The sequence below is a fragment of the Pipistrellus hanaki genome, assembly GCF_964339955.1.
Source record: "Pipistrellus hanaki genome assembly, chromosome: 16".
In the NCBI taxonomy this organism is placed as follows: Eukaryota; Metazoa; Chordata; class Mammalia; order Chiroptera; family Vespertilionidae; genus Pipistrellus; species Pipistrellus hanaki.
The window spans coordinates 381705-447597 of NC_140518.1; the positions used below are offsets into that span (position 1 = coordinate 381705).

A 65893-nucleotide genomic window follows, 5' to 3' on the forward strand; every position below is an offset into this window, starting at 1 on the left:
CTGCCGTCCGTCTCTGGACGGGCCTGTTCTGGGCGCTCCAAACGCGCAGTCCACAGGGGGTGGCCATGGGCGGTCTGGCTTCTGTAACGTTTCCAAGGGTCATCCAGGTTATAGCCTCCATGCCTCCCCCTCTGCACGGCTGAGCAATATTCCACCGCGTGGACCGGCGTTACGGAGGTCTGGGTTGTTCCCCTCGGGCCTGTCCTGACGTGATTACACGTGATAAACACCAAACACTGTTCCGGACGCGTTCAGACAGGAAGAGGATGGAACGGAGAGACAGGCGGTCCTGGCCTCGCCCCTGGGAGCTGACCCCAGACCCGGGGCGCGCCCTTCTGGTCTGTGTGCAGCAGTCGGAGGAGGTGCAGCCCAAGGCCCGAGTGCACACCTGCGTCCCCCGCGGCCTAGCCCGTGCCATCTCCCCGGCCGCTGGTCCCGGGTGACAGGCCCTCCCCGTGCAGAGTCCGAGGGCGCGGCCCGGGAGCCTAGAGAGGCGGGTTCGGCCCCCCCCCTCCACCCCATCATCCTCCGGTGAAGGGCACCGCCTGCAGGTCCATCCCAGGGCGGTCCACAAAGGCCGCGGGTTCCGAGACACCCGCGGAGGCAGACGCAGAGCCTACAATACGGTAGGGGCCGGCTCGGGGCTGCTGAGGGGGGCAGGGGGCGAGGGGCAGAGGGAGGAGGGGGCTGACTCGGGGTACCCGGGTCGCGCGAGGACGCCCCGAGCGTGCTAGCCCTTCTCCGCCCCCGGCAGCCCCGCCCCTCCCCGCCCCGCCCCTCAGCCAGCGCGGCCCCGCCCCTCAGCCCGAGTGGCCCCGCCCTTCAGCCAGCGCGGCCCCGCCCCTCAGGCAGCGAGTCCCCGCCCCCAGGTTGCTAGGGGAAGTGACGTCACAGCGCGATGGCGGCGGCTCCTTCAGGCAGCTGAGGGGGAATTTAGGCCCGGAAGATCCGAGTCCATCCGTGGCGGGGAGAGGGCAAGCGTGGTCGGCAGGAGCCGGAGCAGGGGCAGCGGCGCTCGGACTGTCCCATCCGCCCCATATTGTGGCTCTGGGAGCGGCTGGGCGGCTGGAAAGCGATGGTGAAAGCGGGGCCGTGAGGGGGGCGGAGCCGGCAGCCGGACCCGCAGTAGCGGCAGCGGCGGCGCCGCCTCCCCAAGCTCAGACCCAGGAAGCGGCCGGGAGGGCAGGAGGGAGTCGGGCCCGCCGCCGCCGCCGCCATGGAGCTCCGAGTCGGGAACAGGTACCGGCTGGGCCGGAAGATCGGCAGCGGCTCTTTCGGAGACATCTATCTCGGTGAGGCGCCCGTCCCTGGTCCGGGGCCGCCCCGGCCGGCGTCCGCTCGGCCCCTCCGGCCCGGCCGCGGGGACCCGGTCCCGACCCACACCACCACCCCCCCCCCCGCCCCGGGGACCCTCCGCCCCCCGCCTCTGTCCCCGGGACCCCGCCCCGCCCAGGCAGGAGCCGGGGCCTTCCGCGCCGGCCCGCGCCGCCGCCCCGGGGGCACCTGCCCAACGTGTGCCGGGGCTGGGGGCGGCCCGGGACCCCCCGGCCCCGCAGGCGGACAAAGGCGGCGGCGGAGCGCGGCCCGCGGCCCGGCACGTGCGGCGGGCGGGGGGCGGTGGCCGGAGCCGGGGCCCGGCGGCCCTTCGCGCGGGGCCGGCCTGGGCCGGGACGTGTTGCGCACCCAGCTCCGCGCCGGGGGCCGGACGTGCGGCGGGGGCCGCAGACCGGCCGTGTCCGGACGTTGGCCGCGGCGGAGGCGGGCGCGGCGGCCGCGCTGCCCTCGCGGGCTCGCCCCGGCTGTTGGGTGGTTCGGGCGGGTCCGAAAACTGTTTGGGGCGGGACGTTCTGGCCCGTGTCCGGCGCCCGGGAGAGAACGCGCACAGGTGTGAGGGGCGGCCGGCCTGCCCCCCGCCAGCTGGGCATCCGCCGCGGACGCTCCTGCGTGCCGGCTCCCCCAGCCCCGTGGGGCCGGCCCCTGGCCCGCGGCGTGGGTGCGGAGGAGCCGCTGTTGCGCAAGTTTGGGGGTAAACGAACTCTTCCTGCGGGTGCTGGGCTGGCGGACCTGTCAGGGAGGGTCCGGCGGCGGCCTGGGCATCAGCCCCGCTTCCGGGGGCGCTCCCCGCCCCCTCCCGTCCCCGGCGGGGCCGCAGCCCTGGTGCCCCCTGCGGGAGGCTCACACCCGCTCTGGGCGCCCTTCTTCCGCTGCAGGGAACCTGCCGCGCTCTGCATCGTCGCCTTTGAAGCTCTTCTTCCTCCCACTGTCCTGCGGAGTCAAATACACTTTGGAGACATTTGGATTTTACTGTTTAAATATTTATGCCCCGTCGTCAGCCGGCTGCGCTCTCAGCAGCGTTTTGGGAGGCCAAGTGCTGTGTGAATGCAAGCTGTTTGCCTTATTTATAGAGCAGTGGGGTTTTGGCAATACTCAACCTGGGACCCAGGAGCCGGGCGGAGAAGCCAGTCCGTGAGCTGCTCCTCTGCGGGCATCGGGAGCAGATGTTTTATTTAAAGCCTCTCGTCCCCTGGTCTGAGACTGCCGGGCAGCTCTGGGAGTCCGAGGTGGGAGTTGTCACCACGCCCTTCTCCACGGGATGGGAGCTCTGAGGGACCCCATCTGCCTGTCACCACTCCCCCTGTGGGCCTCACCTCCTGCTGGGCTGACCGGTCTCGCATATCTGACATGGGTGGGTGGCCTATGGACTCCTGCCTCCTTCAGAGAGCCGCGCACCCATCGGGGTTCACTGGAGTCCCTTGTGTGGGGCTGAGCACAGCCCGGCTTTTCCCACCTGCCCTGCCCCGGGCTGCGTGGTACCCAGAGGAGTGGGAGCCTGTGGCTGGGAAGGTGGGTCTGAGGGTGCTCACCCACACTGTAGTTAAGGGTCAAAGATGAGGTCCAAAGAGCATAGAACGGACTGAGTCATCCGGACCCAAGTTTTGTTCTGTTTGTTTAGCCGCTGATTAGGCACCGAGCCCTCATCTTGAGAATTCGTGTGTCCTTTGTCATTCTCATGCCAGCACTTCGCTGTTGTCAGAACACTCTAGACCCCACCAGGTAGGTTCACCCTGTTTTGAGCCTGGCGTTTGGAGTCATGGAGGTCCCCTTGGGACTTGCTGTGCTTCCATACCTTTGATACTGGGAGGAGGGAAAGGCTGTCCTTCAGCTGGCACCAGGAAGTTCAGTGTCAGAAAGGGTCCTGCCCAGCCAGGCCAGTGGGTGCTTCCTGGAGTCGCCTGTTCACAGGTTGTGGTCTCTGGGGGCTGTTTCCCTAATGCCTGGGCTTCGGAAAACCTGTGTACTGGACTTGGGTCAACATGGATTCCAAAATGTGTGGTCTTAATCCTCAGCCGCCTCCCCACGCTTCCCATGTCCCGGGGGCTCACACACCTGTGCAGCACTCGGGTGCAGGAGGCACCGCACCGGTGCTGCCGGAGGGCAGCCTCGCCCACGGCTCCCGGGCCTCCCTGGTCTTGGCTTCCACAGGCCTCAGCCCTGGTTGCTGGGGTGACTGAAGCCCTCCCACTTTGCTGGCAGGTGACATTGGAGAATTAGAGAAGGGCCAGTGTGACCAGTGTGGACCCCGTGTGGCGGTAGGCACTGGGAAGAGTGTGTGGTGGTGCCGTGGTCTGCACTGGGGCTGCTCTGAAGTCCAGCCATGTTCCCGGAGCCTGCGGGGGCTGGGGCGCAGGGAGCCATGCTCACGGCTGTTCTCCCTGTCTGTCTGCAGGCGGTGCCGGCGACTGGCATGCCCGCATCGCTGGTGTCAGAATGGAGTTTTTCCTTTTGGCTTTCGGCTTTGGTACTTGCTCTGTCAGGTTATCGCGGGCGGACTGTGCTGTCCAAGCACCTTCTTGGGTGCTAACGTTTAGGAACGTCTTCATGTTTTCTCACTGATTTTCACACTCCTGTTGGCACCCAGCAGGTGTGGAACACACAGTAGGTCATCGCCTGCGTCCCCAGGGTGGTGGCTGAGGGCTCTGACGAGAAGGCCTGGCACTGCATCCACTGCTTGTCAACAGTTACCTTCGGGTGACCTTTGCCCTGCTGTTCCCGGGCCTCTCCCTGTCTGCTCCTGGCTGTCACTCCGCGGGAGTTCCTCCCTGTCTCAGGATGGGGCTGCACTTGTGGTTAGCTCCACTTACTTACCAACTGCCTTGTCCGCTCAACTTGAGGGACAGTTTTGTTTGCGTGAAACCAGCATTGACCTGTGTCTGAACATAGACGTCCCGCTGCCGCCTGAGCGCCCCACTTTTGCTGGATGGGGATGGAGAGAGGGGTGGTTTGGGAGCTCAGGCACCTGAGCATAAACAGACAGAGGAAGCCCAGCATGCCTCGATTCTGACCTGGAACCAGAGCAGTGTTGTCTTCAGCTCCTGCTTCCGTCCAGAAGCACGTCTACAAGTTCCCGCTGCGAGGCACCGGCTCTGCAGTTTCCAGGTGGTCACGGGATGAGATGAACATGGTGCTGCGATGTCACCTGTTGTCCGGCTCATGGCGCTTCCTCGCTGTCCTGTCCCGTCCCGTCCCCCTGCACTGGGCCGGGGGATGAGGCTTGGAGCAGCTCCGCCTGAATCATGGGGCTCCAGCTGCAGAGGGGGTGCTGCCCAGGGCCCCTGAGCGCCGGGGTCCAGAATGCACAGAACCTGAAGCTCTGCTCTCGGGACTTCCACCCGTCGGGGAGTGGAAGTGCGCACCCTCATGTTTGTGTGGCTGAGAGCCACGTGAAGCCCTTCTCCTTGAGTTGCTACACTCGGGAGGTGTTCATGTCTCTGATCCTGGCAGAGGCCGGCTCTGCTGCAGGTGTGATCCTGGCAGAGGCCGGCTCTGCTGCAGGTGTGATCCTGGCAGAGGCCGGCTCTGCTGCAGGTGTGATCCTGAGGGAGGTGGCTCTGCTGCAGGTGTGATCCTGGCGGAGGCCGGCTCAGTTGCAGGTTGATCCTGGCGGAGGCCTGGCACCGTGTTGGAAGAGAAATCCTGTGTTCCAGAGTTGCCTGTGGTCATGTGTCCCACAGACTCTCTTGCAGGGTGACTCTTCTCTGTTCGCTTTCCCTGCCCCAGCGAGTGGAGCTGGAAGTGCTGGCGCCTTCTCAGAGGCACTAGCTGGCAGGTAGTCTGTGCAGGTCCGAGCTGCTTTTCCATTGAGGGCTGTGTGCTGGCTGGGACGGCAGTGATGAGCGTGTGGAGTTGCTGATGTCACTGGTAAGATGAGTCATCGTTCCTCCTGCGCTGGCTAGTTCAGTCCGGGGTTCCAGGTCCTCACAGGAACTCGAGTTCATTTTTCATTTGCACCGTCAGTTTGCTGGTGAAGTCATTTCTCTTGTAATTGGATAGACTGCCCCAACGGCAGGCCGGCAGAGTGACATGCATGCCTGTCTGCCCTGGGGAATGAAGCTCTTAGGCTAGAGGCCACGGGAGAGGGCGGTCGGGTTGGGAACAGCCTCACTGAACCTGCGCTGTGACCGGTTCTGGATTCAGTCACTAGACATGGCCCATCCCAGGCAGCATTGAGCGGCGAGAGGAGACTTCTTGGAGTTTGGGCGTTTACTGGATGTTAGTCTCAGCAGGCGGCGCTCCTGCTGGTGGCCACGGCTGTGATGCTTGCTGACCCTGTCCGCCTTTTGTCTGGGGTCTCAGGGTGCTCTGTGGCCATTACCCCGCTCGTGCCACCGTCCCTCGTGATCACACTGTGGCGAGCACCGGGGAAGGAAGTGTCCCGGGCTCTCTCTGGGCTGCTGGAGCCAGTGATGGCTGAGGGCTCTAATGAGAGTCCTGGTTCACTAGCGCCGCCCTGCTGGGGAGGCTCCAGGGCTTCCTGCTTGGAGGCACCTGGGCGAGGGAGACTCCTGCTCTCCAGTTACAGCGCCTGCAGGAAGGTCCTCCGGCCACGGGGTCAGCTTGGAGCCTGGAGCATTGATGTGTGAAGACTGTCGAGTTTGCAGGTCATTATTGGAGGAAAACAAAGACAAAATATTTGTAGATAAAAATTCTTAATTTACCTTGAAACGCACAGGTTGATAATGGGAGGTATTGGCATACATTGTATTGCCAGTTTCAGTACAAAATTAACTAAGGTGCATGACAGGTACCTGTGGCATAGGTGTAGTCAGGGCTTTGGAAACAACTCTAGTGTCAGTAAGAAACACAAGTGTTGTCCTGTTGCCTGGCAGCACAAGGCTTACTGAGCTCCCCCTCCCCCTCTGGCTGTGCCGGGTCAGGGAGGAGCGCTGCCACCTGGTGATCTGGCCCATTGAGAAGTGCCTGGCTGCTGAGGGCTGTGAGCTGGACCCTGGGCTGGGTAGACGGGTCATGTGGCGTCTGATGAAACCAGCTTTCCCTCTAGACAACGGTGCACGCGTACGCACAGGCCTGTCCCGGCAGTGCGGGTGGCGGGGCCACACGGAAGGTGTCCCAGGGACACGTGGAGTCACCTGGGGCTGACCAACAGGGCGATGAAAGGTTTAGAGCAGGGAGATGGGAGCTTGAAGGGTCCCTGGTGACATGATCAGAGGGGGCCCCCTGGAGGTGGGCTGTGGGAACCCAGGCTGGACTTTCCTGTCCCCATGAAATACTCCCTGGCTTAAAAGGGGAAAGGCGTCGTTTTCCATGGGGTTTGTGCACCACTGACCTCGCCACAGGAAGTGGAGTGTGACCATCTGGGGTCCTGACCATGTGACGTGGGTTAGGTGGTGGGCGCCAGATAATTAACGCTGGCTTTTCTTCCTTTGCAAGGTACGGACATTGTTGCGGGAGAAGAAGTTGCCATCAAGCTTGAATGTGTCAAAACCAAACACCCTCAGCTCCACATTGAGAGCAAAATCTACAAAATGATGCAGGGAGGAGGTAAGGCCGTACCGCTGAAGACCGGACCAGGGCTCTGGCCTGTTTGGGGGAAGGGAGGGAAGTGCCCGCACCCTGGACCCAGCCGGCGTCCTTGTGGATGCTGTCATGTGGACTTCCAGCTCCATCACTGCTTCCCTGGTCTGCGGGCAGCGTCTGAGCTCAGGGCCCGTGGGCTTTGACTTCCAGCACTGCTGGTCCTTCTGTGCCACCTGGTCCTTCTGTGCCACCTGCTTTGCTCACAAGCCTGGGCGGGGGCGTAGGGGACTTCAGACTTTTCTGAGTGAAACTACTGCAACCCCTTCGAGCTGAATTCCTGCCCCAATTCTGTCCCCAAACCTCCCCGGGGGCTAAGGGTACCGATGTCAGAGGCACCCTTCCTGACCTCAGAGTCTACCTTTGAGAACTTTTTGGACTGAGAGTAATTTTGCAGATGAGCAAGAGGGAGTGGGTGTATAAGGGAGTCTTCATGGTGGAGGTGCCGCAGCCTGGAGAGGACTGTCTGCTGTCCCCAAGGGGCCTGGGCGCAGGGCCTCGGGAAGCTCTGGGGAGCGCCCGGGGGTCCCCCACAGCACAGCTTCCCTGCAGGGGAGACCTTCTCTCCACAGCAGCGGGGTCGCTGCTGCTGCTGCTGCTGCTGGAGCCAGCACTTGGTGCAGCACAAGCATCTCTAGCAGCAGAGACGACCAGAGCAGCACACGGTCCTGCAGGCCCTGCACGGGGTGTCCGCCGGCTCGCCTGCGTTGATGGGACCAGAGGCCTTCAGCTGGCACACGGGTGGAAACCTTCCCTGGCGTCCCAGGGAGAGGCCGCAGAGGAGCCGGCCAGGGTGCTTGCCCCCTGCGGCCGCAGCAGAAGGAAGTTCTCAGGCACGGCTTTTAAGGAGGTGGCAAGTAGAACGAGGTGACTCAGGATGTGGCCTCCGCGGGGGAGGAGCCTGGTGCTCGGGTGGAATAGAACCACTCAAACGCCTGTTGGCTGTTCAGGAGCAGCACCTCTTGAGACTCCCCAGCTAGGGCACCCCGTCTGTCATTTGTTGTGGGGCTGCCCTCTGCACATGCAGGAGCACCTCACCCAGGCCGGAGCGATCAGAAACGTCTCTAGATGTAGCTCAGTGCCTGGGGCCAGCACTGCTTCCCGCCAGAGCCCTGTTCTCGGAGCCAGTGCCACGACTCCCAGGCTCCCCTGGCCCTTCTCCGGGACCGGCCAGTGCCCCACACTCCCCTTCGCCACACAGATCGGGTCCCCGTTTCAGATGCACACGCAGTGGCTGCTATTCAGGTATAAGACTTGTGTTTTACTCTGTTTTTTATTTATTTTATTTTTTTGTTAATCCGTACCTGAGGATATTTTTCCATTGATTTGTAGAGAGAGTGGAATGGGATGGGGAGAGTCTGAGAGAGAGACATCGGTTGGTTGCTTCCTGCACATACCCTGACCGGGGCCGGGGATCGAGCCTACAGCTGAGGTATGTGCCCTGTGACCAGAATCAAACCTAGGACCCTCGAGTCCGAGGTTGACGCTCTGTTCACTGAGCCACACCAGCCACAGGCAGGCCTGTGTTCCAGAGGACTGCATCCAGACCAGCCGAGCACCTCCTCTGGGCGAGTCCCATGAGCTCACTGACCACGGCACGCTGTGGCCGGCAGAGGGAGCGGGAGTCGCTTGCCCGGAGAGCAGGGCTCTGCTGTTAACTGCCTTCTGTGTGCGGCCCATGGCACTGCAGGTCGCTTGTTGCTGATCTGGGAGAGGGTCACGTGTGCTGCGCGGGGACAGCAGGGGAGGAGCGAGCACCAGTCCAGCAAGATGCCCCGCAGCTCGCTCAGGTCCCCGACCACGGAGAGGTCTGGACAAGGACAGATAAGCCCATGCTTCCCTCCTCCCCACAAATCCAAGATTTCACCCACAGCTCTGGTTTCTAGCAGTGAATACAGAGTTGCATTCGTCTGTCTCCTAGAAAACAACTGTGGCGGCTTTGATAAAAATTTCCTGCACCTTCATCTTCCCTTCTTTTGTCTCTTGACCCCACTGTCCACTGGAAGTGCCCTCCCCCCGCCCTTGGACTAGAGGTTAAAGCAAGCCTGATCCATCTAAAGACGGGTGTGCCTGCGTGGTCTGAACTCAGGAGGCTGGGAGCAGTGGCGGGACTGTTTCTAGCTTTTTCAGAATATTACACAAATCACTTAACGCTTTCTGGAGACAACCCAGAAATTAAATGTGTAGGATTGTGGTCTTTTTCTTGCAGGGAGTTGAGGGGGCTGGAGGAGGAATAGAGGAAGGAGTGGGTAGGAGTCCGTTATTAGGACAGACTGGTCCAAAGTGGAAAACGGAATTCTGGCCAGTGTGGCTCAGCTGGCCAGGCGTCATCCTGGCACCCAGAATGCCGGTTCGCTTCCTGGTCAGAGCAGTATCCGTTTGCAGGCTTGGTCGTCAGTCCATGTTTCTGTCTCTTCTTTATTCCTCTCTTTCTAAATCAATAAAAATATTTTTAAAAAATAGGGAAAGAGGAGAAAAAGAAGAAAGATGGGCTCATGACCCCTGCTGCGAGCAAGCCTGTGTTTCAGTCTTTGTGTGGTGTGAACCTGTCAGATGCTCTGGCGATGCTTCTCCCAATAGAAAAGGAGTTTGAACAGGGAAGTCCGAGAAGAACCTGGAAAAAAATGACACTATTTACACCGCGGGGCCCACCCGGCGGTCAGCCACCACAGCCTAGCGCCTTGGCAGTGAGTGGGCGGCAGCAGTTTGGGCAGCGAGAGCAGGATCAGACTCAGTCGCTCGCTGTGTTCTGCTGCACTCGTCCGTTCCGACCTGGGAGTCAGCACGCAGGCTGCACCCTTTTCTCCTTCCGCGACGGCGTCCTCTGCGGTCAGGCACCTTGGGGCCGACTGGGAAAGGTTAAGCGCCGGGTCCCTGCTTCCTGTAGCCAGTGGCCTTTGGGATGGGCGCAGAGGTATTCTTAGAACATCTGACCAACTCAGGTTCTTACACGTGAACCCTGTGATGTGGGAGGCCTGGCCCCCACAGGAAGGATCCGGTGGGTGAAGCGGGTCTGAACAGGAATCAATCCTTCCTCACCTGTCAGCACCCTCGTCTGGCCTCCTGTTCACACCATTTCCAGTCTCCCAGGAGGAGGTCCCATCCAGGGCCAGGTTAAAACTGTCTCCTGTGATACACTGAAGATGCGGGGCTTGCAGGAGGGCACTGCCCGAGAAGCAGCTCTGATTGGCAAAGTGAGCTGGTTGGGTAGGCTGGGCACTCAGACAGGTGGTCTCCATGGTGACGGGACACCGCGTTCTTGCTGAGCAGGCCTGAGCAGCTGCCGACTCAGCCCTAACGTTGCTCATGGGCCGGAGAACAAGCAGTGCAGGAACACGATGCAGAACATCACAGGAAGAAAGCGAGGCGCACAGGAGTGTCCGCGCACAGCTGGGCCGCTGGCCTGGGGTGTGGACCCACGGTGCAGTGGTCCCAGCGCGCAGCATGGAGTGGTGGTGGCTGGAGTGGGGCACACGCGGGTGTAGGAGCAGCAGACCTGCAGCTGGTCCCCAGCCACCCCCTTTGGTCCCATCCTGACTGCCTGGAGTGAGGAGGCCGGTGGTTGAAAACCCTGTTCGGAGACCATGCCTCCCAGAGGGCCTGGGCCATCACTGCTCTCACACCTCATGGCTTCACTCAGCACAGGAAAGGTCCTCTCATCTTCCCAAGGAAAACGGCTTCCCTGGGCAGGCCCCTTCCAGCTGCTGTTCTGGAAGTGGAGCCCAACATAGCATGCAGGTCCTGGGGGGTGTCCTGCAGCCACAGGGACACGGACAGATGGTCTGAGTGCCTCTGCTCCCCTTCCCAGGGGGAGGGAGGTGCTGTGGGCCTGCTTGACCCAGTATCAGCACTCTCCATGCTCCTTGAAACCTGACCGCTGGGCCTCCTCGTAGGGCAGGGCTGTGGCTCCCTTCCCCCAAGAGGCAGGCTGGTGTGGCTTCCCTGAGCTGGGCCGCCGTGTGGCTGATGCTCTGGCAGGAGAGGCACTTCTGGGGCTGTGTGACCTCCACAGTTATGGTGCCTGTCTCCTTCCATCTCCTGCCCCGGGGACAGAACTCTACCAGGGCCAGTCGCTAGAGAGACTCCAGGCCTTGGGTGGAGTTCTGGACGCTCACCTCCATTGCCTCGTGCTCCTTCAGGCTCCCGGGGTCAAGCGTGGTCACGGCGCAGACAGGAAGCCTAGTCCTGTGTGCATGGTGACCCACTTAGCGATGCCAGCCCTGTGCAGCAGCTGCAGCTCCCAGCACCTTGGCACAGCCGCCTGCAAGCTGCTGGGTGGATGCAGCCCACAGTCTGCTGAGCCCTAGGGTCCTGGTCAGACGGCTGTTGGCCCCAGAAACTGAAGTGTAATTATTTTTCTTTATGTGTTCTTATTGGTTTTTAGAGGGAGAGAAAGAGAAACATCAATGAGGATCATTGATCGACTGCCTCCTGCACACTCCCTACTGGGAATTGACCCCACAACTCAGGCATGTGCCCTGACCAGGAATTGAACTGGCACCCTCTTGGTGCAAGAGTTGATACTCAACCACTGAACCACACCGGCCGGGCTGAAGTTTAATTCTTAAAATAGTTTAGTCAAATACGAACCACAGGTGACTAGGAATGTATCTTACGCCACGTGAGACCCATGTGCAGAGGACATAAAGTTTGACGGGGGAGGGATGCTGAAGACGACTTCCACATGTTCCTGGCATGATGACTCAGCTGTCATTCCTCCCAGAGCCCTCTCCATCCAGGCTGGGCAGGATGTTTCTTCACACGTCAAGCTGACTCAAGACCTGCAACAGCCAAGGTCCTAGGCTGACGACATCCTGAAGGAGGCACGTGCCCCGCGAAAATCAAAGCTCAGTGGCTGCAAGGAGTGACAGCCTGGCATCCAGATAATGGCTTCTCCACTTCCTTTCCCACAGGAGCCTGGCGGCTGGGTCCAGCGCTGGGCGGGGAGGGGAGGGGAGGGGAGGCAGTCGAGCAGGCTGTGGCTCGGAAGGTTCTCGGGCCAGTGGGCACTTGTCCAGAGGGCACAGGAGCAAGCTTGGAGGGGCATCTGTTGGCCAAACGTGGGATAACTGGGACCTCGGAACTAGCAATGAGGTCCAGCCCTGGGAGAAGGGAGGGGCATCTGTGACCCCCTGGTGTGCGCTCACACAGGAAGCGCCACAGAAAAGTGCAGAGGGAGCAGTCGAGTGGGAAATGGCCTCTTTATTGATTGGTCCACGGATGCAGCACACACCTTCAGGGGAGTGGGTCTGACCCCACCCTGAAGCTTAGTCCACAGAGGAGCGTAACGGGGTCAGGCCAGCAAGCGGGGTTGTCCTCAAAGCTGCCCGAGCACCGAAGTCTGTGGTGACCACACACCACAGGTGGCCCTGATGGGACCTGGTTGGGGGAGCTCCGGAGGACGGCACAGCTGGGACACAGCCTGAGTAGATTGTGGCCCCAGGGTGCCGCCCTCACGCGGAGCTGGGAGCTGACCTGCAGACCACCAGCGCATCCTGTGCAGATGTAATTCCGGTGGGAAAGTGAAGCAGGAAAATGTATTTTATTTTTAAGTCAGCTTTACGGAGGTGTGATCAGCGTGTGTTTTAAGTGTGCAGTGTGACGCCCTCATGGGACCATGACCATCACCAGGAGTGTTGCTGTCTCCATCGCTCCCAGAAATGTCTAGACCCCCTCGGTCCCTCCACCCCACTCTGCTGCCAGGTCACCACTCTGCTGCGTCCCGGGCAGGTTTGCATTTCCTAGAGCAGGGGTCTTCAAACTACTGCCCTCGGGCCACATGCGGCCGGCAGAGGAGTCTGATCCGGCCCGCCAGGTTTTTTGGGCAGTGAGCGCAGCCGAGGTGTTACAGTAGGAATTAGTAGTTCATATAGTCTGGCCCTCCAGCTCTCTGAGGGACCATGATCTGGCCCCCACTTTAAAAAGTTTGAGGACCCCTGTCCTAGAGTCTCCGGAAGGGAGCAGGCCTGTCCGTGACGTGTCTGCTGGTGTCAGTGGTCACTGCGCGCTCCTGCCCCGGCGCGTGTCCAGGTGCAGGGCGCTCCCCCAGCTGCTGCGGGTCTGCTCAGACGCTGTGGGCCTTGGCTCCCTTTCTCTGGGCCAGCACGCCGGCCGTGGTGGTGGTACTCTTCAGCGTCCATTTCGTCCGAGGAGTCGGAGTTTCCCGTCAGCCTCTGACTGAGAGACTCGTGCCTGCATCTGCTTCTCTTCCCTGCAGTCTGATGAGAGGTTTGCCAACATCTCACAGAGCCAGCTTTTGGTTTCAGCACGTTTCTCTGTTTTCTATTTCATTGATTTCTGCCCTGACCTTTTATTTCTGCTAACTTGGGGTTTCTTATTTTTTCAGACAGAACTGAGATCCTTGATCTCTTTCAAACACAGGTGTTCTCTGGCTGGCAGTGCCCCACGTGCGACTGTCGCAGCGCCTGTGGAGGCCTGCTGTGCTGGCTTCTTGTTGCGCTGATCGCGCCCTGGGTCCGGGCTGTGGACTGCGGTGCACGTGTGCAAGCAGCATTCACTTTGCTTCCCAGCAGGAAGTGTTGTCTCTGCCTCTGACATCTTGTCCTCGCCTAAAAGGCTGAGAGCTGTCATCATCACTGTTGCCCCTCGGGCTTGACGCTAGGTGCTGGCTGTGACTGGGCCGTGCAGTGTCTGTGATGTCCGCCTTTCACCGGCAAACCAGCTGGCAACCGTCATTTCACGGTGCTGGCAACCGTCATTTCACGGTGCTGGCAAAGGACGAGACTCCCCGAGCTCCGCGGTGGGATAGCAGCTGGAAAGCCCTGGGGGAGCCTGATTGGGTGGCTTCCGGGTGAGGGTGCCGCTGTCCCTGTGTGGAGGGGCCCGCACAGCCTGAGGGGCAGGCAGGCACCAGTTCCATTGAAGTGTCTGGGGAGCATCCAGAGCTCTCCACTCTGTTCCCAACGGGGGTGCTGTTGTCAGAGCACACTGCACACAGCCAAGCACACAGGCCTCGAGCGAGGCCTGTCTGTGGGGCGCACGGGAGGGTCCTGCTGTGGAGACAGACTGAGCTCAGCCAGAGGGGCTTGTCTCCTGTCGCTTTGCTCCTGGCTCGCGAAGCCCTGCTGTCAGCAGCAGAGGCTTAGAGGTCGTTGTTGATGAATGGGTGCCTTGGTCACTAAGAAACAACTGGTAGTCCTTTCTGTCAGCTGCTGCGTGTGACACTAATGTGTGTTCTGTGCCTTGTGTCCTGTCCGTGCAGAGAGGGTGCCTGCTCTTGTGTGGAATCCGGGAATTCCGTACAAGAGCAGGAATGGCTCCCGGCTGCGGCAGGTCCTCCAATCATCGTTCCTTGTGAGGGAGCGGCCGTGGGGACTTACTCTCGTGTATGTCAGTCAGGCTGGATCCTGGTCGCCCACGTCCTCGGCCAGCCGCAGGCCTGGGAGGAACTTGCTGTTTCTGCGTTCCTGGGGCATCGCCGGCCTTGGTCTGCGGCGGCTGGAAACGTCGGCTTTGTCTCTGCTGAGGCCTCTGCAGCCGGTACCTCTGGGATGCCAGGCCTCCCGTGTTCTGAGGAGACGCCGCAGTCCCCGCCTCTCCGCTCCTTCCTGGTGGGCTCTTCCGTGGGGCTCTTCCGTGAGCATGCTGGTCGGACGGCAGTGTGATGGTCTCTGTGACTCTTGTCCTTGGGCCGGTGGGTTAAATGCCGTCGTTTGTATTTCTTCCCGTGGGGTGTCGGTCCCTGTCTTTCTCTTTCCTCTCCTGGGGGCTCTGGTCACAGAAATGGGATGCCTTGCAGTTGTCCCTACATGTCACATGCCTTCAGGGCCACAGGTCCGGGTCTGCTGTGACCCCACCCATGTGTTTCCCACCCTGCACGCTGCAGTGTCCTCTCTGAGAGTCCGATGGGAGTCCCTGAGGATCTCCCCCGTGATCGGCCTCACTGAGGGTGCTGCTCGCCGGGTCCCTGGACACTGCTTCAGCCCACACCCCTCTTCCCTGCCGTTCTCGCCTTGGGTCCCGTGACTGCTGCCCGCCTGACCCTGGTCAGAGAGTCTCATGTGAGCGCAGGTGTGTCAGGGGCTTTGACCCCACCCTGGCCGCGCTGACACCGTGTCCCTTCCAGTGGGCATCCCCACCATCCGGTGGTGCGGCGCCGAGGGGGACTACAACGTCATGGTGATGGAGCTGCTGGGGCCCAGCCTGGAAGACCTCTTCAACTTCTGCTCGAGGAAGTTCAGCCTCAAGACCGTCCTGCTGCTGGCCGACCAGATGGTGAGCGCTGCCTCAGGGCCCCGCCCGCTGCCTGTGCACGGGGAGGAAGGAGATGTTCATTAACCTTTGCCCCCAGGCAGGGACACGGTGGCTGGGTTTGGGGAGCCACCGTGGGCACAGCACACCCACGTGTGGGGCTGCCTCCCGGCTGATGGGACCACAGAGGATGGCTGCTGCAGCCGCTGTCGGTCCCCCAGGAGAGCCCACCACAGGGAGCTCCCGGGTGGGGGTGGGGGTGGGGGTGGGTGGGGTGAGGGCGGTGGGTTGTGTCCCGTCCCAACTATGGAGCGCTGCCCCGGCCGAGGGTGCCCACACGCAGCTCCAGCAGGTCCTGGCTGCGGGCGGAGCCGCCTCTAGGCACTGCCAGCTGACCCGCTGCCGCGCTCCTGCAGATCAGCCGGATCGAGTACATTCACTCCAAGAACTTCATCCACCGCGACGTGAAGCCGGATAACTTCCTCATGGGGCTGGGGAAGAAGGGCAACCTGGTCTACATCATCGACTTCGGCCTGGCCAAGAAGTACCGGGACGCCCGCACCCACCAGCACATCCCCTACCGCGAGAACAAGAACCTCACCGGGACAGCGCGGTACGCCTCCATCAACACGCACCTTGGAATCGGTGAGCCCTGGGACCTGGGGGTCTGCACCTGGGGAGGCAGGCGTGGGTGTGGCTCCTCTGGGAGTCACAGTCTCTAGTAGCACATCTGGGGCAGGTTCTTCAGCAAAGAATCCAAGTGTATTTTTTTGTGGTTTTTAGAGTTCGTTTCCAAAGTAAGTGTGTGCTTGCTGCTGCTGCCGTGGGCCAAGTTTTACCGTTTCCTCCTCTTTCCAGAACAATCTCGCAGGGACGACCTGGAATCGCTGGGCTACGTGCTCATGTACTTCAACCTGGGCTCCCTGCCCTGGCAGGGGCTGAAGGCCGCCACCAAGAGGCAGAAGTACGAGCGCATCAGCGAGAAGAAGATGTCCACGCCCATCGAAATGCTGTGCAAAGGCTACCCCTGTGCGTGCCTGGGGCCTGTGCGGCTAGGGCCTCGGGAGGGTGACCGGCAAGCCCCTTGCGTGGCGGGGGGCCGGGTCTCCGGACATCTGGAGCCACAGCTCAGGGCGTTTTCCTTTGCTGCGTGGGGCTGCCTCTGGGACGGGCCCAGTGAAGCCAAGCTGCTCAGTGCGGCCACATTCTCTTTTAGAGATTTTTTTTACTGGTTTTCGGAGAGAGAGAAACACTGATCGGCTGCCTCCTACACACCCCCTACCAGGGATCAAGCCTGTAGCCGGGCATGTGCCCTGACAAGGATCGAACGGCAGCCTTATGTTGCATGAGTGACGCCCAGCCAGCTGCCCCACTGCGGCCCGGGCAGCGTGCATTGCCTCACTCTCCCAGCCCTCCACCCTGCACCATGTGGCGGCGGTCAGGCTCCCTGTCCCGCCCCTAAGTGAGGAGGGGTTACCTGTTGCCGGTGCTTTTGGTTAGCTCTGTTTCTTGTTTTACAGCCGAGTTTGCCACGTACCTGAATTTCTGCCGTTCGTTGCGTTTTGATGACAAGCCTGACTACTCGTACCTGAGACAGCTCTTTCGGAACCTATTCCATCGCCAGGGCTTCTCCTACGACTACGTGTTTGACTGGAACATGCTCAAGTTTGTAAGTGGCATCGCCAGCTTGCTGGCCTTTCGTACGGACGAGAAGCAGCCCACCAGCCAAGGCTGCGGCTGTCTGCTCACGTATGTGTGAGGCTCACGCGTGTATGAGGCTCATGCGTGTGTGAGGCGAGCTGCCTGAGTCAGGCTCGGAGCACGTATGCTGCACTGGAGCTGGTGTTCCTGCCGGGAGAGGTGCCTGACGGGAGAGGCCCAAGAAGCCAAGAGCCCATGGGGAGGCACAGGCAGACATGCAGGTGGGGGTGTCCACCCGTGCGAGGCTGTCCCGAGCCAGCCCTCTCAACACCGTGTCTTCTCTCGTTGAACGCTCCTTTTGTTGTGGTTACCACAGCTCTTGGGGGTGTGGTTCTGACCCCTGCAGTGTTGCAGTGTGATGCCCACTTGTCCCTTACGCAGGAGGAGTGGCTGAGACAGGCTTCCGCACAGGGTGTGGCCTGGGAAGGTGCTGGATGCTGAGCCCGACCTTGGCCCTGCAATAAGCTAGACTCGTGTTTGTTACACGTGTGTTCGATTGCCCGCACAAATGCTGCAGGGGGTGGGGGCCGAGCTTGAACTTTAACTTGTTCAGATACAAGTGGGTGAGTTTGTTAATCTGCGGACATCACGATCAGGATTCCAGCTGTTTTAGAACTTCCTTCCCTCTTTCCTCGGAAGCTCGTTCTCTTAGTCGTGAGCTTCAAACAGGAATTGGAGCCTTTCCTGGTGACAGCCCGACTAAGGGTCTGAGCCTCCCGGTGCAGAACTGGAAGCTTTCCCTGTGCGGGCAGGTCGTGCCGGCCAGCATGAGGCTGCCACCTCCACGGGGAGGGCCCGCCACAGAGCCTGCCTGACACAGACCTGGCCTGTGTGTCCATGGAGAGCCAGGTGGTGGGAAGAGGGGCCACAGTCAGAGCCCCTCGCAGCCCCCGTTCTGAACCGTCCTCAGCAGGCTCGGCCGGCCTTTTCTGGTAAAGGCCACGTAGCACCTCGTTTGGGCTTTGCAGTCAGAGCAGTGCTGCCGCCACCCCACTTGGTTGTACCGGGAGAGCCTGTGGGCGGAACGTGTGCAGAAACAGATGGGTCTGGGCCAAGGTCAAAGTTTGCAGACTCTCTCGCTGTCAGGGCTGGGAACCGAGTGTGAGCTTCCGTGTGCGGTAGCCTAGCTGTACCAGGGGACACGAGTGCCCGTGCAGTGGCTTGGAACTGACTGAGAGTGAAGTGGCTGCCTGTGCCCAAGTCTACCACGTGGCCCCCCAGGACAGGCCTGGCCTCTGCCCTCGGGACCAGAGCCCCAGCATCACCTTTGCCCTGGGCTCAAGGTCTGGACCGAGAGGACTGCCGCTCATGCCTGCTTCTCAGACTCCCGCCATCCACCCTCAGGCGATTTCCTGTCCCTGTGAATGCGGACCGAGAAGAGGTCTCCCTCCCACCCCAACCCCTCCCCCCCCAGGCGCTGCCAGGGTTGCGGCTGGAGGAAGTGCTGTGGCCATGGTGGGAAGTCGGAGGGGGCCTGGCTGCTCGCTCCCCACTCGGGACGGGCCGGAGAAGCATCTCACTGGCTTCGCCTTGCTCACACGCCCCTGGTGTCTCTCGAGTTGTGATGCCTTGCAGGCTGCTCAGTTCTGTCTCCTTCTCTCGCTGCCCAGGGTGCCAGCCGGGCCGCTGACGATGCCGAGCGGGAACGCCGGGACCGCGAGGAGCGATTGAGACACTCCCGGAATCCAGCCACTCGGGGGCTGCCTTCCACAGCCTCCGGCCGGCTGCGGGGAACACAGGAAGTGGCTGCCCCCACCCCTCTCACCCCTACCTCACACACTGGTGAGTGCCCTGGGCCCCAGCCTGAGCCACGTGCCCGCCCACCCACCCCAGCAGGCAGGGGGTTCTGTTAGGGGTGACCTCGGGGGGAGCAGCTCTGAGCAGGGTCTAGGCTGGGAGCTATGCCTCCTGGGGGTGCCTATGGCCCTCTTCCAGCTCCCGAGGTTGGACAGGCGAGGGAGCAGTTTCTCATTCTTGGCACACACATCCCCCCACCAGTCTCCATCCCCTCTTCTTCCCCATCCCTGACAGCATCCCAGCAGAGCCCTGGGCAGCCTGCCCATGGGACACCCTCGCTGGTGTCCCCCTCGAGGGCCCTGCCGCAGGCCTTGGGCAAACTGCTGGGCAGCGAGAGGCGCAGTGTTGGCTGGGGCGCCTCCCTGTGGCTCCGTTAGCCGGGCGGGTGCAGGGTGGCCTGCTCCGGGTCGTGCTGAAGATAAGCTCTGGGTGCAGCTGAGGGGGCCTCACTCCCGCCTCTCCCTTCAGCTAACACCTCTCCTCGGCCCGTGTCCGGCATGGAAAGGGAGCGGAAAGTGAGTATGCGGCTGCACCGCGGCGCCCCCGTCAACATCTCCTCGTCGGATCTTACGGGCCGACAAGATACCTCCCGCATGTCCACCTCACAGGTATGCGCGCCAGCTGGCCGGGGTGGGACGCTGCCACAGCTTCTCTCTGTCTGGACTGGTTGGTGGGCTCCAGGCGGGGGGCGGGGAGGGGGAGGGCTTGGAAGGGTTGAGCTGATGAGGTGCCCTGGCCCCTGGCTGCTCTTGGCCCCCGTGGTTGAGAGACGGCTGTGTGGGTGCAGGGCGCACTCCGCCGTGCGGACGGAGCGGGGCCTCTTCTCTCCTGCTGCCAGCTAAGCTGGCCTGTGGCTCGGCGTTCCTGCGCACACTGGCCACACTGCCCGCACTGTGCCTGCCCTGTGCCCGCACTGTGCCCGCCGGCACTGGGTTCTCGGAGGCACACCAGCCTTGGGCTCTTCTCTCCTTGGCGGTCACGTGGGGTGGGGTGGGCAGAGGTCTGTTGGGGCTCCCAGCACCTGGTGACGTCGTGGGTGAGGATCCCCGTCTTGGCGTCCCCGTGCGCTTGTCCTCTGGGGCCTCATGTGGCGTCCTCCGCGGTTCCCTCTGCCCACGCAGGCTCCCGTTGCTGTGGTTCTGTCGTGCAAGCACCTCTCTCAGCACAACAGCGTTTTCCCTCGAGTACTGCCAGGGGCCCTTCCGTGACAGGGACGGTCAGGCGTCAGGACTCTGCCCCTGCTGCGACCGTTTCATGGGGTGTCCCAGGGGAAGTCGGGTGCAGGTGGCCCTCTGGTTCACTGTGATGCCACCTCGGTGTATAGGTTAGCTCCCGGACCCCACGGCCGGGCCTGGTGGATTTGGGGTGTGGCTTGTTAGTGAATGGGGTGGTGTGCGCACAGTGGCTGGAGAGCTGCAGGACCTGCTGGTCTCTGGCAGAGGACCAGGTATGCCAGGCGGAGGCAGAACTGACCACTCTGCACCAGCTGACCTGACGTGTGACCCTGCTGGACACGGTGGGCTCTGTGCCTAGTTCTCCAGAGACTGGAGATGCAGGTGGTTTGAACGTGGGGCTCAAGGGGTCTGGCCGGGGTGATGCTCCCAGCCCTCCTCCCTCCCCTCAGGATGCAGCAGGGCTTCGGAGGCTCCTTCCCAAGAGCCTGTAATCCATGAGTCAGCAGCAGGAGCAGGTCCTGGGAGCCGTCCATCCCCCGTGTGTGCAGTGGCGCTGTGGCCTGGGGGTGCCAGGGGCTCTGTGTGGGCTCTGTGTGGACTCGGTGTCTGTGTGTTGGGGACCCAGCCAGCAAAGACCGGGGAAGGAGCCGGCCTACCTTCCCACGAAGAGAAAGTGTGTGGGGGGGTTTGGGATCGCTGAGGAAGTGGGAGAGTCAGAGGTCCCAGGTGGGAGTCCAGCTCTTCAGCGCGGACCGCGGCGTCCTGAGGAGGCTTAGCCGCTGCCGCGAGCTTATCACTCGTGTCCTTTATGCTCCTTCTCTCTCCTCCCACTCCCTCTCTCCCTCTCCCTCTCTCCCTCTCCCTCCCTCCCTCTCCCTCCCTCCCTCTCCCTCCCTCCCTCTCCCTCTCTCTCTCTCCTCCCTCTCCCTCTCTCCCTCTCTCTCTCTCCCTCTCTCCCTCTCTCTCTCTCCCTCTCTCCCTCTCTCCCTCTCTCCCTCTCTCTCTCTCTCTCTCTGTCTCTCTCTTTCTCTCTCTACTCCTCTCTCTCTCCCCCCTCTGGAGGAACGGAGGTGGGCCTGTACGGAGGGAGAGGCTCTGAGAGATTGGATTGGGGTGTTTCCCTCCAAAAGCAGCACCTCGGCGCTCGTCACTGGTCACCCTGGAGATTTTCTCAGGATCTTCATGCAGAGGACGCGGCCGGGGGAGGTGTGTCCTGAGGCTCCGTCCCGTTGTGTCTGTCTCGGTTTCCCGGTCACTGTGGGCGGCTGCGTTAGGAAGCTCTGAAAGGCCCCGGGGGCCAGCGTGAGACTCGAGGGGCTGCCTCGTCTGCCGTGGTAGTTTGGAAGTTAAGGCTTCCGTGGTTTTATAGCCTCCAACCACACGTGCTCCCCAGAGGAAGGGGGTGAGGAGAAGCAGCCATGCTGTGTCCGCCTGCCTCCCCAGCATCTCTGTGCCTTGAGGAGGAGACAGCCGGTGCCCATGTGCCTGGCCCAGCTTTAGCAGGAAGGGCCTCGGTGCCGTTGCCAGCTCGCCGGTGGCAAGACCTGCTGCCCCTCTTCAGCTGGGTGTGGGGACGTGGACCTCTGTGTCCTCCGTCCTGACCCCTGGCCAGCCTGTGCTCACGTCCACGTCCTCCTCGAGGGCAGCTGTGCTAGGCCAGCCCTTGGGGCCTGTCTGCATCCCTGGCCCTGGGTGCCAGCGGCCGCACAGGGAGCTCCCAGGCGTCCGGTGGGGAGCCGGCTGATGCGCGCTCGGTCCGGCAGTGCTGTGGGCAGCGCTGGTTCCGGGCCGTGAATGCGCGGTTGTGTTGATCCACATCCCGCCTCCCAGCGAGGTCCCTCCTCGCCTGTCACTGAGGAGATGTGTCCGGTCGTGTGTCGTCGGGAGGCACAGGCTGCTCCGAGCAGTGACGCGGCCGGCAGCTGTGCGTCGTCCTCGCTCCCCCACCCCGCGGCCTTGGGGACAGGTCATCCTGGAGGAGCCGCCGTCTGCTCCCGTTTGGGGGCAGGTGAGGCTGAGCTCCTGGGCGGCTCCTGGGTCCCTTGAGGCCCCCAGGCCAGTGCTGGTGGCGGCGAGGCGAGGACACGCTTCTAGGAAAGGAGCCCCCTCTGGGCCGGCCCGGCTCCTCACCAACAGCTGTCTTTTCCCCCCACCTCAGAATAGCATTCCTTTCGAACACCACGGCAAGTAGCTGCACGTCTCCCGTTGGAAGGCAGCACTGGGTGAGTGTGCTCATGGCCGGTCTCGCCGACAGCAGGACCAGGGCGGGCGGGGCTGACCCCTGCCCACAGGGCGCACGCAGCGGGCTTGGTCTTGCACGCCAGGAGCTGCAGAGCGAGTCCCTCTGCCCAGTGCTTTCCCTCACGGGTTCCAGAACTGCGGTCAGGGCCAGTCGGGGTGGGGAGCCAGCAGGCGGTAGGCGATTCCTGAATGGGTGACCCCAGGGCCTGCTGCTGTGAATCGGAGCCTGTGTGGGGAGCGGACCGGGCTCTGTGGTGCGTTGGGTCCGGGTCGGTTGTCGGATCTGTCAGTCGTGCTCAGCTGAGGGGCCGCGCTTGGTGGGGCCTCATGTGCTCTTGCTGCGTGAGACTCCTGTGGTCTCCGCCGTCCTGGCTTTGCCATCTCTTCCTTCCTCGTTTATTTGTCTTCCTCGTTTTATTTTTCTTTTCAAAGTTGGTCTCTGCCCGGTATCTTGTCTCTGCTGTCGTGTGTACTAACCCGTCGCCCAGCGCTGCTCCCTGCCGACGCGCATGGCTGGGCGCCCAGGCCGAGCTCCCGTCTGGCCACGCGGGGCGGCTCCTCCCCTGGATGGGGGCTGGCGGCTCGGCCACGTGGACCTGCTGGGGCTTTAACACTACGGTGCTCTAGGGACCATCTCCATGGGAACCGCTTGTATCACCCACCCCCGGAGGGTGGGGACCCCAGTGCCCTGGGCCTGGCCCCCAAGCTACTTGGGGGGTGGCTGGGAGCCAGTCTCTCTCCTGCTTGGACTCTGTCCTGTCGTTGACGAGCTTCTCGGCCGCCTGCATGCCTCTTCCTCTTCCGTCTTCTGTCGCTGTTCTGCTGAGCACGTCCTGGCCGCAGAGGGCGCTCCTGGAGCAGCTGGGGGCACGGGCGTCCAGTGTGGGCAAGGCGGCGTCTGTCCCTTCCTCCCAGGGCACCTCCCTGACCGACTGGCCCCGCCCCCGGCCGCACGCTGACCTTGTCCTGTGCTTTGGCTCCGACAGATTCCCGGTCGGGTGGCTTCCAGTGGTCTTCAGTCTGTCGTGCACCGATGAGAGCTCCTTTGTGCTGTGAAGGGCAGGCAATGCATGGCTGATCTCCTGTTACATGGCTTTACTAGTGACGCTCCCCGGGCTAGGACACCGGGCACTCCAGGCCACCCACTCAGCAACGCCCGGGGGAAACACAGACTGACCGGACAGACTCCAAGCGCTGCCACCGCCGGGCTCCACTGAGGCCCCGGGGACGGTGTCCCGGGGCTGGGAAGACGGCCGCCTGAGTGCCAGACACTTGCAGACAGCAGACTCCGATCCAGAGCCTTTCGGTCCTCCCTCCGCGGTGGCGCCCGTGCTCCCCGATGAGTCTGCTGTACCACCATCTTCTACTTGGTTCTGACAGTTTTGTATCATTTTGCTAAAAATTACTGGCTTAAATCTGTGTAAAGAATCTTTTTATTGTTTCTTCTCGTCTGTTTCTGCGGTCTTAAAAAAGATGACCTCAAGTGTCCCGCCTCAGACACCGGCGTGGAGTTTCTGTAGACCAAGGTGGGCGGGCACCCTGCTGCCAGTGATGTTTCCTGCTTCTGTTTGGTGTAGTCCACCGTGGAGAGGGGTGTTCTCCCGGAAATTGTCACGTGTACACGTGTGTAACGTGTCTGTGCGTGTGTTGTGTGCTGTGTCCTGTGACCTCTCCTGGTTTTGGCCATCACTCCCTTCCACCGTCACTGAGCCGCCAGGACTCGAGTCGTCAGAGCCGTTAGAAGGGCGGAGCAAGCGCTGACCCACCTCCCAGACGCGGCAGCGGACCCAGGTGCCTAGGACCCCGTGCCCAGGACTCTGACGCGGAGGCTGCGCCGGGCCCTCCTGGGTTATGCGCGGTTCCTTTGCTGATGGTTGTTGCCTCAATGCCTTTGGATTTGGGGGCATTTTCTAGACAGACTGTAAATACTAGCGTTGCAGAGTGGCCCTTCCGTGTGCTAACATCTGTGTACTCAACATCTGTCCACCTGGGATGCAAGTTTGCCCAGAAAGAGGCTGGCCCAAGGGAGCCCCCTCTGAAGTGACCTGAGGCCCAGGAGGAGGGTATGTCCTGCTTTGAGCCCAGAGGACGGGAAGCAGGCAGGGCTGGGCTCCCGTGTGCGTGCCCTAGGCGGTGGCAGAGTAGCCGGGGGCCCAGTCTCGGAGCAGGGCACAATGCATACGTTCGTAGGTACTCCCACTCCGTCACCCCACGGCACCTGGGGAGCTTGTAGGAAGCTGTTAGCTTTTAAAGGTGTCCAGGTCTGTGTCCCTCCTGCCCCGCGTCCCACCGCACAGGGGCGCTGGTCCTGGGACACCCCGGTGGGTGCACCGATGCACAGCTGGCTGCCCTGCAGGTGCTGGGGGACGTGGCTGGCGGGTGAGTCAGGGCAAGGGCTTCCCTGCTGGCCGCCGACAGTGTCGCATCGATTGCCCTCCCTCGAGCCAGTGTCTGCAGCCCGCGGGTGGTGTCCGACTGTGCATTTGTGTGACCACTGTATTTGTGTACTTACCACACCGTGTAAATAATAAATATATGACGTCTACCTTTCCTCCCCGCCCAGCATGTGGTCTTTATTTCGTCAGCGCCTTTCCGTGTGGGTGATTTCTGAGCCTGGGAGCAGGGGGCGGGTGGGGGCGGGGGGTGCTGCACTTGTCATCGCCCATTCCCAAGGCCACGGCAGGTGGGCATGCGACCCTTCCAGATGTGCTGAGCGCCTCGGGTCCTTCCTGGTGGCCCCAGGCATGACTCCCGGGCGGCCCGTCCTCTCCTGGCCAGGCCTTTGGGGGCAGGGAAGTCCCGTGACAGCAGGCAGGCTGAGCTCCCCGCGGGGGAAGCCAGAGGGCTGCACAGCCCAGAGGGCGGGCAGCTACCGAGCCACAGGCTGTGGGGCTGGCTCTTCCAGACCTGACAAGCTTTGCCCAGGGCCCCTCTGGCCCACCTCCCTCGAGGGGTCAGTAGATGTAGGGCTGCGCCTTGGCCTGGGAGTGCCGGCTGAGGGGACAGCAGAAAGGGTGCCGGGCGGGGCTGCGGGGAGGTGCCTGCTGCGGCGCCGAGCTCCCGGGCGGTGCCTGTCCTGGTGGCCGAGCCCAGAGGTGAGCCCTCGCTTGCTTTTCGTTGCAGAGGAGCAGAGACGGGGCGTCTCTCCGGCTAAACTCGGCCCACCAGGGCGCCCGCTGCCGGCCCCAGCGCCCTCGACGCACCACCTACTGAGGCGGCCCCAGCGGCCCCCGATCGGGGTCCCAGCCACGCAGGCGCACTGGCCGTGAGGGCAGGTGGGTGTGAGGGACCTGGGCGAGGCTCGCAGGGCTGGTCAAGGAGGACGGGAGCAGATAGGACCCGGGTCTGACTGGACGGGGCCAGGCAGCCGCCTGAGGGTGAGTCAGGAAAAGGCAGAACCTAGTGGTCGTGCCGAGGGGCTCCCGGTGCCGGCGCGGGCCCAGCAGCCCTCTTGTTGAGAAAGAGATTTGGGGGAGCGGTAGACCACACCACATCTGGAGCCAAACTCCGCTCCTCCTATGCGCAGGTTTATTCCAGACCTCCCGGCTGCAGGAGGGAGCTGTCCCCAGACACTCAGGGTGGCGAAGGGCATGGTGGGTGCAGGCAGGGAGGGAAGGTCTGGCCCCACCCTCTGACTGAAGTCTCCAAAGGGTGGGTTCTAGGTCCTTGAGCCCCGCTGCGGGCACCGGGCTCTCCTGGGGTCGGCAGGCCGGGTGCCGGCGCCTGTAACCTGGGGCTTGGCTTCACCACAGATCGCTTTGGAATGACGCGGTTCCCACCCGCCGCCTCCCCCGAGAAACTGATCAGGTGACAATCCCCTGCGGGGGGGCCCCCGCCTGAGATAGTCCCGTTTGTGAAATAAATATGAACCTTGACAGCCTCCGTCCGGTTCCCTGCGCCCGCCGCTCCGAGCTCAGACGCTGGTCTCCGGCGTGTGAGCCACCTCCCCTTGCTTCTCAGGCTCCGCCTTCAGGAAGTGCTCCACCTCCCTGGAGTCCACTCCGTCCCTGTCCTCCGCAGCGGGCTGGGGGCCCTGGCCCTCCGCGGCCGCCCCCGCGGGCTTCCTCCCGATGCAGAAGAAGTTGCCGAGCAGCAGCACCAGGGAGGCGGCCAGCACCTCGGCCCCGGCCAGGATGAACACGTACTGGTAGACGTGCGTGGCGTCCAGGAGGCGGCCTGCGGAGGGGACAGGGTCAGCGTGGCCGGGCCCCCAGCCCACCGTCCCGAGCCTCCCCGACACCTGCCTGGGGCTGTGCGCTGGGAGCAGGGGGGCGGCCTGGCGAGGCCGGGCAGCGGGAGGGCTTCCTCCTGCTCAGGACCCTCCCACCGTGAGTCCCCTTTCCGGGATGGGCCGGCGCCGGAAGCGGGGTCTGGCCGGGGCTCCCCGCTGCCCGGCTCACCTCCGGACGGGGGCCCGATGAGCACAGCGATGGCCTCCAGCAGCAGCACGAGGCCGATGGCGCTGGAGAAGGTGTGGGTGCCCACGATGGCCATGAGCACCTCGAACTGCAGGGCGCCCACCATGCCGTAGGAGATGCCGAAGAAGACGCAGAAGACCGCCAGGCCCCCGTAGTCGCCGGCCGTGGAGCCGGTGAGGTCGGTGAAGCCGTTGAAGAACATGGCGAAGCTGAAGAGGTAGACGGAGTAGGGGCGCACCTTGGGGAGCCCCGCGAGGAAGCCGGCGGCCGGCCGCGCGAAGATGTCCACGAAGCCCAGCACGGTCAGCAGGAAGGCGGCCCGCGTGTCCGGCACGCCCAGGTCCTTGGCGTAGCTCACCACGAACACGGGCGGCACGAACAGCCCCAGCACCATGATGGAGGCGGCCGCCGCGTAGATGACGAAGCCGCGGTCCCTGAAGACGCTCAGGTCCAGCAGCCGCCGGGCCGGCCTCTGGGGCGCCCCCGCCCCCGCACCCCTGGGCGCCTCCAGGGGCCGCATGAGCGCGGCGCACGCGCAGCAGTTGAGCAGCAGGCCGCCCAGGATGAGGAAGCCGCCGCGCCAGCCGTACTGGTCCTGCAGCAGCTGCCCCAGCGGGGACAGGGCGCACAGGAACACGGGGCTGCCGGCCGCTGCCAGCCCGTTGGCCATGGGGCGCCGCTTGCTGAAGTAACGGTTGAGCATGATGAGCGAGGGCTGGAAGTTGAGCGCCAAACCCAAGCCTGCGGGGCGGGGGGGGTGGGGGGGGGAGCAGGGGGTGAGAGCTGGCCCTGCCCCCTAGGCCTGCCCGCCCCGCCCCTTGTGTCCCCAAACACAGGCTCCTGACTGGACGGTTCTTTGTGGGCCTGAGGGGTGTCGGCGTGGGGAGACCCAGTGTGTGCACAGGACCCCCATCACCGCCGGACCCGCGGGAGACAGACGGGAAAGAGGGACAGACAGGCTGGCACCGGGGGCGGGATGACAGGGGACTTTTCCTCCACGGACCTGACCCGCCGCAGTCCCCACGCGCCCTGCCCCACCCCGGCCGGCCGCTCACCGGTCAGGACGCCCGTGGTGAGGTACAGCTCGATGACGCTCCTGCAGAAGGAGGCGGCCACCATGCCCAGGGACGCCAGGAGGCCGCCCACCAGCATGACGGGCCGGCAGCCGAAGCGGTTCACACACACGCTGCAGAGCGGGCCTGGGGCAACAGTGCCGATGGAGCCCACCTCCCCCACGCCCGGCCCAGCTCCCGCCCAGCCGGAGGCCACAGTGCACACGAAGGGGTCCCCAGGCAGAGAACCCACCGTCTGTCTGAGAAGGGGGGTCGGCCTTGTGTGCTGGGACTGCACAGCTGGCAGAGGAGGCTGGCCCCGCGGCTCCCAGACCAACATGCTAGCCCCACCCAGGCCAGATGGGCCCCTCGCCTGCCCCTGACCCTTTCCTATCCCAAGCCCTCACCTGCCCCTGCCCCTCACTTGCCCCAGGCCCTCACCTTCCCCTGACCCTCAGCTGACCCTGACCTCACCTGTGCCGTACAGCATGGCCAGCAGGATGGAGGAGATCCAGGCCGTGTCACTGTAGCCGATACCAAACTCGAGCATGAGCTCCTTGAAGAAGACACTGACCGCCTTGGGGAAGGCGTAGGAGAAGCCTGTGATGACGAAGCAGCCCAGGAGCACGGCCCAGCCCCAGCCCCCGTCAGGGGCCTTGACACCTGTGGGGCCCTCGTCTGCCACGGCCCCTCCCATGGCCGGGGGGGCGGGTTCCGCGTCCCTGAGGGAGAGAGAGCAGGCTCACTGGCTGTCCGGTGCCACCCAGCCACCACCCGGTAGTGAGGACGGTCGGGCATAGCACACACCAAGGGCTGCACCAGGCCATACCCTCCTCAGCCCCACCCTGCCCCGCCCCCAGCCGGAGCCCAGCTCTGGCCGCTCCCTGAGAGCCCCACCTGTGCCCCCGACCCCCGCCTGTGCTGGGCCCACCCTCCTCCCCGGCGGCTGGCACTCGGCTGGCTCCCAGGGGCTGTGGAAGCAGTCCCCACACCCCCTCGCCGGCAGCTGAGGCTGAGGCAGGCCCCTGGGGGACCTGGACCTGATCTGGGGGTGGTGTCCCTTGAGACCTAAACCAGACCAGGCCAGCCTCTCTCTCCCACTGCCAGGGAGATGGGCTGCCCCATGGTGGCACTGACCGGGGCAGAGCCTGAGTTTGGGGGCAGGTTCTCCCCGGGCAGGACAGGCCCCTGTGCCCTGTCCACACGGAGGACCCCACCTGCTCGCCCTGCCCCCCCTACTGCCCACCCGTTACTAGGCACAGGCCACAGCTCCTGGGGAGAGGCTGAGGCCTCGGGACATCCGAAGAAGAGCTGGGGCGGGCAGCAGCGGCCCAGCCCAGTTGCCCCTCGGAGGCTGGGGTTTAACCCCTCAGGTGGGGGCGGGGTGGGCAGGGCATCCAATCAGCCCCTGGAGAAAACCATGCCAGCCCAGGCTGCCCAGCCAGGAGGGAGCCAGCTGCCCCCGCCGCCCCACAAGCCCCACAGCAGCCACAGCTGATCCCCAGCTGATCTCCCCTTTAAGTCCCAGGAATTTGGCTTGAGGCCCTGGAACCTGGGGCCCCACTTCCAGCTGGAGATCGCCCCCTCCCCCCCCCCCCGGTCTTCACCCCCCGCCCGTGCCCCTCCGGCCGATCCTGGCACCAAAAGCCTAATCCCAGATCAGCCTGGCGGGCCCCGTCCGCCCACCTCACTGGACAGAAGCTGTTCCAGGGGAGCGGCCTCCCGGTGCGGGTGCGGGCGCGGGTGCGGGTGCGGGAAAGGCCGGTCAGGCGGCGGGCTGCTTCAGCAGCACCCGCCCGCGGCCAGTGCGTCTGTCCGTCTGTCTGTGCCCGCTGTGTGCTCTGTGGGGAGATGGATGTGGAGCATTTGCAAATCCTGTGGTTTAGATACTCCACCTGCTCTGAGGCCAGCACTTCCTGCTGTCCCCTTCCCACCAGCCCGCCCGGCCTGGGCCAGCTGAGCTCGGGTTCAGGGTGGAGGGCAAGGGAAGTGGAAATAAGACAAAGACAACTCCCCACCCAGCACCCAGGCCACGGCGCTGTGCCCGCGGAGGCCCTGATGGAAGGTCTGGGGGCCTCACTCGGGAGATGTTTTCCAAGGGCTTCCTGTGTGATTCCGGCAGCAGCTGCTGCCCAGAGCACACTGTTCAGTGACCGTACCCCAGGGCCAGGGCCAGGGCCAGGGTGAGGACAAGACGACACAGCCCACTGGAGCAGAACAATGCCCCCTCCCCGTCAGGGACTGTTCTGGAAAACCCAAGAGAAGTTCCCCCCTCGGCACCCCGACCTCAGTGGCCTCAGTGCCCTGTGTCCTGGCCGCCCCGGTCTTCAGCGAGCTACCCGGGGCTGTTTCCGAAGCCGAGGGCCGCGCAGCATGCAGGGGAGGCTGACAGGTACCCAGGGCGCCCCACCCAAGGGAGCTCCCTCCTGCAAACTCGCCTGCAGCCCCGTGGCCTGGCACAGCGGAGTGGCAGCTGCGTCTGCGGCTCAGGGGACCCGCAGCCCGGCGGCTCTGCAGACGGCTTCCAGCTAACCCCAGCTGCCCGGCCCCACCCACTCAGCCAGGCCTCAGGGAGGTGGTGATTTGCACGCTGTGGGGGGGATGGTGGGTGAGCGGGAAGGGGCGGCTCTCCTTTGGGGCCAGGGAGCAGGGCCCTACAAATGTACGGAGGCACCAAAGGGGCGGATGTCCGTGAGCAAAATGGCCCCGTCCCGCCAGCCAGGCGGCCGGCGAGGGAGAGGAGGGCCTGCCAGGCACAGCCCGCTGGCGCTCCGAGGAGAGCCCTCCGCCGCCCAGTCCAGGCTCGGGGGACGGCTGCCCCTCCAGGGCGGGGCACCGTGGGGCACCCTCCCTGCGGTGCCCAGGAAGGTGGCATGGGCACAGGAGTGGGTACACGCCGCCTGGGTGGCCTTTGGTGACATTTACCCTCCCGGGGAAGCATGCAAACCACGTCCCAGCCCAGAATAACCTCTGCGCCTTAGAAAGCCGATCCCCCCGGTGGGGTGTGGTGCGGCTTCTGGCCAGGCAGGGCTCCAGGGGCTCTGCCCCCTCCCCCAGCCTAGGCATCGGGAGTCGGGCAGCGGAGGGTGGAGGAGTGGGCACGGGATCCCGTGGGGTTTCCTGTTCAGCAGCTCACACAGCTGCCATCGGGAGGGCTGCCCCCCAGGCTGGGTGCAGGACCCAGGTGCCTGTGAGCGGAGCTGTGTCTGCAGGGGGGTACTTGGGCCCTTTCCGGGTCAGGGATGGGCCCACCCCTGGCCCTGGGGCCTCCTCCCCGGTGCGGCCCGTGCCCCCGCGTGCCTGGCGCCCTGCAGGCTCTGCGGTGCCCCCATCTCTCCAGGCTGGGGGGAGGGCTGGGCAGGAACTCCGTCCCCGCGGGGAGGGGCAGGTGTGGGGGGGACGGCGGGGAGGGAGCCGGACCCGAGCTGCACACGCCCCCGGCCAGGTGGACACGCCCCGGCCAGGTGGACGCGCTTCCGCTCCAGCTTCCGGGCGGGCGCAGGGGTCGGCGCCGGGGGAGGCGGGCGCGGGGCGCAGGCGGGCAGGATGCTCAGGCCGGGACGTGGGGGACGTGACCGCGCGCCGGGAGGAGCCGCCGTATTGCCTGGAGTAGGCGCCGCCGCTACCGTAATGCCGGCGCGCACTCCACGTGCAGGGCCCGGAACCGCTCCCGCTCCCGCTCCCTGTCCCTCCGCGGGCCGCCCTCACCGGCGCTGGGACGGCGTCCCCTCCGGGCCCTCCCACAGGTGGGGACCGAGGCAGCGCCGGGAGGAGACCAGGCCCCGGCGCCCCGGCCTGCGTCTGGGCGCCTGGAGGTCAGTGGCTGCGCGGAGGCGTCTCCATCGCGGGGCAGCCCCCCCCCACGCTCCCGGCCCGGCCCCCGGCTGCCCCTCCCCTTGGTGTCCCCGGGGTCAGGAGAGCCCGGAGGCCCCGGTGCCGGCCCCGCCCGGTCACCTGGGGTCACTAGGGCCCGCTGTGCCCGGGCCTCCGTGCCAGCCGGGCTCCGCACCAGGCGCCGGCACTGCCCACTGCCCCGGAGAGCTCAGGCCCGGCAGGCGCACCGCCCACCCGCCCACGGCCAGGGCCCCTCCCGCCCCGGCACCCACCGGACCCAGCAGACCCGGGACCCCACGGTGCGGCGGGTCCCACACGCACCCACCTGCTCCTGGCCTGGCACCAGCCGGCCGGGCTGCCGGGGGCGCACCCCGCTGCCCTCTGACCCCCCAGCCCGGCCGCGGTCACCGCAGTCCCTCCGCCCGGCACCTCGGCCCTCCCCGCCGTCTCTCCCCCATCGCCAGCCCCCCGTCACCCCCCCTCACCGCCTCCCCAGGGCGGCCAGCACGTGGGTCGGGGCCTGATGGACCCATTTTCCCGGGAGTAAGCCGAGGCCCCGGTCTCCGCGGCGGGGCCGGCGGCGGGGAGACCGCGCGGTGCGGTCCGGTCCGGGGAGCCCGCCGCCCGCAGGGCTGGGCCGGAGGCGGGAGGCTGGCGGGCAGCCCCCCTTCGCCGCTCCCGGGAGCGAACCCACCAAATATAGCCGGGCCGGCCGGGCGCTATTTATACCCGGGCCCCGGCCCCGGCCCCGGCCCCGGGCCGCCCGGCAGAGCCCGGCCCGGCCGTCGACGGGGGCGCCCGGCCCGGGCACCCCGGCCCCCGGGACCCCGGGACCCCGGTCCGGCCCGAGCACCCCGGCCCCCGGGACCCAGTCCGGGCCCGGGCAGGCGGGAGGCGGGTCCGAGCCCGGCATCCGGACCCGGAGAGGGAGGGCGGGGGGCGCACGCGGGGACTCCGCGCCGCGCGGTCCGAGGGTCCCGGGTTCGAGCCCCGGCCCGGTCCTGCAGAGCGTCCGGCCGAGCCTACCTGCGCCCACTCTCCGGCCGCGTCCGACGCCCGCCGCCCGGCCGCGCTGGGGGCCCCGGTGCTCCGGCCCCGGCCCGTCCCCCGCGCGCGTCAGGCCGCTGGCGCCGCCCCGCGCCCCGCCCGGACCCCGCGCTCAGGGGGCCCCCCCCCGTGCGCCCCGACGGCGTAGCCGGCCCGGGACCCGCCCACACCCCCCGGAGGCGGGGCTTCCCGGCCCGCGCCCTCCGGCTCCGATCCCGGCCCCCATCCTCCCTCCGCGCCTCCCGGCGCACGGCCCCCCAACCCCGTTCCCCCGGCTCCCCGGCTCCCCGGCTCCCCAGCTCGGCGGGGATCCCCTGAACCCCACGTGGCGAGGAGTCCGCGGTCCCCATGGGGTCCCCCCCGCCGGCCCTGCCTTAGTCCCGGGCCCGCCCTCCCTCCCCGCCAGCGGCCACCCAGGGGCTGCGCTCCCTCCGAACCTGCCCGTGCTCCGGGCCGGGGCCGGGGCATCCCCCCAACGTCCCTCTCTCCCGCCGCTCCGGCCGCGCCCTCCGCTCCCGCCTCCCCTCCCCCCCCCCCCCCCCCCCCCCCCCCGAGCCGGGACGCTGGGGCGGTGGAGGCGCCGGCCCCGGCCCCGTCCCCTCCGCGCGGACACCCCCGGGGGGGGGGCAGGGGAAGCGGGGCGCTCAGGCCCCACCTCTGTCCTCCCAGCTGGAGGAGGAGCCGCGGGGGTGGCTGGGTTGGGGGCGCAGGAGCTGAGCTGGGACCCCGGCTCACTTTCCACCCAACCCCGGGAACGGCCCCCAGTCTCCCAGCGCGGGGGGCGGGGGGGCGCGAGGGGCTGGGCCATCACAGCGACCCCGGCTGGTCCAGGACTGGAGGCGGGGCAGGGCTTGCAGAGGCCTGTGGCGCCCCCACCCCCAAGCAAAGGCGGGGCAAAGTCGGCCTCCGGCCCCGCCCCATCCACCATCCAACGCCCCTTCTGAGACACCAAGTCCCCTGAGGCCTCTGCTTTTTAAAAGTGTATTTTTTATTGAATTCAGAGAGGGAGGGAGAGGGAGAGGGAGATAGAAACATCCACGATGAGAAGGAGTCATCCATCAGCTGCCTCCTGCACGCCCGGACAGGGGATGGAGCCTGCAACACCCCGTAACCAGGACGGGGCCCTGACCAGGACTCGAACCCTGACCTCCTGGTTCATAGCTCGATGCTCAACCACTGAGCCCCTTTATTTTGGATGCCGAGACCCCGCCCTGCTCCGGCCCACCCTGTCCCATCCTTGATTCCGTCCTTGATTCCGTTGTTGGAAGTCACTGAGCCGGTCCCCCAGGAGCAGGAGCGGCCAGGGCCATCCCAGGACCACCCCCTAGCCGGTCCCCCTGGAGGGGCCCCGAGGGTCGCGGCACCCAGGGAGGGCGTGGGACAGGCCTCGCCTTCCTGCCAGGGCCGGGGACCTCTGGGCCAGATGGACCCGTGCAGCTCCCGTCCTCACCCCGTCCCCGCACTCCAGGCCTCTGGTGCTCCGGGGACAGGGCTGGGCGGAGAGCTGGGCCGGTGAAGAACGCTGAGTCAGGGCACAGGCATGCTGCCGCTGTGACCCCTGCCCTAGGTCCAGGCTCCTGACCCCGCTCTCCTCTTCACCCTCCCTCCATGCCGGCGGCCGCAGGGTCGCCGCTCCAGGCTGGAGAAGCACTGGCTGTGCCCTCCCATCTCTTGGAGCTCCAGAACAATTAACATATTAACCCGCTCCCTGAAAATCTAACCTATTAACTGCTCGGCCAGCCCGGCGCGGGCAGAGGCCAGACCCCCAGCCCGGCCTGACTCAGCGGGGCTCCCTGCCCGGGTGGGTGCGAGGATAGGCTGTGAGGGAGGGGTGGGTGTCACACGCAGGCATCGCTCCTCTGCCTGCGCCCCACCCTCTGCTTCAGGGTCTGGATTGGCCTGTTCTGGGTGTAAATGTGTGACAGGCTGCTTGTAATACCACGCTTCCCAGGTTCATCCTGTGAAGTTTTATCACTCATTCTTTCTTTTTTTTCTTTTTTTTTGTTAATCCTCACCTGAGGATATTTTCCCATTGATTTTGGTCCACAGCTGGCCCTGTATCCACTGAGCCAAACCAGCCAGGGCACTTCATTCCTTTCTACGGCTGAATGATCCCATCCATCCATTCCACCGTATGGATGGACCACATTCATCTGTGGGTGGACATTTAGGTCGTTTTTCAGTTTGTTTTTTTTTGTTTGTTTGTTTTTTAAATCCTCACCCAGGGATATTTTCCCATTGGCTTTTAGACAGAGTGGAAGAAAGAGGAAAAGACAGAGAGACATGTTGATGTGAGAGAAACACATAGATTGGTTGCCTCCTGCGTAACCCCTGACCCAGACCAGGGCTAGGGAGGAGCCTGCCGCCGAGGTATATGCCCTTGACTGGAATCGAACCCAGGACTGATGCCTGATCCTCTGAGGCAAACCAGCTAGAGCACTTTTCATTTTCTTTTTTTTTTTTTTTTTTTTTTTTTTTTTTTTTTTTTTTTCCAAATCAATCTTTATTGTTCATATTATTACAAAGGTTCCTCATTTCTTCCCCCCTCCACCAGGTTCCCACCCCACCCTCCGCCCCCTTCCCATCCCCCATTGTCCTCATCCATAGGTGCACAGTTTATGTTCAGTCTCTTCCTCCCTCCCTTTCCCCGATAGTAAATCCCTTTTCAGATAGTAAATCTGTTACTTAGCATTATCTCATATCAATAATACCTCCACATGCCCAATGATACACTTCACACAAAAGACATTTCCAAATAGGTCAACCAGCCTCATCCAGGCCCCACCCAAGGCACTCACAGATCAACACCCCAGCGCTATACTAACTCAACACATCCAGATCTAAGCCTTCATCACTTGATTCAGCAGACCCTCAAGTTCCCGCAAAAGTTTCCAGCCATGTCTGAGAGGCAGCCGTGGGCAGGTACAGGCGAGGAGCGTGCTGTTTCGGGCCTGGCTGCTCCGGGCCTGGCCTCTGTTGCTCTGGTTCGTTCCACAACCAGCTGCTCCGGGTCTGGTCACTGCCGCTCCCGACCTAGTTGCTCTGGACTTGGCTGTTGCTGCTACAGGCCTGGCCGCACCCGACCCGGCTGCTCTGGGACCGGTTGCTCCGGTCCCGGCCGCTCCGGGCCTGGCCGCTCCCAGCCTGACAGCCGCTGCTCCGGGCCTGGCTGCTCCCAGCCTGGCAGCCATTGCTCCTGGCCTGGCCGCACCAGACCCGGCTGCTCCGGGCCTGGCCGCTCCCAGCCTGGCAGCCGCTGCTCCTGGCCTGGCCGCACCAGACCCGGCTGCTCCGGGCCTGGCCGCTCCCAGCCTGGCAGTCGCTGCTCCGGGCCTGGCCGCACCAGACCCGGCTGCTCCGGGCCTGGACGCTCCCAGCCTGGCAGCTGCTGCTCCGGGCCTGGCCGCTCCCAGCCTGGCAGCCGCTGCTCCTGGCCTGGCCGCACCAGACCCGGCTGCTCCGGGCCTGGCCGCTCCCAGCCTGGCAGCCGCTGCTCCAGGCCTGGCCGCACCAGACCCGGCTGCTCCGGGCCTGGCCGCTCCCAGCCTGGCAGCCGCTTCTCCAGGCCTGGCCACTCCCAGCCTGGCAGCCGCTGCTCCGGGCCTGGCCGCACCAGACCCGGCTGCTCCGGGCCTGGCCGCTCCCAGCCTGGCAGCCGCTGCTCCTGGCTTGGCCGCACCAGACCCGGCTGCTCCGGGCCTGGCCGCTCCCAGCCTGGCAGCCGCTGCTCCTGGCTTGGCCGCACCAGACCCGGCTGCTCCGGGCCTGGCCGCTCCCAGCCTGGCAGCCGCTGCTCCGGGCCTGGCCACACCAGACCCGGCTGCTCCGGGCCTGGCCGCTCCCAGCCTGGCAGCCGCTGCTCCTGGCCTGGCCGCACCAGACCCGGCTGCTCCGGGCCTGGCCGCTCCCAGCCTGGCAGCCGCTGCTCCGGGCCTGGCCGCTCCCAGCCTGGCAGCCGCTGCTCCGGGCCTGGCCGCACCAGACCCGGCTGCTCCGGGCCTGGCCGCTCCCAGCCTGGCAGCCGCTGCTCCTGGCCTGGCCGCACCAGACCCGGCTGCTCCGAGCCTGGCCGCTCCCAGCCTGGATTCTTCGTGGTTGTCTACTGCTGTTCTGGGCCTGGCTGCTCCCAACCCGGCTGCTCTGGGCCGGGCTTCTCCGGGCCCAGCCACTCCGTGTCTGGGTGTTCCTGGACTGGCCACCCTGGGCTTGGCCGCCTCTGCCTCAGGCCTGGCTGCCACTGCCCCAGGTCTGGCTGCTCCAGTGCTGGCCGTTGATGCTCTTGTTCTGGCTGCTGCTGTTCTGGGGCCTGGCCACTGCTGCTCCGGGCCCAGCTGCCACTGCCTTGTGCCTGGCCACTCTAGGCCTGGTCGCCGCTGTTCCAACATTCTGTCCCTTTTTTCTCTTCTTTTTTTTTTTTTCTTTTTTTAAAAAAAAAACAACAAAACGCATTTATATTGCAATGTTGGCTGGTGCGTTGAGTTCTGACTTAGTCTTTGATTTTTCAAGATCTTCTTTGTATTCTTTCTTAAGTAATTTTACTATCATTTGCTCTCACTTGATTTCTTCACATTGAGAACTTCTTTGGTTTCTTCCTCCTTGTCCTGGGAGCTCAGCAGGTTGGCCTGTGGCACCCCTTTGTTCTCCGCGGGCTCCCACGCTGCTCCAGCCTGTTGCCGGGGTCGGCGCCGCCCAGGAAGCAGCCCCCGTCCTTGGCTCCGTTGCCAGCGCTCAGCAGTCGAAGGCTCAGGGGCACCCCCCCCCACTGGGGGCCCCGTCGCCCGGCTCCTTGCTGGCGCCCAGCTGGCCGGTGTCCGGCAGGGGCTCCTGCTCCTCGTGGCGTTCCTCCAGTCTGGAGCTTTCTTTCTCCCTCCCACTAGGGGAGTCCAGGATCAGAGTCAACAGACTGTCCTCTGCGCACAGTGTGCGCGACTCCGGGGGCTCGGCCTTTCGCCGCGCTCCCAGGACTCCACCTCACAGCCCCGTCTCCCCCTGCCCGAGCCTGGGTCCCCAGGGACTGGCCCAGACCTGGAGTTCGGGGAGGTCTGGACTGAGGCTCAGAGGTGCCGCCGGAGGCTTTGTTTCTTCCGGCTAGGGTAATCCAGCATCAGAGTCAACATTCAGTCCTCTGCGCGCCATGTGCGCGCGACTCCGGGGGCCCCGCATTTCGCCGTCCCCCGGGATTGTCTCCCCCTGCCGGAGCCTGGGTCCCCAGGGTCTGGCACATAACTTGGGGCTCAGCGCTGCCGGTTCGGGGGTTCCGCCCAGGCTGGGGGTTCTATTTCCTTCCCGCTAGGGAACGCCAGGCAGCACCCAGCCCTCTCCTCCTCTCCGGCTGCGACCTCTCCGCGCGCGCGTGCGTGCGAGCGCGCAGCATGTCTCCGTACCTTAGGCTTTTTTTCAGCTCCTCTGATTTTCCTTCTGGTTTTCTCCCTCCTTCCTATTGTAGAGTTTTCAGTCAGTCGACTACCTGTAGCTCTGGGCAATGTCCACTCTACATTTTAGTTGTATTCCTTTGAAATTGTTGTGAGCTGCTGCGGCTAGGTGTATACCCGAGCAGCCATCTTGGATCCTCCCAAAACAGCTTTTTTCGCACTTTTCATTTTCTTAGCGAGGGGAAGGGAGAGGGAGAGGGAGAGAAAGAGAAACATTGATGAGAGAGTGGGCCATCCATTGGCTGCCTCCTCCACGCCCCCAACAGGGGACAGAGCCCAGAACCAACCAGGGCAGTGACTGGGAATTGAACTCGTGACCTCTCGATGCATGGGATCCCCAACCAACCAAGCCGCACCGGCCAGGGCCACTCTCACCTTTTTGCCGTCAAGAAAACACAAACCAAGAGTTTCTGTGGACCTGCTCTCCTTTCTCCTGGGCACAAAGCCGGCGGGCCGCCTGGCCACACAGTCCTTCCCCGTCGGGCTTTTTGAGGAACCTCTCGCCACCCCCAGAGGGCAAGGCTTTGCTCAACCTTCCTGTGCCCACCGCAGCCCCTTCCCGTGAGTCAGCACCACCGCGCCCAGCCGGCCACGGGGGCGGGGGAGGCGGGGTGCCCAGGGCCACGCAGGCTCTTGGTTCTTCCCCCTCCCTTTTTAATTAAATATATATATATATATATATATATATTTTAAATGTATTTTATTGATTTTTACAGAGAGGAAGGGAGAGGGATAGAGAATTAGAAACATTGGTGAGAGAGAAACATCGATCAGCCGCCTCCTGCACGTCCCCTACTGGGGATGTGCCCGCAACCAAGGTACTTGCCCTTGACTGAGACCCTTCAGTCCACAGGCTGATGACGCTCTATCCACTGAGCCACACTGGTTAGGGCTAAATTATATCTTTATTGATTTCAGAGAGAAAGGGAGAGGGAGAGATAGAAACATCAACGATGAAAGAGGATCATTGACCAGATGGCTCCTGTACATCCCACACTGGGGATCGAGCCCACAACCTGGCATATGTCCTGACCAGGAATTGAACCGTGACCTCCTGGTTCATAGGGCGATGCCGAACCATTGAGCCACACAGGCCGGGCTGGTTTCCTTCTCGCATAGAGGGGTTGACCTCCTGGCTCTGGATTGGGTTACTTGACTAAGACCCAACAGCTGGAGTCGCCTTCTGCTCACAGTCTGCCCTCTACGCAGCGGGCAGGACGGCATGGAAGGTGGGCGCCAGCCCCCCTTCAAGACAGCCCCGGGGGTCCATGTGGCCGGGTGCCCCACGTGGTGCCCACTGTCGGGGCATCTCTCACTGGACTGTCCTGGGACCCTGACAGCTGCCTCTGGTCTGTGATCTCAGGGAGGCAGCTGTGTGGAGCCCCGAACCCCTCGTCCCTTCCGGGGCGCTGTCCTCCCCGCACCAGAGTCCCTTACTGGCCTCGGGCCCTGAGGGCCAGCCTGCTGCCTGGTTCACGGGGCACCCCTTGTCCCTGAGGGCAGGGGCCATCTTGCTGCCATCCAGAGTCTGGCCCACAGCGTGGGTGTGTGTGTGTGGGGGGCATCTCTGTTCTCACTGACCCCACCTCCCTGTTCACGTGGCCACACCCCCTTGTTCACGTGGGCCCACCCCTTTTTGCTCACATTCTTACGTACTCTCCGCAGGTCTACTCTTTGATCACATGACCACACCCTCCTGTTCACGTGACCACTCTCTCACTTGGCCACACCTGTGTTCAGTGAACCCCTTCCCCCCCAGGACTCTGCCAGGGGCGGTTTGCCCAGCCATCTGTGTCCCCCATCCCCCAGAGACAGCCTCACAGGCACTGCTGGCTGTGAGGTGTGGGGTCAGCGGTGAGCAGAAGGTGCACCTTTCTGGTTCTGGCACTCTGGAAGCCTCAACCAGTTGGGAATGGGGGGGTTAGGAAGAGATGCCATGCTGTGCCAGGGCCACCTTTGGGTTCATGCTGGGCTTGGGGCAGGTCAGGGTTAGGGGCCGTAGATGGTGAGCTGTGGTGCTCATAGTTGTTAGGATTTCGCCGTATTTAAAAAACAAAACAAAACATTTTTATTGATTTGAGAGAGGAAGGGAGAGGGAGAAACATCAATGAAAGAGACAATCATGGATCTGCTGCTTCCTGCACATGTCCCACTGGGGACTGAGCCCACAACCCGGGCATGTGCCTGATGGGGAATTGAACTGTGACCTCCTGGTTCATAAGCTGATGAGCCACACTGTTAACGAAAAAAAACAAACATTGAAACCTGTAAAGAATTTTTGTGAGTTTATTTGAGCCAAACTGTTGACATATGCCGGGAAGCAGGACCCCAATGAATTGAGATCATGCTCCAGAGAATGGCGGGCCACATTTCTATATTTATACACTGACATCAAAGGAAAGGGACGTAGGTGAGTTACATGAAATTCATTGTTGGTAGATTAAGGAGGTGGGAAAAAGCAAAGGGGGAAACACCTGGGATAGGGTGAAAAGTGAAATGATGGACAGGTGGTCCTCTTACAGAGATGGATACAGGATACTTTAACGCACATGTGTCAAACACAAGGCCCGCGGGCCAAATCCAGCCCGCCAGGCCTTGCAATGTGGCCCGCACCGCGCTGTCATCACTGCACTCCGCTGTCAGTTTATGACATTGTCAGTTTATGACTGTTCAGTAAACCATTCGGCCCGCGATTTAGGCTGGATTTTAGATTTTGGCCCCTTCTCTGATTGAGTTCGACACCCCTACTTTAACGTAATTAACAGTTGACAATTAACTTGATAACAATCACAGTGAGGGGTTGTCCAGGTGCCATTTGTGGTGCCCTGAGGGATCCGGGTAAAAAGGAAGTTACAAGTTACCCAGACATCGCACAGATGTGTTATCTTAGAGGCAAAAAGGCAAATGGGCTCAGTAAAGAAGATCTGTTGATCTTCGTCAGGGAAAATATCGGCCTAGGACATGACTACCCACCATAACCTGTTTGTGATAGATCCTCCCTTCCTCCAATTGATGGACAGACGTAAACCCCACCTTCGGCCATCCTAACTCCCCAATTTCTAAGTCCCTAGGTCCCTAATCACCAATCAGTGTGTGCTGAATGCCCTAAGCCCCGCCCCCTATCCTTAAAGGTGCTTGTACCCGCCCTCGCTCTCTTCCGCCCCTCTCTGTGGAAGCAGCCGGCGGGGGTACCCTTCCCTTCAATAAAGCCCATGTGTGTCCTGCCATCCCGGTCTCCGGCTACCTTCTCTATTTAATCTATCAGTTTGTAGTTAAATATTTAATTTTCAGAGCATCTTTGGTGGTTATTTTAGGTCTCTGAGTTTGCAAGACTGCCACGCAGGCCTCCACTGAGCTTGTCAGGTTAGCATGTGGCTCCTTTTGTCCACACACACCATGGGGCCCCTGTACTGGGACTGAACAGTAAGTATCCTATAGAGCACATGTTTTTGACTCACAAAGCAATAGGGGAGGGAGGGTGCCACCCTGTTTTATAGAGAAGCAAACCCAGTCCCAGAAAGCTATAGCAAAGCAGGCGAGTAGTTGGGATTTGAACCCGGGCTCTGTCTCGGCAAGTCAAAGGTCAGGGCCCCTCTGCAGCTCCTCCGTGGGCCACAGCTTTTTCCTGTCTTCCCGTGACAGTCACCTCACCCACCTCCCATGCTGCCTGGCTCATCCATCTGCCGGTGACCTTGGACTCCGGAACCTCTCTCCAGGAGCTGCCTCCGAAGGCGCAGCCTTTTAGGGTAAGGTGACCAGATGTCCCGCTTTTTAACAGTTTGTTCCGCGTCCCAAGGAGTTTTTAAAAAGTCCCCATTTTTGGAAAGATTCTTTTAAATCTTTTGGACTTTTCAAAAACGCCACCGGACGTGGGACAAATTGTTAAAACGCAGGACGTCTGGTCACCTTATTTTAGGGCTGACTGGGTGGGCCCTTTGTCCTGCACTGACGGGGCCGGCTTGGGAACCAGCCCTGGACGGCGGGCATGCCATCCGGGTGGGTCCACAGAGACGGGCAGGAGGGGCCGGCACGAGCTGGGCAGGAGGTCCCGGCCTCTGTGCCCATCACTGCCCGGAGGAGCCCGCGGTGCCCCGCCGGGCAGCCCGGCCCAGTGCGCCCCGCCCGCGCCCGCTCAGTCCACCCTCGGGAGCTCGCTTCCGGCGCCCGAGCTCAGCGGGTGAAGCCTCGGTCGCCTCCCGCCCTCCCCGCCACCCCGGGCGGCCCGGGCCTCCTCCCGAGGCTGACCCGCTGGAGCCGGCGGGGCCCCCGCGCCCCTGGACGCCCGGGCGCCAGACAGGGTGTGGCCGGCGGGAGGAACCGGAAGAAGTCCGGCTTGTGTTTCTGGCCGGCGGGACCCAAGCGCTGCACCGAGCTCGCCCGGACCCGGGGACGGACTCGCGTTGCTATGGCAACGCGGCGGGACCAGCGGAGGCTCCAGCGGGCGTTCCGGGTGAGGTGCGGGCGTGGGGCGCGGGCGCGGGCGCGGGCGCTGGCGTGGGCGTGGGCGTGGGCGGGGCCTCACTCGCCGCTTCCGGCCGCTTTCCGTGGAAAACCTCGGGGCTTTGAAGTCCGGCCCCGTCTGCGTCCCCAGAGCCCGGGCGGGTCCGGCGGGGCCCCCGCAGGCTGTCCGGGCCCACGGCGCTGAGCACACAGCCCCTGTGCACCGTTAGCCTCTCCGGCCGCTCCGCCCCGCCGGCACCCGCCCAGCCTCCTCCCCTGACCCGGAGCCACCGGGAAAGGACTCTGGTCCGGCTCCCCCTCCCCTGACCCAGAGCCACCGGGAAAGGACTCTGGTCCGGCTCCCGGCCCTCAGTGGGCACCCATTGCCCCAGCCGCTCAGGTCCGCCTGATTTTTTTCTTTTTAAATATATTTTATTGACTTTTTCACAGAGAGGAATTGAGAGGGACAGAGAGAAACATCAATGAGAGAGAAACATTGACCAGCTGCCTCTTGCACACCCCTACTGGGGATGTGCCCGCAACCAAGGTACATGCCCTTGACCGGAATCGAACCTGGGACCCTTAAGTCTGCAGGCCGAGGCTCTCTTCACGGAGCCACACCGGTTTCGGCAGGTCCGCCTGTTTTGTGGAAGGGCCTCGGGGAGGCGTGTTGCCGGGTGCTCGGGGAGCCTGCTCACCATCAGCCCTCACCCCTGCCAGTGAGCCCAGGCCGGTCTGCGAGGCCGAGGCCTCTCCCCTCCACGGCGGCTCCGTGAAGCCGCCTGGTGTCATCACCGCGCCCTCACGGGCAGCAGGCACAGGCCTGCGGGGGGGAGACGCCCTGAGCCCGGTCCAAAGGAGGGGCAGAGGAGCTGGGCCCGGGCTCGGGGGGGGGGGGGCGGCGGAGGGAGTGGGCTTTGCTCCATGCCCAGCCCCGTGCCAGGGGCTCACGGTCCAGATCCGCTCCCATCCTGAGAGGCGTTCCCTTGCTCCCCTCCTCCCCTTCCTTCCTCCCTTCTCTTTCTTCGGGTTTACTGAGCACCTGTCTGTGCCGGGGGCTGGGTACACAGGCAGAGCTCACTGCCCCGCGAGGGCGTCAGCGGGAGCCGGCCCCGAGCTGCTTCCTGAGTGAGGACAGTGCCTCCCACGGCTCTGAGGTGGCTCTGTGTGAGGACAGTGCCTCCCACGGCTCTGAGGTGGCTCTGTGTGAGGACAGTGCCTCCCACGGCTCTGAGGTGGCTCTGTGTGAGGACAGTGCCTCCCACGGCTCTGAGGTGGCTCTGTGAGGACAGTGCCTCCCACGGCTCTGAGGTGGCTCTGTGAGGACAGTGCCTCCCACGGCTCTGAGGTGGCTCTGTGTGAGGACAGTGCCTCCCACGGCTCTGAGGTGGCTCTGTGTGAGGACAGTGCCTCCCACGGCTCTGAGGTGGCTCTGTGTGAGGACAGTGCCTCCCACGGCTCTGAGGTGGCTCTGTGTGAGGACAGTGCCTCCCACGGCTCTGAGGTGGCTCTGTGTGAGGACAGTGCCTCCCACGGCTCTGAGGTGGCTCTGTGTGAGGACAGTGCCTCCCACGGCTCTGAGGTGGCTCTGTGTGAGGACAGTGCCTCCCACGGCTCTGAGGTGGCTCTGTGTGAGGACAGTGCCTCCCACGGCTCTGAGGTGGCTCTGTGTGAGGACAGTGCCTCCCACGGCTCTGAGGTGGCTCTGTGTGAGGACAGTGCCTCCCTCACGAGCCCGCGCCCCCCTCTCCCTGCAGCTGCCGCCATGCTGCCGCCGCCCTCGGAGCAGGCCCTGAGCGAGCTGCTGGCTCGCAAGGAGGAGGAGTGGCGCGCGCTGCAGGCCCAGCGTGCCCGGCTGCAGGAGGCGGCGCTGCAGGACGCGCAGCACCGGCTGGAGGAGGCCGAGGGGCGGCTGCGGTGCCTGCAGGAGGACTTCGTCTACAACCTGCAGCTGCTGGAGGAGCGGGACCGGGAGCTGGAGCGCTACGACGCCGCCTTCGCCCAGGCGCAGAGGCTGCAGGAGGCCGGGCAGGCCGAGGCGAGCGAGCTCAAGATCGAGGCGGCCAAGCTGCGGCAGGCGCTGGCCACGGAGGCCCGGCGGCGGGAGGACCTGCAGCAGCAGCTCCAGCGGAAGCTGCAGGAGCACCGCCTGGCGCTGGAGCAGGCCCACAGGTGGGGCACCGGAGCCTCCCTCACACGCCGGCCTGCGCAGTGGGTGCCGGGCCTGTGCTGTGGGTGCTGGGCCCGTTCCCCGACAGGCACAGCGCTGGCCACCCACCCCACCCCTCCCCACCGGGTCCTGCCTCTCCGGAGCAGGCAGCGTCTCCATCACGCTCCCGGTAGTGAGATGCTGACATCAGGCCATCCCGCTCCTGGTAAACAGGACCCTGTGGCCTGGGCCAGTGTGCTCAGTGGGCGGCGTCAGCCCATACACCGAGATGTCCCTCTTCGGTTCTGGTCAAAGCACAGGCCCAGGCAGTGCAGGCCCGTGGTGTGCAGGCTCCGGGTGGGTGTACGTGCTGCCCTGGGCCCTGCTGAAGCCGCCCCTGCCAAAGCGAAGTACCAGCTCACACTCACGGCTCTGGGCTTCGTCCTCTGAGCGCTGCTCACGGGGCTCCTCTTGCTGCTGCTGTCCTTGCCAGCGACAAGAATGTGGAGGTCGATCGCCAGCGGGAACAGTACGAGAAGCTCAAGTGGCAACTGGAGAGGAAGCTCCAGGAACTGGACGGCGAGCTGGCTCTGCAGAGGCAGGTAGGAGGCGCGCCCAGGCCTGCGCGGACGGCCCGCCCGGAGTCCCGGGTCCGGAGGACGACACCGGTAACTGTCCTCTGTGGGATCCCAGCTGAAGGGCTGCGGTCAGGGTGGGGGTCCCAGTGTGCAGAGCTGGAACCTGGGCTTCCCTGGAGGGTAGGTGGGTGTAGCAGAGGAGCTGTGGGGGCTGAACCTCGGGGTGAGGCCAGGTCAGGGGGGCACTTGGGTTGCAGAGCCCTGGCAGGGGGCGAGCAGGAGAGGTCCCCAGGGGCTGCATGAGGTGGGGACAGGCCAGCCGTGGCTGCAGCAGCATTGCCGGGCCGGGGTTCTGGTCCTAGGCTGACTTCCCTCCGTCACAGGCCGGGCTCCGCCTGCCCCCTGGCGGCCACAGACGGCAGTGCTTGGGCCTGTAGCACCTCAGGATGAGAGAATGCAAGGACGTTCACATTCCGGCTCCAGTAGGATTACTCACATGACCCGGGTACTTCGTTTTGCTCCTCAGAGGGTACAAACAGAAAGGGTTGGCTTTTCAGTCCCATCTGAGAGTGACAGCCGGGCATTCATGACGGGCAGGTGTGGGGCCTGGCCGCGGGCTCCCTGCATCCCAAATCACGAGGCTCAGCCCTCATGGCTCCTCTGTCTACACCCACCCACTCTCTGGGGAAGCCCAGTCCCAGCTCTGCACACTGGGATCCCCACCCTGACCGCAGCCCAGCTGCACGCTCACAGGAGGCGGAGCCAGTGAGCCTGAAAGATGGAACAGAGGCCAAAGTGCTGGGCTCCCAGCTCCCGTACCTGCAGGCAGGACCTGACGGGTGGGCCCAGCTGTCACACTGGGGGGCATCCTGGGAGCAGGACCTCTTCCCAGCAGGAGGGGCCCAGGAGAGGGGCTGCAGGGGCTGCAGGGACAGGCCGGGGCAGCTGTGCAGTGGCTGCAGCCGGCGGGACCGGGAGGCTATGTGGGGGAGGAGGGGTGAACTGCGGGGTGCATCCTGGGAAGGGGCGCCACTAAGACAACGGGAGGGAGCAGGACAGACACCGAGAAGCACAGAGGAGGGTGGGAGGAGGCTGCTTCAAATGCCAGGAGAAATGGGCCGGGCGTGCCGGGAGCACTGGGATGCGCACTGCTGGTGGGTGGGGGCGGATTATCGCCGTCATGGTCTATGGCAGTGGTCGGCAAACTGCGGTTCGTGAGCCACGTGTGGCTCTTCGGCACCTTGAGTTTTTAGCAAAGGCCAGCTTAGGAGCACGCTAATTAAGTTAATAACAATGTACCTACCTATATAGTTTAAGTTTAAAAAACTTGGCTCTCAAAAGAAATTTCAACCATTGTACTGTTGATATTTGGCTCTGTTGACTAATGAGTTTGCCAACCACTGGTCTATGGCGTCTGCCTTTAGAACGAGCCGTGGGCGAAGCTGGGAAGGGCCCGGTGTAACGGGCGGCGTGGGATAGGGTTGATCAACCAGTTGCCTGTCTGTCGTAGCAGGAAACCAGCAGATCAGAGGAGTGGCTGGTGGGTGTGAGCACGGCTCACGGAGACCCAGAGCCCTCGGCAAAGCCGTTGGGAGTGGTGGTCCGGCAGGGCTCGTGTCTGGTCCTCGGCCTTTACACTCGCCCTGGGCTGCCTGCAGCTCAGTGTGTGCAGGCAGAGGGGCAGAAAGCGAGGGATTGCAGCTGCAGGAGGGCCTGCCACCAGGCCTGCCCTCCGAGATGCCTGAGGCTCCGTGTGCACCCTGGGTCCGGCTGTCCCGCCTGCTCACCCTCTCCCATCCCACCCCCACCCCCAGGAGCTGCTGCTGGAGTTCGAATCCGAAGTGCAGAAGCGCGAGCACGGGTTCCGGCTGCACGCCGACAGCATGAGCAGCACCGTCCTGACCCATGAGCTCAAGGTAACGGCGTCTGCAGGGCCTCTAGTGGTGAGGCCACAGGGCCAGAGGCAGGACCAGCCTGAGGGGAGGGAGCCGTGCAGGGGAGGTGAGAGGGGCGACGCCGGCCTGCCCAGCGGCCCTGGTTGGGGCTCGTGGGACGGAAGCCCAGCCCTAGTCGTCAGCAAGGCTGCCCCGCTGCCAGCCTCTCCCGGCCTGCAGTCCATGGGCAGCACTCACCATCAGGGGTCCAGGACTCTGTGGTTCTCCGTGGCTGGAGCCCATCCCTAGTCTCAGTTCCTGGCACAGACACCAGAGCCTGTGGGCCCCGCCTGCCCCAGGGCCAGAGGCATCCAGATCACAAGGCTGGGCTGCCCACAGTGACCCTCACCCGGCCGCTGTGGGGACTTCCGAGTGCCAGGGGAGAGGAGGGCACTCCTGTAAGGAGGCCACAGGGGTGCTGTGGGAGTCCCAGCTGCAGGCCCTGCCCCACCTGCTGTGCGAGAAGGTTCCAGATCCCAGCACCTGCCCCAGGGCAGCAGAGCTCACACCGGAGCTGTTAGGGCAGCAGCTGTTCTGTCCCCGCATGTTAGTCGAGGAAACAGGCAGAGAGGCTACGTTAAAATGGACTCCACCTGCCTGTGTGAGTCCAGACCTAAATAGAATTCACACCACACAAGAGGAAGTGAAGCAGGAACACTGGCCGGCTGGGTCACGTGGCCCCGTGGGGTGCGGTGCTGTCCTAGGGCCGTGGGCCCCCTGGGGAGCTGCCGGCATCCGATCCCGATCCCGATCCCGATGGGTGTACTCACAGCCTCGTCCTGAAGCCTCTTCATGTCTCCAGGTGAAGCTTCTGACCAAGGAGCTGGCGGCGCTGAGAGAGGCTGGGGCCCAGGCGGCCGGGGCCCTGCAGGGCGCGCAGGAGGCCAAGGCGGAGCTGGAGGAGCGGCTGCAGCGAGCTGCCTGGGAGCTGCGGGACCTCGCCGCCGTGAAGGACGCCCGGTGCGGGTCCCTCCGGGCCCGGGGGCCTGGCCACGGCGGCGGCTTTCCGCTCACGCTCGGTTCTTCTCAGGATAAAAGACCTGGAGGACAAGCTCCAGTCCCTGCAGCTCGCCCGGAACACGGAGCAGGAGACCTTCCGGAGGAAGTGAGTGTTCTGGCCCGGGTCCGGGGGCGACATGGGCCGCAGCAGGGATGCCCGTGAGTGCCCGGCGTGGGCAGGGGGTGGAGAGCCCGTTCCCCTGGCTATGCTTTCTTCTTTTTTCAGATATATTTTATCGATTTTTTTTTTACAGAGAGGAAGAGAGAGGGATAGTTAGAGACATCAATGAGAGAGAATCATCCATCAGCTGCCTCTTGCACACCCCCCACTGGGGATGTGCCCGCAACCAAGGTACATGACCGGAATTGAACCCGGGACCCTTCAGTCCACAGGCCGACCCTCTAGCCCACATGTGTCAAACACAAGGCCCGCGGGCCAAATCCAGCCCGCCAGGCCTTGCAATGTGGCCCGCACTGCGCTGTCATCACTGCACTCCGCTGTCAGTTTATGACATTGTCAGTTTATGACTGTTCAGTAAACCATTCGGCCCGCGATTTAGGCTGGATTTTAGATTTTGGCCCCTTCTCTGATTGAGTTCGACACCCCTACTCTAGCCACTGAGCCAAACCGGTTTCAGCTCTTTGTGTTTTCAAGTGTGCATCCCGAACCGCTTAAATTACCAACTGAAATAGCTGAGAATGAATGTCATTTCCAGCACCTTACATACTGTCTTCGAGAGCTGAACTGCTCTCTGACACACACCGAGGTGCCAGGGCGTGGCACACCCACTTCCGTTACAGTAAAAGTGCAGCCCAGTCGGCGTGGCTCGGTGGTTGAGCCTCGACTCAGAAACCAGGAGGTCATAGAGGTCACAGTCAGGGCCTAGGCCCAGGTTGTGGGCTCCATCCCCAGTAGGAGGTGTGCAGGAGGCAGCCGCTCCATGATTCTCCCTCGTCACTGACGTTTCTCTCTCCCTGTCTGAACTCAGCAAACATGTATTTAAAGTGCGGAGCCCACACTTGGCTGTGGAAGCTTCACTGCCCTTTCCTCGGCTCCTGTCCCTGCTCCTCCCCAGGCAGCGTTATCCGGTAGAATGGCGCCTCCTGCGGGCAGCAGGCACGTGTTCGAAACCAAACAGACTTGGCTGCGGTCACAGGCTCTGCTCCTAAATGAAGGCGCTACGTTTACAAAACAACAGGAAGACCATACGGTCAGGAATGCTAAGAGGCCGTCTGTCCTCTCCTCGGGGGCCTCTTCTACCAAATGGCACGCCCACGGCTCCCAGGCCCGCCAGGTGGGAGCTGCCGTGACGTGCAGCTGCGTCAGACCGTGTGCCAGGGAAGAGGCGGTGCACGCGGGGGCTTCACAAAGACCGACGTGGGCCTGACGCCTCCTGCTCAGAGGGGCCATGGAACCGCGGGCCTGGGAGGCTGAGACGGAATGGAGCCTGTGCTTCTGCACCCGAGGGCCCCGGCACACACACACACACACACACACACACACACACCCGTGCTCCGCTTCCCGGGAGACGCTCGCACACTCAGTGCTGTGAGCCCGGGGCTGTGCGGGCTCCTCCCCCACAGCTGTCTGTGGTGCCTGAGGGTGTCCTCAGAACACCCATGCAGCGCGGAGTGTGACAGGAAAGCACTGGCCCTGGAGCCCCGCCATCAGCAGGGACCCCACGGCTCCCTCTCGGGACACGGGCTCTCCGTCTCACAGGCACGCGGAGCTCGACCGTGCGGCCAGGGAGAGGGACGCGGTGCTGGCGTCGGTGAAGGGCGCTCACGCGGAGCAGCTGCGGGCGCTGGAGGCCCGGGTGCTGGAGCTGCAGGCGCAGTGCGAGGCCCTGGAGCTGCAGGTGCGCAGGGCCGAGTGGAGGCAGGCGGACGCCCTGAAGGAGAAGGACGCCGCCATGGACAAGTGAGTGCGGGGCTGGGCCCAGGGGGCCGGCGTGGGCCACACCGTGACAGTCCGGTTGTGAGGTTGTGCAGTTGGTAACGTGGAAGGTGCGCAGCCGTGTGTGGTGAATGGAGAGCATCTGGCATTGAGCACTGCACGCTGCTGTGTGGCCATCACCACGCTCCACCCTCAGTGCCTGTTCCCCAGACAGCCTGTCACCACGCACTCGCACCCGGCCCCCACTCTCCCTCTGTCGGAGCCTGGCTCTGAGGGCCCGCCCGCTCTCGGGTTACGCTGTGTCCTGTGGAGGGCGCCCTTTGTTTACCCAGCATCTGTGATGGTGTCTGCCCGCTGGCTGCTGGGAGCATGGCGCTGGGTCTGTTTGGTCTCCGCTCAGCTCCGTTCCGTCGGGCCCAGAAGTGGTGTGCTGAGTTGGGTGGAAGTAGATTACTTGTAAGGAACCACCAGCCAGGTTTCCACGGCAGATGCACCCGTGGGCCCGTTTCTCCCTGAGCTGGTTTCTTTTTTTCCCCCTTTTTTTAAAAAAATATATACATTTTATTGATTTTTTACAGAGAGGAAGAGAAAGAGATAGTTAGAAACATTGATGAGAGAGAGTCATAGATCAGCTGCCTCTTGCACGCCCCCTACTGGGGATGTGCCCGCAACCAAGGTACATGCCCTTGACCGGAATCGAACTGGGGACCCTTCAGTCCGCAGGCTGACGCTCTATCCACTGAGCCAAACCGGTTTCGGCTCTGAGCTGGTTTCTTCCCGGCTTCCCAGCCACCTGTGTCCCACGGCGCCGGGCGCCCCGGGGACCGTGCCCACGGAGACCTTTGTAATTGGGCCGGACGGAGCTCCGGTCTCCGGCGGGCTCACGGAGATAATTAAATAACGCACTGCCAGTGTCACGTGCTCAGCACCGCGCTCCTGTTGGTGAGAATGCCTGTCTCCTCCTGAGGAGGCTTTGCCAGTGCTGTTTCTGCCTAAAGGAACCACGGCATGGACACCAGGAGGCACAGCCTGCTCAGTGGCCTCCTGAGGCTCCCGTGGCGGTTCTTGATCCACTCGGTGGGACAGTGGGTGGCGGAGAAGCTGGTGCGAGTCTTACTCACAGAGTGTGCCCGCGGGTGCCGGGCCTCCCAGGTCTGCCGCGCTTCCTCCCCTCCCCTCCCCTCCCCTCCCCTCCCCTCCCTTCCCCTGCCCTCCCCTCCCTAAGGCTTTCTTGTGAAATTTACCCGGTTTTCGGTGACTTTACTGGGGAACTTAAGGTCAGTATAGACCCTCATTTTACTATTCAGTTTGAAAATACACACTGAATGTCCACGTGGAGTGCTGTGCAAGGCAGGCGCGGGGCGCAAGGATGGCCCAAGAGCCAGGCACAGGCCTGGCTCCTCGCAGGGGCTCATCCGGTCCCTGGGGTGCAGGGGTGGGGTGGTCCCTCTGCTCCTCTCAGTGAGGTCTCCCTGGCGTGGACGCAAGTGTGGAGACGGCATGATGTGCAGCATCTCCCTGAGGCCTGCGTGTGTGTGCAAGTGTGCGTGTGCGTGCGTGTGCGTGTGTGTGTGTGTGTGCATGTGCAAGAGTGAGTGCTAGTGTGTGATGAGTGCGTGCAAGTGTGAGTGTGTGTGTGCATGAGTACGTGCAGGTGTGAGTGTGAGTGCGCGAGTGTCTGCTGGGTGTGAGATCTCGCCCAAGAACCTCTCCCACTCCAGCTGCCTTCCTGCCCAGGCTCCGGGAAGAGGCGTCCGCACTGAGAGCCGGCTGGGATGCGCAGCTCGCTCAGCTGTCCAAGGAGACGACCTCCAAGGACCTGCAGGTCCAGTTGCTGCAGGAGGACACGGCGCAGCTGCGGGCACAGCTGGCCCGGTGCCAGCAGGACGTGGGCAGGTGATGTCCCCTCGGACCTGGCCCGGGACTCCTCATGGCACTGAGTCCCTTCCACATCCTGTTGGGGAAGAAAGACAAGAAACAGATGGAGAGATTTTCTCCGTCTTTCTGTCTCCAGTCTCCCCAATACCTGCGCTCCCCTGGGGTACAGCCTTCTGTCCCTTCGCTTGAACTCCAAGCTCTTCTGGTGGCTCCCCTGGTGGAGTCTGGACTGTAAGGGCGACCCCTTTGCAAAGAAACCAAGCGTGTAATGCTGGGAGTGTCTTTCAGGGTCCTCGTAGGAGTCCATGAATTATTTCCTGATTTCCCTGTGGTGGTTCTTTGGTCTGTGGGTCCCTTTTTTGGTCAAATCGGTTGGGATGACATTGGTTAACATGAACATACAGGTTTCATGTGTCGGTTCTATGTTACAAGATCTGCATGTTGCACTGTGTGCTCACCACCCAAAATCAGATCTTCTGTCAACCTGCATTAGACCCCTCCCCCAGGCCCATGGGTTACTTAGAAAGGTGTTGCTTAATTCCCTTCTATTTTGGGATTTTCAGGTACCATTTTGTTACTACTGATTCCTTTTTTGAAAATATATTTTAGGCCGAAACCAGTTTGGCTCAGTGGTAGAGCGTCGGTCTGCAGAATGAAAGGTCCCAGGTTCGATTCCGGTTAAGGGCATGTACATTGGTTGCGGGCACGTCCCCAGAAGGGGGTGTGCAAGAGGCAGCTGGTTGATGTTTCTCTCTCATCAACGTTTCTAGTTCTCTATCTCTCTTCCTTCCTCTCTGTAAAAAGTCAATAAAATATATTTAAAAAATATATATATATTTTTTAATTGATTTTTTACTGAGAGGGAGAGGGATAGAGAGTTAGAAACATCTTACTGGGGATGAGCCCACAACCAAAGTATGTGCCCCTGACCAGAATCGAACTGAGACCCTTAAGTCCACAGGGCGATGCTCTATCCACTGAGCCACACCGGTTAGGGCATTACTACCCATTTCTAACTTAATTCTGTTCTGGACAGAGAACTATTGTGTGCATATTTGTTTGTGGCTTTAGGGTGTGACTGTCTGATGGGGACCCGGCTGGGCTGTGTGATCCACGAAGTCTCGCCTCCATCCTTGCAGGTTTCTGCCGGCTGCTGACGGGTGTGAAACCTGTTTATCGTGGCCCTGGGGACCGGGGCGACGCTCACTCCGCGGTTCTGGCCCCGTAGGTACCAGCGGGAGCTGTCTCTGGCGGTGGAGAGGGAGCAGAGCCTGGAGCGGGACAAGGTGCAGCTGGGCCTGGACTGGCAGCGGCGCTGCGAGGGCCTTGAGCGCGACCATTACCTCCAGTCCGAGGGGCTGGTGCAGGGGCTGGCCTCGGCCAGGGCCCAGGTGCGCCCCGCTCCCCCCGGCCGCGGCGTCCCCGAGGCGGTCTGGGCTCACCGCCGCCCTTTCATTGGAGACATGTCCTCACGGAGCGTGTGCCCTGACAGCGAGGCTGTGATCAGTGTGTCCCTGCCTGCCACCCTTGCCCGTGTCTCATTCCGTTTCTCCTGACCACACGCAGCAGGTGGGGCAGCGGGTGGTGGGCAGGAGGGCAGCGATGTCCGGGTCCCGCAGCTGCCTGGTGCTGAGGGGCGCCGGCACCACGTGTCTCCGTGGCGCTTCTCCTCGGGCCGCTCCGGCCGCCTCTTAGGCGCTGGCGCGGACGGCGCTGGCTCTGCTCTCCTGATCCCCAGGTGATGAGTCCGCCTTTCCCCAGGTCGCCGCCAAACTCCAGGAGGCGGAGCAGAGGCTGCGAGACCAGGAGGTGGTGCTGAGGGCCCTGACGCTGGAGAGAGACCAGGCCCTGCAGGCCCTGAGGGACCACGGGCTCGGCCTTGAGCAGGAGGTGCCGGTGAGTGCCCTGCCCGCCCTGCCCCCAGGTGTCTAATCCCCCTGCTCCGGGCACTGGCCTGGGCTCCTGTGTCTGCTTGTGCTGAGTCTGAGCATCGGTTGTGTATGCTCTCCATCTTTTCTCTGATCTGCTCTGAGCCTGTCCTACGATGACATACGTTTCATCTCTGCAGATGCCCTGTGGTTCTTTTGTTTCCTTTAATATATTTCTATTGATGTCAGAAAGGGAGGTTAGGAAGAGAGGGAGAGGAACACCAGTGATGAGAGGCTCGCTGACCGGCTGCCTCCTACACGCCCCCCACTGGGGAGGGAGCACAGCCTGGACCTGTGCCCTGGCCCGATCGACCCTGAGCCGCGCTGGCTGGCCTTAACTGGCTCTTCCCTGCTCTTGTTTTCCTCGGGCCCTGTGCCGGTGTGTGGCGATGGTGCTTTAAGCCCTGGACTGTCCCTCTCAGACCTTCCTGGTTCATCCCTGTCCATGCTGAGCCCACCCCCAGGCCCTGTTCTGTGGCTCAGGCATCCACGGGGACAGGTGAGGGCGCCCACATCTGGCCGCTTCCGTGTGGGCTCACCTGTTCCCCGGGCCCGCCCTGGACGCACTGCGGGGCAGAGCACAGCCGGGGCAGCTGTTTGAGGACCCCAGGCGTCTCCCAGCGCCGCGGGCGCCGCCCTGTCCCCGGCACAGAGTTCCTTTCCCCACGGCCTCGCTGCAGTGTCTTTACGTCACAGGCAGCTAGCCGGTGGCTCGTGCTTTTTGACTGAAAAGGACGAGCCCCTTCGCCCAAAACTGTCTTGTTTGTGAGACTGAGAGGGAAGAGAGCTTCACACGCCTTTAGCTGAGGAAGGAAGGCCGCTGCAGGGTTCAAGAGGGTGCAGGGAGCCGGGGGGCGGGCCAGGCCTCGCTGGCACCATCACATCTCCCTCCCGGCGTGCAGGGGCCCCCTCCGCACCAGGGGGAGGCGGCGAGCCCGCCTTTCCCGTCCGGGGAGATCCAGCGGCTGCAGGAGCAGAACGCCAGCCTGCGCCACGCGGTCGCGCAGATGCGGGCCGAGATGGAGGCTCTGAGCGAGCAGGTGCGCCCCCCTGCCCAGCCAGCGGGAGACGCGGCGGCCTCGGGCTCCCCGGCGGACGCTGCGCCCGGTGAGCGGGAGACCAGACGCGCCCTGGGCTCTGAGAGGTGCACGTCCCGTGGTGGGCGGCCTCCGGGAGGGTCTCACGTCAGCTCTTCGCGTGGGATAGAAGCTTCTTGTGAAGAGGAAGAGAAAAGTGAGGGGTGCGCAATGCCTCCGAGCAGGGACCGTGCCCAGTTCAGCACGCCGCCCCGTTCAGGGGGGCCCTGGGGCTGTGGGGGCGTCTGGATGGTGGTTGCTCCCGGCTGCTGAGCCCTCCCTGAGAGCCTGGACCGCTGCTCCCTGGACACGGCGCTCTGGGGATGGGGGGAGGCACCTGGGTGCCGACACCGAGGGGCGGACAGGGTGGGGCGGGGCAGCCGCTCAGCTGGGGGAGCCCTGCCCTGGATGCGGGCCTCGCGGGGCGTGTCCGTGCCCATGCCCGTGTTCACAGGGGGCTTTTGTCAGGTTATGTTCTGGCTCTGGAAGCAGAAATACGAAACCTGAAGGGTAAGTTCAAAACCCTGGAGGAGCAGCTGGGAGAGGCACTGCAGTCTTCGAAGACACCCTCGTCTCCCGCAGACGCCCGGCCCAGTGCCGGCACCGCAGCAGACGCCCCCGGTGAGAGTCCGGTCCCAGCAGCGCCCTCTTTCTTCTAAACAGTCACCCCAGCGCAGCCGCCAAGCTCAGGCCCCCATTCCCAGCCCCGGGTCAGCCGCTGTCCCCACACCCCCATTCCCAGCCGCTGTCCCCACCCCCCATTCCCAGCTCCTGTCCCCACACCCCATTCCCAGCTCCTGTCCCCTCACCCCCATTCCAGCTCCTGTCCTCACCCCCATTCCCAGCTCCTGTCCCCACACCTCCATTCCCAGCTCCTGTCCCCACACCCCCATTCCTAGCCGCTGTCCCCACCCCCCATTCCTAGCCGCTGTCCCCACCCCCATTCCCAGCTCCTGTCCCCTCACCCCCATTCCCAGCTCCTGTCCCCACACCCCCATTCCCAGCTCCTGTCCCCTCACCCCCATTCCCAGCTCTTGTCCCCTCACCCCATTCCCAGCTCCTGTCCCCTCATCCCCATTCCCAGCTCCTGTCCCCTCACCCCCATTCCCAGCTCCTGTGCCCACCCCCATTCCCAGCCGCTGTCCCCTCACCCCCATTCCCAGCTCCTGTCCCCACCCCCATTCCCAGCTCCTGTCCCCTCACCCCCATTCCCAGCCGCTGTCCCCTCACCCCCATTCCCAGCTCCTGTCCCCTCACCCCCATTCCCAGCTCCTGTCCCCACCCCCATTTCAGCTTCTGTCCCCACACCCCCATTCCCAGCTCCTGTCCTCACTCCCATTCCTAGCTGCTGTCCCCTGGCCCCCATTCCCAGCCGCTGTCCCCTCACCCCCATTCCCAGCCGCTGTTCCCTCACCCCCATTCCCAGCCGCTGTCCCCTCGCCCGTGGAGTCCGAGTCCGTGCCCCTCCGCAGCCCTCGCAGCAGGCGCCTCGCTCTTCCCTTTCTCTCTCCGCGGGCCCTCCAGTCACTCTTCCTCCCGTCCGTTGAGGGGGCAGGAGAGGCAGTGGAGACAGAGCTGCGCCCGCTCTGGACGACTTTCTGACGGACAGAGCCTCTCTCTGCAGGAGGAGCCCTGGCGGCTGATGGTGCGTCCCTGGGGCTGGGGCTGGCGCTCAGGCGGCTGGGAGACAGGGCGCGTCTGCTGAGCTTCCTGGTGGCCCGGCTCCGAGAAAAGGTACCGCCTGACCTGCTGTGCCAGCGTGTCTCTGACAGGCGGGGTGCTCCCGGTGGGCAGCGTGGGGAATCCGATTGAAAATACATTTCATTTCCTGTGCGTGGGACACAGCTCTGTAAGCACATGTGGGCAAGGGGGTCACATCTGCGATGCTTCCCGGGCCCCCCCACGTGGAGTCTCAGGCGCACACACACACACACACACACACGCACACGCTACACCCCATGCAAGGTCGCGGTTGGGCTCTCACTTTGTCCTGGAACCACAGATGATTTGCTCAGCTTGGGACATGTTCACCTGGGCGTGGTTTTGTTTATTTTTGTTTATTTTAAAAATATATTTTATTGATTTTTTACAGAAGGAAGGGAGAGGGATAGAGTGCTAGAAACATTGATGAGAGAGAAACATCGATCAGCTGCCTCCTGCACATTCCCCACTGGGAATGTGCCCGCAACCAAGGCACATGCCCTTGACTGGAATCGAACCCGGGACCCTTGAGTCCACAGGCCGACGCTCCATCCACTGAGCCAACCCGGTTTCGGCGGTTTTGTTTATTTTTTAATGAATGGTGTCTGTGTATCCAGTGCTCCCCTTGGTTAGTGCGTGTGTGACCCATTTGAGGAGCATGGCACTTGCCAGGAATCCCTGACAGGGTCGCTGCACTTGACCCTCTGAGGCTAGAACGGGCCTCGCTCTGTGCTGGTTTTTACCCTCTGCCTGCTGCTCCGGGCCGCTCCTCCGCCTGCCCCTCCCCTCGCGTCGCTCCCAGCCGCCCCCTCGCTCGCTCCCGCGGCCTCCTGACGGCCTCCTGACGGCCTCGCGACGCCCAGGTGCTGCGGGAGCCCCTGCAGGGGGACGCGGTCTGGCAGGAGCTGGCTCACGAGGTGGACCAAGTGCACCTGGAGGTGCGGGAGCTGCAGAAGCAGGTGTCTGAGCTAGAGAAGCATCTCGCCGCGGCGCCCACGGCTCCGGACTGCGTCGCCCTCGGGAGACAGGTGAGCGCCCACCCACGATCTGCACCTGTGGCTGCCGTCCCGCCCTGTGGTCCCAGCCAGGGCTCCGCGCCACAGAGCCTCCGCAGGGGCCCCTCCCGGAAGTCCTCTGCTGGCCCTGAGACCTGTCCCTGCCGTGGCCTGTCGTCAGCCGAGTGAGCCGTGCTGGGAGCGGGCGCCAGCGCTCGGCAGGAGGAGTGCAGGCTCGGAAGGCGTGCCCGCTGACTTCCCCAGCAGCTTCCAGAAGGGAAGGCCCTCCAAGCTACAGGTGCCAGGAACTGCGGGGACTGAGAGGCCTGGTCGGGGAGGAGAGACCGATCCCTGGAGTTCTCCCCCTAGAGCGACCCCATGAGGGGTGCCTGTGGGAGATGTGGAGGGGAGTGGGCCCTGACCTCTGTACCCTCAGGTTCGACGCATCCCGCAGCCCTAAGGCTAGTCCCCTGCTGCCCACTCAACTGCTTGCCCTGCAGTTCCTGTCACTGATCCCCTTGTCGGAGCGAAGGGAGACACTGCAGATAGCAGGACCTACAAGCAAGGGGGTGGCCTCGTCCCGGCCTGCGTCCCCTCCTCTCAGTCCCAGCGTCTTGTGACCTTGGGGAGGTCACTTCCTGGATGAGAAATTTGAGGCACAAAAAGCCTAAGTGGCCAGTCCCTCTGCCCAAACCAGGCCACCCAGGTTCCCACCACAGCTGCCCGCTGTGTGTGTCTGTGGCGGGGAGGCAGCGCAGATCGGGGGAGAAGGCCTAGGGAGAGGATGCCCGGGCGGCTGGGACAGAGGAGAGCAGGGCACACGGAGCCCTGCAGACCTGCGCCCGCTCTGCTGCGAGGGCCCAGGGTGGGTGGCGCCTTCCAGTGTGAGAGATGACGGCGCGGGAACCCACAGGGCCGCTGACCAACCCGCAGGCAGTGCTGGCGCCGTCAGTCCGTCAGGGACACAGGATGGAGAAGAGGCGCCCCCGAGAGACGGGCAGAGGTGGAGAGGAGCAGCAGGCTCTGTGCCGGGAGTCAGCTTGGCTGCCCGCCCACAGGCCACAGGCAGGAAGGCGGCTGCTGGCCGTAGTGTCTGCACCTCACACCCCTCGTGACAAAGGGAAGTGCTGGTCCGAGCGGCCTCGCCTGCGGACACCACTCCCCGAAGACCCCGTCGCCGTGGCCGGGACGGACGATGTCGGGGGCTCTGGACTGGCCGCACCAAGGACACCGTGCCGGGATCGGCCGAGAGCGGACAGGCGGCCACGCCGTCCGGGGGCCGGGGGCCCGGCAGGAGGAAGGGAGCGTGTGGACAGTGCATTCGCTCTGAGTCCGCTCCCCGGGAACTGGCTCTGATGACTGGTGAAGAGAACGTCCTGGTTTCCAGGAAGTAAAACGGTGGCTGGCCTAAAGGGCGAGTGTCCCAGCCCTCCCTGCGTCTGCAGGAGACAAGCACCTCACCTCCCGCCTCTCACCCGCTGCCTGCTGCTGGCTCCGCCCTGTCCTGACAACCCGGAAACCAGGCAGCACCCGAGGGAGGCACAGGTCCACTGGGGGGCAGTGTCCGCTGTCCAACCAGCGCTGACTCTGCTGCAGCTGGGGCCTGCAGGCGGTGGAATCTGCAGCGGGTCCAGGTCCTCTGCACTGGATGGGCCTCACTCAGCCCGGCCTCGGCCTCCAGCGTTCTCCTCCTCGGAGCTCTCGCTGCTTCCCTCGGGCTGGAGCATCGTGGGAACAGCTCAGCTGCTTCCCGGCTGCCTTAGGGGCCTGAGGCTGGCAGCGTGGGCCACGTGTTCACAAGTTCCCGAGGGGTCTGGTCATTGTTAGATGGGTCACTATTGTGGGGAGACGCCTTAGAGTCATCTCCGTAAAGTATCTCCAGAAGCCGAGCCTACGCCCAGGGTCCCTGCTGCCCGGCCTCACGCGCAGCCCCAGGGCCTAGAGCGCTGGCCGGCCGCCCAGACCGCTGGCGCTGAGGGCCCAGGGTGTCTTCTCTGACGGCCCCGATGCTCTGAGGTCTGGGGATCGGTTTGGGCTGCTCTCTCCTCACTTAAGTAACACAACCGCAGAGCTCGCACCCCCGACCGGCCGCCCAGCCCTGCTGAAGGCTGCGACACTCGGTCAGGCTGGGCCAGCCCTGTGGGGCCTGTGCGTGGAGCCGCGCTCCAGCTTCCCGGACCCCGTGCGTGTCCTGGGTCCTGAGAGACCAGAGCCGGCACCCTGGGGAGACGGGCCAGGGTCCGGGGCTTGGGGCCATGGGCCTCTGCCCTTGTAGCCTGGGGCACAGGCCAGGCACCGTGGGCAGTCACTGCGGCTCCCAGCACCGAGGGCACGGGGCCTGCCAGCCTGGAAGGCACACCAGGAAAAGGAGCAGGACAGGGCGTGCTGGCCTCTGCCTGGGACGCGGAGCAGTTCCTTGTGTCCACGCCAGATCGTGTGGCCGGGACAGGCACTGGCTTTTCATGGGTGTCAGAAGCACCAGCCAAGTAGGCCACCTGTTTCCCTCGGGCCCTGGACACCACGGCCTCTCGGGCCGCCCCCCCGCCGCCCCTGAAGCAGAGGCTGCTCCCCCCTACTTTGCAGACCCCCCTGGGGGCCCCTGTCTGTGCAGGAACCTGTGATGGTCAGGTGGGGAGATGGGCATCATGGGGTTAGGACTTGGGGCTCAGATCTGGAGTGTGTCTCTTCCCCCCTCCGCCCCGCCCCTCGCCCCCGTGGCCTCTGCTTTCTCTCTGCACTGTTGTTGAGAGGAGCCTGAGGGCGGGTGGAGCCTGGGGCTGAGCCTGGAGCCAGGGCAGCCGGGAGGGCGGGGCGGGGCAGGGCCGGAGAGGGGCGGCCACTGGTCCAGCTGAGGGCAAAGCGCAGGGTGGGCGCCGGCGAAGGAGGTGGGCTGTGCAGGCACTACTGGGCCCTCCAGCCCTTGTAGGCCAGGTGGGCAGCAGGCACCCAGGCTGTGGCCATGGGCCCACATGGGCACGTCACAGGCGCAGCCTCAGGGTCCTGGGGCATCCTGGAAGTGCAGGTGGGTGCCGGCTGGCTCCTCTTTGTCCTCACCTGGAGGGCCTCTCTCTGACACACTGAACAGGTGCCCCAGGACCTCTCTTTGGAATGCATCCGTCCCCAGGGAAGTCTGTTCAAGACAGGTGACGCAGCCACACACCCCCCCCCCCTTTCCTTGTGGGCTCTCTGCTATGTGGGTCTCATTCACAGGGCCCGGCAGCTGGAGTGCCCGCAGGGACCGAGGGCCCAGGATCGCAGCCCCCACAGGCCCTGTCTGTGCAGCGGCTCCAGAGGAAACTGAAGGAGGCGGCCCGGGTGGTCCTCCGTCTGCGGCGGGAGAAGGAGCAGCTGCTGGAGCTGGGGAACAGGCTGCGTGCCCAGCTGGGCCAGCCCGAAGGTGAGCCAGGGCGGAGGGGCACAGAAATGCTCTGGGCCTGGGAGGCCAGGCGCGGGGCAGGGAGGGAGAGCAGAGTCCGTGTCCGTATGTGAGAAGACACCGCTGGTCCTTGGAGCTGCTGCGCTTTGTGCAGCCTGGTGAGCATCAGAGGTGCCCATTCACCTCCCATCCATCCATCATCCACCCACCGACCCATTCATCCATTTATCTATCCATCCATCCACCTACCCATCCCCTCATCCATCCATCCATCCACTAATCCATCTATATGCTCGTCCACCTACCCATTCACCATCCATCCACCCTCCATCATCTATCTAGTTCACCCTCCATCATCCATCTACCCTCATCTATCATCCATCCATCCACCCTCCATCATCCATCCACCCTCATCTATCATCCATCCAACCTCCATCCATCCACTCACCCATCCACCATCCATCACCCATCATCCATCCATCATCCAACCACCCATCCATTCATCCACCATCCATCATCCATCCACCCATCATCCAACCACCCATCCAACCACCCATCCATCATCACACATCCATCCACCCTCCTCCACCCATCCATCCACCCATCATCCAACCATCCATTCATTCACCCATCATCCAACCACCCATCCATCCATCCATCCATCCACCCTCATCTATCATCCATCCATCCACCCTCCATCATCCATCCACCCTCATCTATCATCCATCCAACCTCCATCCAACCACCATCCATCACCCATCATCCAACCATCCATCCACCATCATCCAACCACCCATCCATTCATCCATCATCCATCCACCCATCATCCAACCACCCATCCAACCACCCATCCATCCACCCTCATCTATCCATCCACCATCCACACATCCATCCGTCATCCATCCACCCATCCACTCAACCATTTATCTATCTACCCACCCATCTATCTGCCCATCCACCTATCATCCATCCACCATCCATCCACCCATCTACCCATCCACCCATCTACCCACCCACCCATCTACCCACCCACCCATCCACCTATCCACCTATCCATCCATCCATCCACCCATCACCCACCTTCCTGTTAGGCAGGGAAATTTCCCCCTACCCTTTAACTTCTGAATGGTTTAAGAATTAAATTGATAGCAAGACAGATTAACTAAGACAAAGAAGCCAGCAATTTGTGGGGAATGGGCAAGACAAAGAAACAGGCTGAGTGAGGAACCTCAGGTTTGCTCAGCAGCCCTGGGGCGTGTCCCTCTCTGTGATCAGGAGGCTCAGTCCTTTCTGCACTTTCACTCTAGTTCCACGTGTGAGGAGCAGCATGTGGGTAAACCACAACTTCCTCACAGACAATTAATGTCAAGAGCTGGAGCCTGGTACATTATCACTTTGGCTGAGGGAAATTTCCTCTTTAAAGTCACCTGTTTTTGATGAAGGTGATGTTAGTAGCACTAGTTTGTTCATACAGGAAGGCTCATCTTATTGAACTTGCCTGGTGGTTCATAGCAGAGCGAGAGCAGCGACCGGCTCGCCGGGGCCTAGTTGCTGGGACTCGGTGGGGGGCGAGCCCAGCCAGGACTGAGCCTCGGCAGTCCTGCTGTCCCGTCCATCCGTCCATCCATCCTCATCTATCCATCTGGACGGGGGCGAGTCTGTTCCCGGGCCCCGGACGGCTGAGCTGAGGCTCCTGCTCCTGCTGGGAGCGCCTCCCTCACGCCCCCGAGGGGAGCTGGGCGCTGCAGGCAGGGCACCTGGGCCCCGGCTCCCAGGCGGCAGCCTTCCCCCCTGCTTACAGCCGCCAGTCACGGCTGCGCTCCGTGTTCTCGTGCGCGTCCTCTCGCCCTGGGCCTGCTGCCTGGAAGGGCATGCTCACCACGCTTCCCACCTCGGAGCCCTCGGTGGGGAGAGGGGACCAGTGCTTCACCTGTGTCCACAGAGTGTGGGTTCACCAAGTTCTAAGTCCTAGGAAGCTCAGAGAAAAAGGTTTCCTTAATTATGGGAAAACAAAACGTTTTTAAATCAGCGGCGTCTCAAACAAAAACATTATAAAAACATCATCTTCGAGGGTCCAAGCAGCCCCACACGGTCGTCCTGTGGGTCCCGCCCGCCTTCGGCTCCGGGGCTCCCTCTGAGGGAGCCTTCCTGCCCCGCTGCAGCCGTCCGGACTGAGCGCTCGGGGCGGGGCGCCCGCAGGAAGTGAGCTTCGTTCTGAGGCGTGTGCTGGGGGTGAGCGCGCCAGGCAGAGCCCACTGAAGGATCGCCCAGGATTCTGGACACTGTGTGCACTCCTGCCTGGTGGCTCCTCCCGTCACTTCAGGCATCCAACAGGCTACTCCTTCCCTCTTGTAGAGAGCGCGCACGAGCGCCGTTCGGGGGGGTTGGTTTGCCTTAGCAAGTCTTGTGAAATGTTCCAGGGCCCTCTAGAAGTTTTCAAAGTTTGTTTCAGGTCAAAAAGACTATTTAGAATTTGATATTTGGGAAGTTTTCAAAAATACCCAAAGGTTCCTGAAACACGTGGTCAAACAGGATCACCCGTCACGTGAAACAGGGTTCCGTGACCCGCTGCACATGGGGCTGCCGAGACCTCCCAGGAACCCGGGGCGTCCGGGAGCCAGCAGCCCCGACCCCGAGCACGGAGGAGCCGCTGGTACAGCACCCCCGTGCTTTCCCTCCGGTCAAAGGCAAAGACGCTCTCACCGACTGTTGTCTGAAGCAAACCAGAATCCGAGAACACCTGGTCCTTCGGACAGAACCAGCCTGATCACGTGCGCGGGCGCTGGTGTGCACGTCTTAAAGGAAACACGTGTCCGTCCGGACAGGACCACACGGACGCCTTTCCACCGACCCCTCTCCTCTCCCGCCCCCGCCCGGCCTCCCGCCCGGCCTCCCGCCCGGCTGGGCCTCGCTCCGCGCACATGATGCTCTTCTCCCTCCACTCAGGCCCTGTGGACGGAAACAGGTGGCAGCGCTTCCCGCCCTCCTTCGTAGCTTTAATCACGCTCCGGGCGCTCCTCAGCCCCTCAGCCCTCCCTCCTGGGAAGTAGGCAGTGGTGAGCCGTCTCGCGGTGGCTGCTGTGGACTCACAGGCTAGCAGGTGCCTTTTGTGGTTTCTAGAAATGTGCTTTTTCGTAAACACGCTTCGGCGTGGCCTAGGGAGACCCAGAATGGCTCTACGGAGACCCCCAACGCTGTGGTGCTTGGTAACGAGCAGGCAGACGAGCAAGCCTGTGTCCAGGAGCAGTGCTGTGACGTCCGTTCCCTTTGGAAAGGATCGAGATGTCAGCGTGCGCCTCTTCATTCCCGAGTGAGACTCTCGGGGTGTCTTTACCCAGAGGCTCCGGGAACTGTGTACGTAGGCATCAGACCATGATTGCAAAGAGCTCGCCAGAACCCTCACCCTGTTTGCACTCATCTGCACGTATTTGCTTTTCATCACCGGCTTGGAGTGCCCACAGAAACTCGCGGCCCGGAACCAAGTGGCCGTTCCCGGAGGGAGGGGCCCTCTCCCCGCCACCCCTGGCGCTCGCGTGGGGGGAGGGCTGGCTTTCCCAAGAAATAGTGGGGAGGGGGGTCCATGTTAGAGAAGCTTTGTTTCTGTGGCCTCGAACCTGAGTTTTCAAGTGTCCGTGCCTGTGTGAAGCCCTCTGTCCATCGCACGCAGGTGAGCTGAGGGAGGCCGGGGTTTCCTGTGAGAAACGGGCCTTTCTCGTCTAACAGTTTGGGCAGAAAAAGGAAAAGCAGTTTCAGGTGAAGCCGATAGAGCGTTCCGATTTCATCGTCTCAGCCGTTCGTCCACGCTGTGAGCCTTCTTTCAGGGACAGGGCTGCTCCTGCCTGTGCCCTCCACAGCCACGTGGCCCGCGGCCCCACGCGATAGGCCGGCGGCGGCCGCGGGACACAGCGCTGCCGCTGGTGAGCGCAGCGGGGAACGGACCGCTAGGCCCCTGCTCTGCGTCCAGCCCGACCGAAGCCCCTCTGCACTTTTAAAGGGGACGGGGGGTGGGGCTCTGGAAACTCGGGGGGTTAATTCCACGGACATGAAGCTGCTTTCTTTCCGGTTCATCCTCACCGAGGATGTTTCCAGAGAGCGTGGAAGGGCGGGGAGAGACAGAGAGGAACATCTGTGTGGGAGAGACATGTCGATCGGTTGCCAGGGCCAGGGATTGAGCCTGCAACCGAGGTATATGTCTCTGACCAGACTCGAACCCAGGACCGATGCTCTATCCACTAATCCAAGCCAGCCAGGACTGGAAATAGTTTTCTGCCATACCTCATCCTCCCGTGCGAGTCTCGGAAAATTCTTTTTCTTGGGATATTGTAAAAAATCCACCCCCACGAGCACCTGGGAGACAAGGCCCCCCTCCGCAGCCCAAAGCTGTTCATGGCCCAGGTAGGATCGAATTCTGATCACTCGGAAGTCACGTCTGTTTTAATTAAACCAATGAACTATTTACCAAAGATGATTTTATACCGTGCTAACTTGGAAAAAAGACACACATTGGGTTAATTTCTGATAAATTAAATAGCTCCGTTAAACACCCCCTTTGGAGCATGGTCGCAGGTAAAGCTATACCTACGGCCCACACCTGGCGTGTGCACAGGCTGGCCCCGGGCAACCCAGCCCAGAAGCCGGCAGGTAGAACAGGCCGAGCTCCTGCCCGCAGCCTCTGTTCACCAGTTTGCAGATCGGGTTTGAGGATTTCTCATTCGCCCAATTTCCATCTGTTTCCTCCTCCCCGCCGTGTTTTCCTTTGGGCAGAAGCGGCTCAGGCAGGACTCGATGCTCCTGGTTTCAGGTCTGGCCTGACACGGGCTCACAGGACAGACCGCTGCTCCCAGTTCCCAGGACGGCTGCAGGGGGCGCTCCGGGGGCTGCGCCATCACCCTCTCCACGTCTGTCCAGGAGGCACGGTCTGACCTTTAGCCGGGGCCTCAGGTGCCGTCCTCCCCGAGGGCACAGGCTAACCTCAGGTGTCCTGGGCGCCGAGGCCCACACACCCCGGCAGGAAGGTCCCTGTGGGGCGGGACTGGGCCTTCACCTTTCCAGCTCCTCTCTGGGTTTGGTAGAACCTTCCGGACTAACCAGATGTGCTCCTGTCCTGGGATGTGAGTTTGTGTGCGGGGCTCAGGGTGTGTCTCGGCACCGCTCAGTAGGG

The 65893-nt window shown here is 63.2% G+C and overlaps 4 protein-coding genes and 1 long non-coding RNA gene across 9 annotated transcripts in view; 2 read left to right on the forward strand and 3 right to left on the reverse strand.

The window, feature by feature from the left end:
• The first annotated feature begins 873 nt into the window (after positions 1 to 873).
• CSNK1D (casein kinase 1 delta) lies at positions 874 to 25868 on the forward strand. 3 transcript variants are annotated; one of them, XM_084862030.1, is made up of 10 exons: positions 874 to 1292; positions 6730 to 6840; positions 14960 to 15108; positions 15501 to 15729; positions 15943 to 16113; positions 16605 to 16753; positions 18396 to 18567; positions 19051 to 19190; positions 25122 to 25273; positions 25751 to 25868. In XM_084862030.1, exons 1-9 carry the CDS (start codon positions 1217 to 1219, stop codon positions 25209 to 25211), a joined length of 1287 nt encoding a protein of 428 aa, XP_084718156.1. In that variant the 5' UTR covers positions 874 to 1216; the 3' UTR covers positions 25212 to 25273; positions 25751 to 25868. The 3 variants fall into 3 exon arrangements, with proteins under 3 accessions (XP_084718156.1, XP_084718154.1, XP_084718155.1); XM_084862029.1 differs by lacking the exons at positions 25122 to 25273; positions 25751 to 25868 and adding exons at positions 21916 to 21979; positions 22985 to 24549 and having other exon boundaries at positions 876 to 1292; XM_084862028.1 differs by lacking the exons at positions 25122 to 25273; positions 25751 to 25868 and adding an exon at positions 22985 to 24549 and having other exon boundaries at positions 875 to 1292.
• On the reverse strand, positions 19199 to 21909 carry LOC311610600 (uncharacterized protein). The gene is made up of 2 exons (XM_084862058.1): positions 20795 to 21909; positions 19199 to 20764 (listed from the first exon to the last, which is right to left on the reverse strand). The coding sequence occupies exons 1-2, from the start codon at positions 21201 to 21203 to the stop codon at positions 20157 to 20159; spliced, it is 1017 nt and encodes a 338-aa protein (XP_084718184.1). The 5' UTR covers positions 21204 to 21909; the 3' UTR covers positions 19199 to 20156.
• A 43-nt stretch (positions 25869 to 25911) lies between the features above and the next one.
• SLC16A3 (solute carrier family 16 member 3) lies at positions 25912 to 32808 on the reverse strand (the record flags this gene model as incomplete). Of its 2 annotated transcripts, none has more annotated exons than XM_084862051.1 (6): positions 32787 to 32808; positions 29155 to 29309; positions 27943 to 28190; positions 27472 to 27615; positions 26399 to 27157; positions 25912 to 26174 (listed from the first exon to the last, which is right to left on the reverse strand). In XM_084862051.1, exons 3-6 carry the CDS (start codon positions 28163 to 28165, stop codon positions 25912 to 25914), a joined length of 1389 nt encoding a protein of 462 aa, XP_084718177.1. In that variant the 5' UTR covers positions 28166 to 28190; positions 29155 to 29309; positions 32787 to 32808. The 2 variants fall into 2 exon arrangements, with proteins under 2 accessions (XP_084718177.1, XP_084718178.1); XM_084862052.1 differs by lacking the exon at positions 32787 to 32808 and adding an exon at positions 32329 to 32404.
• Positions 32809 to 36790: 3982 nt separating this feature from the next.
• LOC311610640 lies at positions 36791 to 38402 on the reverse strand. Its single transcript, XR_014792997.1, has 2 exons — positions 38157 to 38402; positions 36791 to 37952 (listed from the first exon to the last, which is right to left on the reverse strand). It is a non-coding gene; the product is annotated as an uncharacterized lncRNA (long non-coding RNA).
• A 3704-nt stretch (positions 38403 to 42106) lies between these two features.
• Positions 42107 to 65893, forward strand: part of CCDC57 (coiled-coil domain containing 57) — a 34110-nt gene continuing 10323 nt past the window's right edge. The window contains exons 1-15 of one of the 2 annotated variants that reach the window (XM_084861927.1): positions 42107 to 42231; positions 43979 to 44393; positions 44864 to 44972; positions 46763 to 46864; positions 47685 to 47842; positions 47913 to 47987; positions 49602 to 49802; positions 51516 to 51674; positions 52885 to 53047; positions 53418 to 53552; positions 54487 to 54691; positions 55129 to 55281; positions 56285 to 56394; positions 57225 to 57389; positions 60567 to 60753. In XM_084861927.1, coding sequence (XP_084718053.1) covers positions 43987 to 44393; positions 44864 to 44972; positions 46763 to 46864; positions 47685 to 47842; positions 47913 to 47987; positions 49602 to 49802; positions 51516 to 51674; positions 52885 to 53047; positions 53418 to 53552; positions 54487 to 54691; positions 55129 to 55281; positions 56285 to 56394; positions 57225 to 57389; positions 60567 to 60753 — 2329 coding nt within the window. In that variant the 5' untranslated portion in view covers positions 42107 to 42231; positions 43979 to 43986. Of the gene's footprint in view, positions 42237 to 43978; positions 44394 to 44863; positions 44973 to 46762; positions 46865 to 47684; positions 47843 to 47912; positions 47988 to 49601; positions 49803 to 51515; positions 51675 to 52884; positions 53048 to 53417; positions 53553 to 54486; positions 54692 to 55128; positions 55282 to 56284; positions 56395 to 57224; positions 57390 to 60566; positions 60754 to 65893 lie in introns of both variants that reach the window. The other variant, XM_084861928.1, reaches the window with a different exon arrangement.

What these genes read in the sequence shown, in the direction of transcription:
- LOC311610600 (XM_084862058.1), bottom strand. Translation starts at nt 21,203, where the DNA reads ATGCTGGGGAGGCAGGCGGACACAGCATGGCTGCTTCTCCTCACCCCC. An exon ending in GAGGGGGGAGAGAGAGAGGA is followed by an intron (nt 20,765 to 20,794) that starts GTAGAGAGAGAA and finishes AGACAGAGAGAG; the next exon opens with AGAGAGAGAGAGGGAGAGAG.
- CSNK1D (XM_084862030.1), top strand. Translation starts at nt 1,217, where the DNA reads ATGGAGCTCCGAGTCGGGAACAGGTACCGGCTGGGCCGGAAGATCGGC. An exon ending in CAACACGCACCTTGGAATCG is followed by an intron (nt 15,730 to 15,942) that starts GTGAGCCCTGGG and finishes TCCTCTTTCCAG; the next exon opens with AACAATCTCGCAGGGACGAC. An exon ending in CCCGCATGTCCACCTCACAG is followed by an intron (nt 19,191 to 25,121) that starts GTATGCGCGCCA and finishes TTTTCGTTGCAG; the next exon opens with AGGAGCAGAGACGGGGCGTC.